Below are 72,089 nucleotides of genomic sequence, written 5' to 3'. Positions count from 1 at the left end.
TAGGAGGGCCTTTTGATGAGGTAACTTCATTTAAAGTGTGTCCCACATAATTCAGGAAGGAACCAAATTTTAATACTAGAGTCATTCATGAAATAATAAATTTCAGACAAAAATTCAACACAGAGGAGTGGATGTAGCTAAAGTGATTAAGCATCTGCTTCCCATGAATGAGGTCCTGGTTTCAATCCCCGGTGTCTCCTAAAAAAAAAAACAAAAGAAAAACCAAAAGACAACAGAAATATTAAGTTGAAATCAGTGAAACCAGAAGAGAATAAAGTGGCCAGGAGATGCTGCTATGTGCATTGCCACATGACAAGCTATGGACTGAATGGCACCAGCAGCTATTCCCAGAATCTTGGTCTTGGGGAGAAAACATTGTTTCAATGGTGGCTTGATTTGGACTTTTTCCTGGCCTCAAAACTGTAGGTTGCCTTTGTTTAAGCTGACCCACTCATGGTATGTGTCTAAGAAGCCTGGGAAAATGAAATGCCTAGATTTGATGGCAATCCACTAACTGCAAAGATCTCAAAATTTGTTTCTTTTGTTTTTTCATTTTTTTTTCAGCCACCACCAGGATATCAGGTTTATAAATCAGATGTACTTTCCCAGTTGAAGCAAGGAGAGGAACTTTGGAGAGAAGGAATAGAAATTTTCCAAAGGCAGAATTCAGGTAAGTTCTAGAAAAATGCTTCATAATAGGAGGGTCCTGGTCATTGGGTAAGTAGATTCCTAAAAATGTCTATTGCAGATTTCCTTAAGTGGGTTATATTTTCTAATGTAGTTGTCAATATTGGGAAAATTTTATTGGATGTGGTCATTATTCCATTTGCCACATTATTATCTATTCAAGGGTCTGAGACTTTGGGGAAACATGTATTTGTATACTATTGGATTTAACATTCACTTAATGGGTCTTTTCCTTGTCTTCCTCTTGGATGGTTTTTCCTCTCTTTACCTCCCCAAAATACTAGCTTTTTATAATTTTTCTTATATTTTAATTTTGATAGTATTTTCTAATTGTCAGTATTATAAAATATTTTCTACTTCCTAGAGTATTCCTTAATTTGATACTCTTTCCCAGATAAGTGTCATATTTGAAACAAATATAGGGCCACATGATGGTTTTCATCATTTTAATTTCCCTAATGCTAGACTACCAATTGTTTCTTTTTCTTCAATTATTTCAGGGAGGGAAAGTGATTTTAGAAAACAGATGCTCTCCATGCAACATATCTGCAGGAAAAACACATCTATGCTCTTGTCATTGGTAACTGTCATAGATGTGAACTCTTGTCTTCCAAATAGATACTTGGGAGTGCAATGAATTAGGAATTCAGTATAGGCACTCAAGTATGTAAGTTGGTTTTTAAGTGCTAATGCAGAACAAGTTAGTGATAGTCTGAATTTAGGGGAAAATTAACTTGAGGATATACAAAAAACATGAGTTTTTATAAAAATATAATTGCATAAACATGGCTCATATGCCCAATATTTGAAAGTGTATGAAGTCTTCCAGAATTGATTAGAACATTCTGCAGTTGAGATAGTGCAAAAGAAAAGATCTCTGTACATGAAGAAGAGTACCATGGTATGGTAAAGATTTTACTTGGGGACTGTCACTGAATGATTAGTGTAGAGTTCCTTTGTAGATGAGTGGATTTTTATGAAAGGAATGGTTTCTCATCTACTTCAAAGAAGGAGAACTCTCATACTGAAAAGAATGGCATTAAATATAGTGAACTGCCAGATTTTACCTACATATCCAGAATAACTGTACATATGTTAACTTAAAAGGGAAATAAACCCTACTTCAGCAATCTATTTCAAAAAGCTCTCAGTGACCAGTCATCTTTTAATCAACAAAAACAAATTCACCATGGAAGTAAATCATATGAGTGTCTTCTGATTGGTAAATTGGTTATTCAAAGCTCTGGCCTTACAGATTACAATGTAACTCATACAGAAGAGAAAGCATATGAAACTTTTCAATGTTGAAAAGATTTCACTCACTGTTCTGCCCTGAGACAACATGAGAGAACTCACACTGGAGAGAAACCATATGCATGTCATCTACTGGGAAAGCCTACTGTAGAATCTATAGCCTTAGTCTTCCTGAGGGAACTCACACTGGAGGGACACCCTATGAATGCCATATATGTAGGAAAGCCTTCACTCATTTTTCTGCCCTAGGAAAGCATGTAAGAACTCATACTAGAGAGGATTCTTATAAATGTCAACTGTGTGGGAAAGCCTTCACTCACTGTTCTCCCATCAGAAAACATGAGAGAACTCACACTGGAGAGAAACCTTATGAATGTCATCTGTGTGGGAAAGCATTCACTCAATATTCTGCACTTAGGCAACATGAGAGGACTCACACTGGAGAGAAGCCCTATTGAATGTTATCTATGTGGAAAACCTTTCACTTGGTGTTCTTCCCTGAGAAATCATGAGAGAACTCACACTGGAGAAAAACCCTTTGAATGTCATCTAGGTGACAGAGCCTTCCCTGGTCTGTGTTGAGAAAACATGAGAAATCTCACACTGGAGAGATACTGTATGAATAGCATCTCTTGGGAAACCTTAGTTTATTTTTGTAACCTTAGACAACAAGAGAAAACTGATCCTGGAGGGAAGCACTATGAATGCCATATATGCCTGGATTTAATCTTTTTTATTCTGTGGGCCCCTTTACCAGTCAGGTGAGATGAATACTACATTTTTGCCTACATTCAGAAGGGAGAGAAATTCTGGATTTAAGTTAGAGGTCAGAGAAAATAAAGATAATTTTTTTTTCCAATTCAAATTCACAGATCCCATGTAATCAAAGGGTCCATTGACCTCTGGTTAAGAACCCTGATATATGTGAAAGGCTTTGGTTAATGTTCTGACCATACATTATATGAAAGAATATAAACAGTAACATTTGTAGGAAAACTGAGATTTCACACTGTATATATTGCTTATTGGTGTCATGAATGAAAGCATGTGTTCAGTGGTCTCTCATTCCTCAGCACTGATATTCTTAGGCTGTGGAAACAATCATAAAGTCTATTTAGGGAAATCTTCACCTGTATTCACTTTAGAAAATTTAATTGAAAATAAAGTTCTTTTTATGGATCCTTTGGCTGTGAACAAGTCTAATTTTTGAAACTATGTGGGATAACAATATAGAATTGCGAACTGACAGTGGTATACTAAATATTGGATTTACTAAGAACTAATATGAAGTGAAATTATCTTAAGAGATCAAGAAGCAGACATAGCTCAACTGATAGGGCATCCATCTACCATATGGGGGGTCCAGGGTTCAATCCCCAGGGCCTCCTGACCCATGTGGTAAGCTGGCCTATGCAAAGTGCTACAGCATGCAAGGAGTGCCATGCCATGCAGGCACAGGGGATGCATGCAAGGAGTGCATCCCACAGGGAGACCACCCCATGTGAAAAAAGCACAGCCCACCCAGGGGTGGCAGTGCAGACATGGAGAGCTGACACAGCAAGATGATGGAGCAAAAAAGAAATGTTTCCCAGTGCCACTGGATAATGCAAGCAGACACAGAAGAACACACAGTGAATGGAAAAAGAGAGCAGACAATAGGGGTAGGCGGTAGGGGAGGGAAACAAAAGATCTTAAAAAAAATCAGTACTTGAATAAAGCACATTTGTGGCGGCTTGCTCGGTCGGTAGAGGTGGGGTCTGGCTGCGGATGAGGGGTTGGTCCAGCTCTGGACGAGGGGTCGGTCCCGCGTGGGATGAGGGGTCGGTCCTGCTTGGGACGAGGGGTCAGTCCGGCAGCAGACGAAGGATCGGTCTCACAGGGGTTGCGCGGTTCAGCTGACAGGGTCGCCTGGCGAAGCCGGAGATGAGGGGGTCGCCCGGAGAAGCAGGCGATGAACTGGGGACAAGGGAGGCCAGGCCCTTGTCAGGGGCTCTCAGGACTGGAGGGCGCACAGCAGAAGAACTACCGCGGAGACGAGGTAAACACACATGTCCACTTTATTGAGGGAGAGGCAACAGTTTTATAGGGGCTGGGGAAGGCTGATTGGTCAAAGCCACGCCCTGTTCTGATTGGTTGCCAGTGAAAGGTCAGTGGGCGGTACTGGATGGGGGAGGGGTGGTGGTTAGGGATTGGCTGTCGCTGTTGCTGGGGGAAAGGGCAGGGTTTAGGGATTGATGGCTGCTGTTGCTGGGGTGGAGGGCAGACTTGAGTTTCCCACCCACGCCTGGCTGTTTCTGCTGTCGGGGGGAGGGAAAAGGATAGACTGGATTTCTCCGCCCACACCTGGCTGTTGCTGCTGTTGGGGGAGGGGAAAAGGGCAGACTGGATTTCTCCGCCCACACCTGGCTGTTGCTGCTGTCAGGGGAGGGGAAAAGAGCAGACTGGATTTCTCCGCCCACACGTGGCTGTTGCTGCTGTCGGGGGAGGGGAAAAGGGCAGACTGGAATTTTCCACCCTGCGCCTGCGCAGGGAGAAAGAAGAAGGGTGCCACCCCACAGGCATCGTGTGGTGCCATCCGGGAGGAGGGGTGGCCGTGGAAGCATGGCTGCCAAGAAGGGGAGACCTGAGGGCACTCTGCACCCATGCAGAGCTCCCTTCAGGGGTGGCGGTGAGTCTGACCAGCCACTCTATTATGGGGGCAGCGGCTTGGCCTGCCGTGGCCGCTCCCCCACCAGGCCAGCAAACCACAGTTCAGCCTGAGGGGTGACCGCATTTCCCCCTTCTTTTCAAATAAGAGCCAGGATGGCAGCAGCAACAAGTAGCTGAGGCCCAAGAGGCAGTAAGCAATGAGGGAAGCGGGGCTGAAGAGGGAGGTGAGTATGATGGGGATATAAATGTACAATTTAGGGGGTGGTATCTTGCCATTGCAAGCAAGGGTGGCCAATGTCCAATTCTTGTTGATCTCAGCGGCTATAAGATCCATCTGTTGTTAAAAGTCCAGGATGACAGCGCGTTGCAGGTAGTTGATCTCTCCTTGGCAGCGAAGACATTATAGGAGAGGATTACTTTTTCCTGCCAGAGGCTTACTGTCCAATTAAAAGGCTGATGGCTGGGGTTGGTGAGTGCAATGGGAGTGTGAGGAAAAGAAGGGTGATGGTTTTGGACAAGAGGAGGCTTGGTGAAGTCATTATGGGAGGAAGATAAGGAGTAAAGCATAAAAGAGGATAATAAACAGAAAGGCGATGGAGAGTAGAATTCGTTGGCCGAGGTTCCAATCTTCTGGCGCGGTAGCGGCTAGACAGATGGCGGAAAATATTATCAAGAAAGCAAAGGTTATGAGGAAGAAATAAAGTATTAAAGGCTGTGGGGGAAGTGAGAAGATCATTTAGAGGATAGGGTTGAGAATGGTATGTTTAAGACAGAAGCTTTGTGGTTTGTAGGAGACTGCTTTATAAACGAAGGAGAATAAGGGCAGTGAATATAGTAATGATAGATAGGAAGATGACAGTGAGGAGGAGTCTTTGTTTAAGGTTCCAATCGTCCGGCGCAACAGTGGCTAGGCCGATAGTGAGGGGTGTTGCTAAATAGACAATGGCTGCAAAGACAAAATCATCTTCTGTTTCCTTAAGAATAACTTTTCTTTAAATACTTAGTAGCATGCAATATTAGAAACCGTTTCCTAAAAGCAAGTTGGCAGGGGAGCTTGGTTGCTGTTAATCTTTCCTGTTATAAAATTACCTTTTATTATTATTATCATCAATTCAGTTTTATATATATATATTTAAGAATGACCTTTTGGAATTAGCCATTTAATACCTTAATGTAAACTATTGAAGATAAATTTTATCTTTACAGAACACATTCCCTTACGTAAAGTTATCACAATACCTTTTACACTTGCCGCATGCAAATTAAGTTTCAAGAGTTTATGAAAAATTAGCCATCCTACTTTAGGACAAAATACGTCTTTTTGCAAAACTTATTACATTTCCGTTAGCATTTTTACACACTTTTAACCTTTTTAATATTCATGTAAGTTTTACATTCTTTATATTATCCTGTGAAGAAAAATAAGTTATTCATTTTAATCTAGGCAAGAACAACTTTTTATGAAGATGTACAGTTAATTTTGTTAATTAAGACTTACAATTTTTTTAAATTGTAGATATCTTATTAACATTTAAACTTATGTATTAATATAATAAACTTAAGTATTAATATAAGTGCTTATTTAATTTTTGGCCATTTGAATAGAGCTCTTTTAAAGATTTCTAGTATTTTATATTTACCATCCGGAGGTATCACAATATATGTTGACATTGAACAAACAGACAAACACAGAACAATTACAACACATTAACAGAAATATATAAATTATTTACAGTTGACTCATAATTCTTACTTTCTTGGTATAGCTGCTTTTAAATCCTTTTTTATATAGCATATCATAGATTATACCCTTCAAGATTTCTTCTGGACTTCATGTTGCCTGTAATAAGCCAGGAGGGAATCTTTTACCTTCCTGCTCCACAGCAAAAGTGACCCTATCTATAAGGTGAGTATAGGTGTCCAGGTCCCAAAGCTGACACGTGGTAAGCCATGGATTAAAGGGGAGAAGAAGGTCCCAATATACTTGAAGCTGTTTGAAAGAGATCTTACACCGGTGAGTGCCTAGGAGACTGGCGAGGGCCCGAACTTGTGGGGCTTGCTTAGCAGATAGGATGTTACCCATTCCTAATGGCCTTTTGGAGCCGATAAGAAAAGGCGCCCTTACCTTGAGAGTGCGGCGATGGGAGCCGAGGTGCGCGGTGAGATGAGGGGTCAGAGCTGATGGGACTCTGACGGTGGTCGCGGGCCAAGAGAAGGCCCCGACAAGGGGAGGGTGGAACGATGAGCAGTGGAGCAAGGCAAATGGGAGCAAGCACGGAGGGGAGGAGGCAGAGGTGAAGGCAGGGGTGGAGGTGCTCAGGCACGCGCTCCTGAGAGTTTTATTGGCGCCTCTTAATCATAGTGGGTCGGTATAAGCCATCCAGTGATTCTCCCAGACCGCCGTGGATCGTATGAGGTCACCAAGGTTCAGGAGCAGCAATGCAGAGTGACAAGATAGGGGTGAGAAGAGAGGAGAGTGTAGGGCTATGGTAGGGTTACTTCAGACGTGCAAGCGCGTGCTCCCGAGAAATCAAAGGCTCCTTTTAATCATAGCGGGTCAGTATAAGCCCCCGACATGGAAGGAGAAAGCCATCCAGTGATTCTCCCAGACTGCCGTGGATCGTATGAGGTAGCCAAGGCTCAGGTAGCAGCAATGTTGCACGAGAGAAGTCCCAAGGTGAGAAGAGAGGAGGGCGTAGGGCTGTGGTAGGATTACTTCAGACGTGCAAGCGTGCACTCCCGAGAAATCCAAGGCTCCTCTTAATCATAGCGGGTCGGTATAAGCCCCCGACATGGAAGGAGAAAGCCATCCAGCGATTCTCCCAGACTGCCGTGGATTGTATGAGGTAGCCAAGGCTCAGGTAGCAGCAATGTTGCACGAGAGAAGTCCCAAGGTGAGAAGAGAGGAGGGGGGGTGTTGCCAGGTTATGGAGTGAGGCTGTGGTGGAGTTGCCTTGTCCCACGTTGGGAGCCAACTGCGGCGGCTTGCTCGGTCGGTAGAGGTGGGGTCTGGCTGCGGACGAGGGGTTGGTCCAGCTCTGGACGAGGGGTCGGTCCCGCTTGGGACGAGCGGTCGGTCCGGCAGCAGAGGAATGATCGGTCTCACAGGGGTTGAGCGGTTCGGCTGACGGGGTCGTCCGGCAAAGCCGGCGATGAGGGGGTCGCCCAGAGAAGCAGGCGATGAACTGGGGAAAAGGGAGGCCAGGCCCTTGTCGGGGGCTCTCAGGACTGGAGGGCGCATGGCAGAAGAACTACCGTGGAGACGAGGTAAACACGCAGGTCCACTTTATTGAGGGAGAGGCAACAGTTTTATAGGGGCTGGGGAAGGCTGATTGGTCAAAGCCACGCCCTGTTCTGATTGGTTGCCGGCGAAAGGTCAGTGGGCGGTACTGGATGGGGGAGGGGTGGTGGTTAGGGATTGGCTGTCGCTGTTGCTGGGGGAAGGGGCAGGGTTTAGGGATTGGTGGCTGCTGTTGCTGGGGTGGAGGGCAGACTTGAGTTTCCCACCCACGCCTGGCTGTTTCTGCTGTCGGGGGGAGGGAAAAGGGCAGACTGGTTTTCTCCGCCCACACCTGGCTGTTGCTGCTGTCAGGGGAGGGGAAAAGGGCAGACTGGATTTCTCCGCCCACACCTGGCTGTTGCTGCTGTCGGGGGAGGGGAAAAGGGCAGACTGGAATTTTCCACCCTGCGCCTGCTCAGGGAGAAAGAAGAAGAAGGGTGCCGCCCCACAAGGCATCGTGTGGCGCCATCCGGGAGGAGGGGTGGCCGCGGAAGCATGGCTGCCGAGAAGGGGAGACCTGAGGGCACTCTGTGCCCATGCCGAGCTCCCTTCAGGGGTGGCAGTGAGTCCGACCAGCCACCCTATTATGGGGGCAGCGGCTTGGCCTGCCGCAGCCGCTCCCCCGCCAGGCCAGCAAACCACACTTCAGCCCGAGGGGTGACCGCACACATTAGTCATGAACAATTGTGGGTTCATTGGATAGAGGATTCCCCAGAATCCAGAATCTGTCAGTGTGTCATGCCATGCATTAGTATTATTACAGGAAGTTTTTTGCAATCAAGGACATAATGATAACATCAAGCAAGGACATTAAAGTACATTGAAGGCCTACGCAGTGTCCAAATTTCAAAATGTCCAATTTTCAGAAGGAAGGAACCCTCTTCTCCAGTTTGGAATTATGGGTCCTTTATGTTAAAACTGCAGTCCAGACCACAAACTACCCCTGGGAAGTGCCTTGTGGAGTGCACTCCAGTGGGGAAATAGAAAGCAATCAGGCATGCTGAGGCTGAGATTTTGCATTTGTAGCATAAACAGGATACGTGCTGGTCCTCCACTCCCTCAAAGCTGATTGTTGCCCAACATATATTCCACTGCCTTGTTCAGTGTTCAGTTCCCTGCAGTGTTCAGTTCCCAAGTACATTTAGATGGAGTCACCACCCCGTTAGTTCTTCCAGATGGAATTTATGTAGATAAGTTCTCCATTCCAGTGTCTTACCCCATTGCTATTGTTTAGGAATGTGCTTATGAGTAGGGCATTTGTGTTGTCATGAGGTACCTACATCTGCCTGAAGTCCATTCAGGTATCTGAGCACTTTGCAAAAGTGTTTCTCCACAGTCACATTTTGCATGAGAATTGCTGTACCATATACAGAGTATAGATCTACCATGGTTTTTTTTCTACAATAAAACTCATCTCCTTTTAATTTGTAGTTTCCTCCTTAAGCCAAGCCATACCATCATTAGCAATGATTTTGTCATTCACTATGTTAACTACTCTGCAGAGGTGTGGATTTTTTTGTGTGTGGCACTTTGGCACCTGTATCTAAAAGACTGTTGAAAGTGTGCACCCCTCTCATTCCCCATCAACCCTAATGGAGATACAGGGCATATGACCCACAGTGGGGACCTGGGATCCTTAGCTCTATCCCTAGGCATTCTTTTTTGTGTGTTCTTTGAGCTACTAGGGTCAGGGATAGAACCCAGGAAAATGCATGTGGGAAGATGGTGTTCACTTGCTGAGCTGCACTGTCTCTTCTGACTTGATTTTTTTCACCTGTCTGTTGCTGTATTGTTTTTAGGAGGTGCTAGGGATAGAACTTGGGACTTCAAAAATGGGAAGCAGGCACTCAAACACTTAGCTGCATCTCTTCTCCAACATTATTATTTTTAAAGGAAGTAAGATCAGAATACAGATGATGGGAGCATCCTTCCTCTCTGACTCATGAGTCACAGTCAGAAGTGTCTTCCTCACTGCCCTAGTCTGTGGACATGGTAAACTTAGCATCCAGTATGTTCCTCTTTTCTGGGGTACAACTGGGGCTTATTGGGCAGCTCTGCAGAATTTTAAGGCTTTTCAGTTCTGAGAGCCCCTTTCTCCTCCTCTTTTATGGTTTGTAATATGGCCGTAATATCTTAATTAAAGGGACCATCTTCTGCCACATCACTTTGGCAGATTTTCTGTCTGTAGGAATCACATCCATTTCTGCATTGTCTCTCCCTTGCTTTGATAAGTAAAGCCACCTTGCCTTTCTTGGTGGGCCAGCCCTGCCTCCTCCTCTTTCTTCCTGTGGTAGTTCTTTTATTTTTTTAAATTTATTTACTTTTCTCCCCTTCCCACCCCATCCCTTCCCATCCCAGTTGTCCGTTCTCTGTGTCTATTTGCTGCATCTTCTTTGTCTGCTTATGTTGTTGTCAGTGACACCGGAATTTGTGTTTCTTTTTGTTGTGTCATCTTGTTGTGGCAGCTCTCCACATGTGCAGCACTGTTCCTGGGCAGGCTGCACTTTCTTTCATGCTGGGTAGCTCTCCTTACAGGGCGCTCTCTTTGCGAGTGGGGCAACCCTACGTGGGGGACAACTCTGCGTGGCAGGGCACTCCTTGCTTGCATCAGCACTGTGCATGGGACAGCTCCACACGGGTCAAGGAGACCCAGGATTTGAAACGCAGACCTCCCATGTGGTACACGGATGCCCTAATCACTGGGCCAAGTCCGCCGCGGTGTGGTAGTTCTTTATGCTTCCTTTATGTCCCTATTGGCATGGCCTCCCATTGCTGGACTTTTCTTCTTCTGGGCCACTTCAGTGAAAATGGCTGATTCTGTACTTCTGATTCCAACCCAAAGCAGAACATTGTTGATCTTTCTACCACTTTAACCACTACTATCACCATGATCAACAGAAAGGATATGGGTCTTCCCCTGGACAAGCTTTTGTTTCATTAATGCCTCTTATGCTGTCCAACACAAGACCATGTCCTCCACATCCTGTGAAAGAGTGGTAGGTTGTAGCTAGTTGTCTTTCCTTTACCTAAAGGGCATTCATGACCCCATGCACAGTCTTGCAGGGGATTTTACTTTTTTGAGAAGTCCACCACAGTTGGGAACATCACTCCCGTGTTTCAGCCTGCCAGAGTGAGTGACATGGGCTTACCTCCATCCTTCTGTTAGTTGTCCTGCTCCATACATGTAAAAATACACAGCATTTCTCTCTTCACTTTCAGTTGTTGTGTCTTCTGTATCACTTATCCTTCTATCATTTTGAGTCTACTGCTATATGCCTCTAATGTGTTTTTAAATGTTTTTATTTTTTAAAGATACATAGATCACACAAAATGTTACATTAAAAAATACAGGAGATTCCCCTATACCCCTCTGTCCACATCTCCCACTTTGCCCAAAGCAACTTCTTTCACAAGTGTGGTACATTCATTGCATTTGATGAATACATTTTGGAGGACTGCTATACAGCATGGATTATAGTTTACATTGTAGTTTACACTCTCTCCTGGTCCATTCACTGGGTTATGACAGATTATATAATGTCCTGCATGTGTCCCTGCAATATCATTCAAGGCAATTCCAAGTCCTGAAAATGCCATATCACACCTTTTCCCTCTCCCTGCCTTCAGCAACTCCCATTGCCACTGTCTCAAAATTAAGGTTATAATTTAGTCCATTGCTCAAGTCACAATAATTGAATAATAGAATAGAGTAAGTCCATTCTAATCCATATTCTATTGCTCCATCCTGAGGACCCTGGAATGGTGATGTCCACTCCACTTCTAAATCAAGAGGGGGTTTAGTTCCCACATGGCCGAGGGATGGAATTCTCCTGCTTGCACTTGTAGACTTTTGGTTCCTTGGTGTGGTTGTTGACCATCCTCACTTCCCTGGTAGCTGACCTGAGTAAGCCCAAGTAACCAGAGAGTAGATGTTGCATCTCTGTTGAGCCTCAGAGAACAGTTGGCACATAGTCTAGAGATCTAAGTCTCACCACTGGAGTATACACCAACCCCAGTGCCAACCACAGGTTCAATAAAAGTGACAGATGAGGCATCTGTAGAGGTCATATCTGAGTCCAACTTCATCACATTCATGAGCACAAATTCTAAAGCCTGTCCCACTGGCAAGGCACTGAACTCCATAACCATCTGTTATGACTGTAGGCCCTGGGTATCTCATCTCCGTAGCCCTCAGGTGCACCCATACCTAGGGTATCTACTTGATTGTGTCTGATATCATGCTGAAATGTGCATAAGCATGACCCATCTGATGACCTCCTTGCTCATTTTGAAGTCTCTTAGCCATATAAACTCATTTCTGTTTACCATTTCCCCTTTTTATTCAAGGTCTTTCTCTAGTTGCATCACCACCTGGTACTTGGTAGTAATTCATCAGTACCAAGGAGGCTCATCACTGGGAGTCATATCTCAAGCTGGAGGGATGGAAATACATTTACATGCTGAGGTTGGCTTAGAGAGTGGCCAATTTGAGCAACATGGAGGCTCTCAGGAGGTAACTTATGCACACTGCAGTTCTAGGTCAAGTTGAAATTTCAAGTGCACAAAGCTCATAAGTAAAGCCATCAGTATCAAGGGCTCATTTTTGGACCATCCTTCTTCCCATGTCTTTGCTATTGCACGTAGGGGATCATTGCTGTTCCATTAGGCAGTTTGATAGAGTTCCCCTGCTTAGGAACTCAGCACTCCATCAGTTCTCATTTGTAGCTGTAGCTACTATGATAATACACAATGAATATTTGAATATTTTTATATACCCTATATATGTATTCTGGAGAACTCCCTCCAAACCACGAGTCCCCCTTCAATAACACACCACATCAGCATTGATCCCCTTCCATAGCTGAAACCATCTGTGGTCCAAAACGTCTTCAAAACTGAAGCCTATTATATTGTCATATTAAAATAATAGAAAAATGAAATAGTAATGATAGGCTTAAAGATGAGAAACAGAATATAGACTAATTTAGAAAAGTGGAAATAAAGTAAAAATAAATTGGGGTACTATAAATGAAAAATATCATAAAACATTTTTTGACATTTTGCCTTTCATCACTATAATAGGTGCTCTTTTTTTTAATTTTATTTATTCATTTAAAAAAATATTACATTCAAAAAATATGAGGTCCCCATTCACCCCCATCGCCCCCACCCCACCACTCCCCCCACAGTAATACTCTCGCCCATCATTGTGACACATCCATTGCATCTGGTGAGTACATCTCTGGGCATCGCTGCTCCCCATGGCCTGTGACTCACACCATAGCCTACACTCTCCCACGTTCCATCCAGTGGGCCATGGGAGGAAATACAGTGTCCAGAAATTGCCCCTGCAGCACCACTCAGGACACCTCCAAGTCCCAAAAATGCCTCCACATCTCATCTCTTGCTCCCATTCCCTGCACCCAGCAGCCACCATGGCCACTTTTTCCACACCAATACCACATTTTCTCAATTATTAACCACAATAGTTCATGGATAGAATATCATTAAGTCCACTCTAATCTTTACTGTATTCCTCCTTCTTGTGGACCTTGGTTTGGTTGTGTCTATTCCACATCTATGGCAAGAGAGGGCTTAGATTCCACATGGATACTGGATGAAATCCTGCTTTCAGTTGCAGTCACTCTAGGCTCCATGGTGTGGTGGTTGACATTCTTCAACTCCATGTTAGCTGAGTGGGGTAAGTCCAATAAATCAGAGTGTAGGAGCTGAAGTTTATTGAGGCTCAGGACCTGGCTATCATATTGTCAGTCCAGAGATTCAAATCCCCTAATTATATCTTAAACCCCAGCACCAACTAGAATTCCAGTAAAGTAGCAGGAAAGGCTTGTGAAAAGAGATCCCATCTGAGTCCGCCTCCATCACACAGAAACACCAACTCCAAAGAAGGGCCAACTGACATGGCAATGAACCCCATCTGCCATGACCATAGAACCTGTAGGTCTCTTTAGCCCTCAAAAGGACCAATACCTGGGGTTGTATCTACTTTATCTGTCTCTGAGACTCTGCTCAGGTGTGCATAAGGGCAATCCTTCTGACAACCTCCAGACTCTTTTTTAGAGACTCATAGCCATATAAACTCATTTGTCCTTTCCATTTCCCCCTTACTTTAGGTCAAACAGCATTTTTAACTCCTCTTATTATATGTAGACAGAGATATTCTGCTGGTCCGCGTTGAACCTTTAATTCAAGGTTATTTTCTAGTTGCATCATCAGCTGGTACTTGGTAGTGATCCCTCGGTGCCAGGGAGGCTCATCCCTTGGTGTCATGTGCCACACTGGGGGGAAGGCATTGCATTTATATGCTGAGTTTGACTTTGAGACTGACTACATTTGAGTAACACAGAGGCTGTCAGGAGGGAACTCCTAGGCACAGTGCTGCTCTAGGTTTTGTTCTTATTTCTGGTGTATAGATTCACAAGCATAGTCATTAGTATCAGGGGCTCACTGTTGGACCCTCACTCCTTCCTGGTCCTTGCCTTTGCACCCAGGGGACTGCTGCTGCTCCCCTAGGGACTGTGGCAGACCCCCCCCCCGGCCAGGAACACAGTACCCCCCCAGCTGTTGTTTTTAATTGTTTCCACTATGAGTATATCCAAACATTTCCATGTGTCCTGGACACATGCCCTGTATAACTCCCTGTCAACCATATGTCCCCTCTCAATAACATCCCATACCAGTATTCCTCCGCTGCCATTATTGAACCACTCTGTGATCCAGAACTTCCTGAAAAGTGAAGCCCAATATAATGCCAGGTTCCCTTAATAGTAAAATTGAATATAGCGATGAGTTTAAAGGTTAGATATAGGATACATATTGATTTGGAAAAATTCTACATCCTATCTTTTTCTTTTCTTTTTTCCTAATTATTGAGCTCCTCTTCACAAGAGCCATAGATCACAATAATTCATATATGCAATATACAGTACTCCCACATATCCATTATAAAACCTTTTCCCTTCCACAGTGATAATCTTTTCACTTATTCATATAATATTTACTGAAACTGATGTACAGATATTGAGACAATAGCTTTCAAACAAGATAATATTTGTGTTTACATTGTCGTTTATACTTTAGGCTAAACAGTTTTATAAATTTTTTAGTTATCCTATGTTTTATATTATGGTTTACATTATTAGTCTGTTATCCCCTGTATGTTTTTGGTGTAATATTACATGTTTCATATCCATTCTTGTGTACTCCTGTGAAACACTTCTTTTGCCCTCACAGTTACTTTGGTTCCTTCTATTCAATATCTATTTCCCCCTCCCCTTGGGGCCCACAGTGACAGTCAATCTACATTTCTTGAGCCATGTTCAGAGATACTTGCAACAGTGTTGAGGGCTTGACAAGCTCAACTGCCCTAATGCCCTGGGAGCTGCCATTTCTCTTGAGAGATACAGTTCCCTCTATTTGATGGCGTTAGCCCTCCCCAGGTTGTGTATCTCTCTTCAGTCTCATTATATGGGTCTCTACCCAATGGTATAACCCACTCTGGCAAAATGAGCATTCAGATATTCCCTAGGAGTCTGTCCTGCATCAGATTATCCCCTTTGAGTATCTTAAATAGGTAACTATCGTAATTATGTTTTGAAAAAGTTTTCTCAGCATTATACTCTCAACCAATACCTGACAATCTCCTATGTTCGCATGTTGCCCCACCCTCCCCCCAATTTCGTGGGCAATATTACCCATCTGCCCATCCCTAGCCCCCTCCTCAAAACCCCAAAGCCCCACCCAAAGGTAATCCTATGCCCCCATTTTATCTCTTCCTTGTGCACATACTTACCTCCAGCTTATCATAGATTTCACCCATGTAGATGTCAGCTTACATCCTTCCTCTACTCCCCAATTTCCTGTAAGCCTATCTTCCAGTCTCTAGCACTCTGAGGCAACTTGCTTATTTCATATCATTGAGGTCATTTAGTATTTCTCCTTCAATGCCTGGGTTGCTTCACTCAACATAAGGTTCTCAAGATTCATCCATGTTACCACGTGTGTTTGTAGTGTATTTGTTCTTAAAGCCGAGTAGTATTCCATTGTATGTATATACCACATTTTATTGATCCACTCATCTATTGATGGGCATTTGGGTCGATTCCAACTTTTGGTGATAGTGAACAATGCTGCTATGAACATTGGTGTGCATATATCGGTTTGTGTCCCTGCCTTCAGTTCTGCTGGGTATATACCCAGTAGTGGAATTGCTGGGTCATATGGCAAATCTGTGTTTAGTTTTTTGAGAAACCGCCAAAGTGTCCTTCAGAATGGTTGGATCCTTCCGGATTCCCACCAGCAGTGGATGAGTGTTCCCATTTCTTCACATCCTCTCCAGCATTTGTAGTCTTCTGTTTTTTTTCCCCATAGCTGCCAATCTTATGGGAGTAAGATGGTATCTCATTGTAGTTTTGATTTGCATTTCCCTGATAGTTAAAGATTTGGAGAATTTCCTCATGTTCCTTTTAGCCATTTGTATTTCTTCTTTGGAGAAGTGTCTGTTTAAATCTTTTTCCCATTTTTTAAATGGGTTGTTTATGTTTTTATTTTCAAGATATAGAAGTTCTTTATATATGCAAGTTATAAGTCTCTTATCAGATATATGGTTGCCAAATATTTTCTCCCATTGTGTACGTTCCCTTTTTACTTTCTTGAGAAACTCCTTTGAGGTGTAGGGGGCTTTAATTTTGAAGAAGTCCCATTTATCTATTTGTTCTTTTGCTGTTTGTGTTTTGGTGTGATGTTCATGAAGCCATTTCCTATTACAAGGTCTTGTAGATCTTTCTCTACACTGCTTTCCAAGGTCTTTATGGTCCTGGCTCTTATATGTTGGTCTTTGATCCATCTTGAGTTGATCTTTGTATAAGGTGTGAGATGGTAATCCTGTTTCATTCTTCTACTTATGGTTATCCAGTTCTCCAGGCACCATTGTTGAATAGGCCATTCTCTCCCAGTTGAGAGGGTTTGGTGGCTTTATCAAATATTATATGGCTATCTATATGAGGTTCTATATCAGAACTTTCAATTCAATTCCTTTTGTCTGTATGTCTCTCCTTATGCCAATACCATACTGTTTTCACTACTGTAGCTTTGTAGTATGTTTTGAAGTCAGGTAGTGGGATTCCTCCAATTTCGTTTTTCATTTTCAATATTTCTTTGGCTATTCAGGACCACTTTCCTTTCCAAATAAATTTCATAGTTTTTCTAGTTCTTTAAAGAAGGCTGTGTTGATTTTTATTGGGATTGCATTCAATGTGTAGATCAGTTTTGGTAGGATAGACATCTTAATAATATCTAGTCTTCCTATGCATGAACAGGGAATATTCTTCCATTTATTCAGGTCTTCTTTGATTTCCTTGAACAGTCTTGTATAGTTTTCAGTGTATAAGTTTTTTACATCTTTAGTTAAATTTATTCCTAAATATTTGATCTTTTTATTTACTATTTTGAATGGTCTTTGTTTCTTGATTTCCTCCTGATCTTGCTCATTATTGGTGTACAGAAATACTACTTATTTTTTCGCATTGATCTTATAACCTGCGATTTTACTAAACTCATTTATGAGTTCTAGAAACTTTGTTGTAGACCTCTCAGGGTATTCTATGTATAGGATCATGTCATCTGCAAATCATTAAATTTTGACTTCTTCCTTTCCAATTTGAATGCCTTTTATATCTGGTTCTTGCCTCAGTGCTTGAGCAAGTACTTCTAAGAAAATGTTAAATAGAAGGGGAGAGAGTGGGTATCCTTGTCTTGTTCTTGACTTTAGAAGGATGGATTTTAGGATTTCTCCATCGTAAATGATGTTGGCTGTGGGTTTTTCATATATACTCATTATCATGTTCAAAAAATTTCCTTTTATTCTGATGTTTTGGAGTGTTTTTATCAAGAAAGGGTGCTGTATCTTGTCAAATGCTTTTTTGGCATCTAAAGATATAATCATGTCATTTTTTCCTTCAATCTGTTTATATGATGTATTACATTGATTGATTTTCTTATGTTGAACCATCCTTGCATACCTGGAATGAATCCCACTTGGTTGTGGTGTATAATTCATTTAATGTGTTGTTGAATACGATTAGCAAGTATTTTGTTAAGTATTTTTGCATCTAGTTTCATTAGAGAAATTGGTCTGTAATTTTCCTTTCCTGTGGTGTCTTTGTTTGGCTTTGGTACTAGGGTAATGTTGGCATCATAGAAGGAGTTAGGCAATGTTCCTTCTGTTTCAATGTTTTGGAAGAGTTTCAGCAGGATTGGTGTTAGTTCTTTCTGGAATGTTTTGTAGAATTCACCTGTGAAGCCATGTGGCCCTGGGCTCTGCCTAGTTGGGAGGTTTTTAATGACTAATTCTTTCTCTTTATTTGTGATTGTTTTGTTGAGATCTTCAATTTCTTCTTTCATCAATATAGGCTGCTATGTGTTTCTAGGAATTTGTCCATTTCCTCTGAATTTTCGTTTTTGTTGGAATATAGTTTTTCCAAGTATCCTCTTCTGATAGTCTTTATTTCTGTGGGGTCAGTGGTGATATCTCCTTTCTCATTTCTTATTTTGTGTATTTGCATCTTCTCTCTCTTTTTCTTTGTTACTCTCTCTAAAGGTTTGTCAATTTTATTGATCTCCTCAAAAAACCAGCTCTTGGTCGTGTTTATCTTTTCAAGTGCTTTCTTATTTTCTATTTCATTTAGTTCTGCACTTATTTTTATGTCCTTCCTTCTTCTTCCTGTGGGATTACTTTGTTGTTGTTTTTTTCTAATTCCTCCAAATGTGCAGTTAGTTCTTCAATTTTTGCTCTGTCTTCTTTTTTGGTGTATGAATTTATGGCTATTTATATCCCTTTCAATAATGCTTTTGCTGAATCCTGTAAGTTTTGGTATGTTGTGTTATCATTATCATTAGTTTCAAGGTAGTCATGGATTTCTTTTGAGATTTCCTCTTTGACCCACAGTTTTTCTAAGAGTGTGCTGTTTAATTTCCATATCTTGGTGTGGAATCTGGGCCTCTGGCCTTTGCAGATTTCCAGCTTCACTCCACTGTGGTCAGAGATATTGTGTATGATTTTGATCTTTCTGAATTCATTAAGCCTTTCTTTGTGGCCTAGCATATGGTCTAACTTGGAGAATGATCCATGTGCACCTGAGAAAAATGTATATCCTGCTGTGTTTGGGTGTAATGATCTGTATATGTCTATTAGATCCAGCTCCTCTAATACAGTGTTCAAATATTTTGTTTCTTTAGTGATTCTCTTTTGAGATGTTCTGTCCACAGTTGATAGTGGTGTATTAAAATCCCCCACCATAAATGTAGATGCATCTATTCTTTCACTTAGTTTTTCCAGTGTTTGCCTCACATATCTAGAGACACCCTTGTTAGGAGCATAAATATTTATGATTGTTCATTCTTCTTGAGAGAGTGTCCCTCTCACTAATATGTAGTATCCTTCTTTGTCTCTCTCAGTTGTTTCACATTTAAAGTCTATTTTGTCTGATATTAATATAGCGACTCCTTCCTTTTTTTGGTTTTTGTTTGCTTGTAAGATTGTTTTCCAACCATTCACTTTCAGCCTCCATGAATCTCTGCATCTAAGATGTGTCTCTTGTAGGCAGCATATAGATGGGTCATAATTCCTTATCCAATGTCTGAGTCTGAATTTTTTGATAGGTGATTTTAATCCATTGACACTCAGTGTTATTACTCTCAAGGAATTATTTATGTTAGCCATATTTTGATTGGATTTGTGTTTGTCATTTTTGTTTGTTTGTTTTTTCTTCTATTTTTGTCTTTTTGTTGCTCTTACACTCTCCTCCAACTCTGCCTGTCCTGTTTTTTCCTTTCTTCCTGCAGAACTCCCTTTAGAATTTCTTGAAGGGGAGGTTTCTTGTTGGCATACTCTTTCAATTTCTGTTTATCTGTGAATATTTTGAACTCTCCCTCATTTTTGAATGCTAGTTTAGCTGGATAGAATATTCTTGGTTGGAAATTTTTTTTTAGTACCTTCACTATATCATACTACTGCCTTCTTGCCTCCATGGTGTCAGATGAGAAATCAACTCTTAATCTTTTTTTAAATTGACTTTGTAATAATATTACATTAAAAATATATATATGAGGTCCCATTCAACCCCACCACCCCCACCCCACCTCTTCCCCCCCCCCAGCAACACTCATTCCCATCATCATGACACATCCATTGCATTTGGTAAGTACATCTTTGGGCACCTCTGCACCTCATGGTCAATGGTCCACATCATGGCCCATACTCTCCCCCATTCCATCCAGTGGGCCCTGTGAGGATTTACAATGTCTGGTGATTGCCCCTGAAGCACCATCCAGGGCAGCTCCATGTCCCAAAGACGCCTCCACCTCTCATCTCTTCCTGCCTTTTCCCATACCCATCAGCCACCATGTCCACTTTTCCCAATCCAATGCCACCTCTTCTATGTGGACATTGGATTGGTTGTGTCCATTGCATCTCTATGTCAAGAGGAGGCTCAGATTCCACATGGATGCTGGATGCAATCCTCCCACTTTCAGTTGTAATCACTCTAGGCTCCATGGTGTGGTGGTTGTCCTTCTTCAACTCCATCTTAGCTGAGTGTGGTGAGTCCAATAAATCAGATTGTAGGTGCTGGAGTCTGTTGAGGCTCAGGACCTGGCTATCACATTGTCAGTCCAGAGATTCAAATCCCCTAAATATATCTTAAACCCCAACACTAACTGCAACTCCAGCACATTAGCATGAAAGTCTTATGAAGAGAGATCCCATCTGAGTCCAGATTCATCACACATAAACACCAGTTCCAAAGAGGGGCCATCTGACCTGGTAGTTAGCCCCATCTGCCATAACCATAACTCCCATGGGTCTCTTTAGCCCTCAGAGGAACCAATACCTGGGGGTTGTGTCTGCTTTATCTGTCTCTCAGACTCTGCTCAGTTGTGCATAAGGGCAATCCTTCTGACAGCCTCCAGACTCTTTTTTAGAGACTCATAGCCATATAAACTCATTTCTCCTTTCCATTTCCCCCTTACATTAGGTGAAACAGCATTTTAAAGTCATGTTATTTTATGTAGACAGGGATATTCTGCTGATCTGCATTGAACCTTCTGTATAAGGTCATTTTCCAGTTGCATCATCAGTTGGTAGTTGATAGTGGTCCCTCAGTGCCAGGGAGGCTCATCCCCGGGTGTCATGTCCCATGCTGGGGGGAAGGCATTGCATTTATATGCTGAGTTTGGCTTCGATCAACTCTTAATCTTATGGAGCTTCCCTTGTATGTGATGGTTTTCTTTTCTGTTGCTGCTTTTAGAATTTTCTCTTTGTCTTGAGCATTGGATAATTTGACAAGTATATGCCTTGTGGTGGGCCTGTTGGGGTTTATGATGTTTGGGGTGCACTGAGTTTCTTGGATATGTACATCTGTCTCTTTCAGTAGATTTGGGAAGTTTTCAGCCATTATTTCCTGCAACACTCCTTCTTATTCCTTTCCCTTTGCTTCTTCTCCTGGGATGCCTATAATACATACATTTGTGCATTTTGCATTGTCATTCAGGTCCCTAAGTCCTAGCTGGATTTTTTCTCTCTTTTTATCGATCAATTCTACTATCTGTTTGATTTCCGATGTACTGTCTTCCACATCACTACTTTTCTCCTCTGCCTCTTCTAATCTGCTGCTATCTGCTGCAAGTGTATTTTTGATTTCTTAAACTGTGGTGTTCATTCCCATCATATCTGTTATCTTTTTGTGTATGTCTGCAATTTCCCCTCCTAGTGTTGTCTTCATATTGTTAACATCATCTTTACTTCATTAAATTTGTGTCTGATATATGTTCTGAGATCTTTAATTACTTGTCCAAAGTTCTGCTCCCCTTTCTGGCTTTTAATTTGTTCATTGGATTCAGCCATGTTTTCCTGATTACTGGTTTGGTTTGTAGATTTTTATTGTTCTCTGGTCATCATTTTATCTTGATGGGTTTAATCAGTGCCTTAGCTTCTTTGTCTAGTCTTGGGGATTAATTAGCTGTTTTTGTGTAGGTGTTATATCTTCTCTTTGTCACTTTGTTCTTCTTATTCTAATTTCTTATGGCTGGTTGAGTTTACTTTGAAGGAAAGTATTAGGGCCAGGGAAAGGTGATTTTGTAAGAAAGGAAAATGTGTAAAGTAGTATTTGTAATAAATGTTAACAGAGCAACAGTATGAGATCTGGGAGGATGGATATTAGATTCATGTAAGTTGTGTAGAGTTATAGCACTAGGTAGAGAACCTATAATGAGGTAGTCACCTGAATGTGGGAGGAATATAGTATGAATTAAAATGCTAGTGTTTTTGTGAGAGAGGGAAAGAGAAAGGAAAGGCAATAGTTTCAAGAGTGGATAAAAGACAGAAAACAAAACAAAGGTATTAGAAATTAAGAGTTAGACATTTTGTGGATCAAAGAAAGGGATATGGAATATAGGAGAGACAGTAGATGATGGAGGATATCAAGATGCGGGAGAAAGGAGATAGTGTAGGTAGCCAAAATCAATTCACACAGAAATGAGGCAATGGAAGATGAGGAAACCCAGCAAATGTGAGGTGTTCCCTGCAGCACCTATTGTATAATTAAGATAAAATAAAATAAGGAGAAAATGAGGGACAAGAGAAAAGAGGAAAAAAAGAGAGAGAAGAAAGAAAGAAAGAAAAAGGGGGATGGGTAAAGAAAAGGGAGGCAAGAAGTAAGGAAAAGAAAAGAAGATAGAGAACACCAACAATAGCAACAACAAAAAAACCCTGAATAAATGAAAATAAAAAAAGACCTTGGGGGATACAATGGGAGAAAAGACTAGGAAATAATGCAATGTTTGCAACCAGGACAATAAAAAATTAAAAATTAAACATTTAAATTTAAATTTAAAAAAATGCAAATGTTGAGTGCTAGGACTATCAAGGACCTCAGATTGGCTTCAGGGCATGGTGGATTCAGGGATGGAAAGTCTGTGATATTGCAGACTCAAGAGGTGTGATCTCTGGGGTGTGAGCCACCAGGGTTTAGGGGACACAGACCTGGCAAACTCAAATCCATTTAAAAGGGAGCCTGGGAGCACCACAGTGCAACACAGCCTTCAGGGATCCATGCAGCTGGGTGCCAGCCCTATGGGAGAGGTCACATCCACACACTCTGACCTATGTGTCCAAAACCCGCAATTCCCCCTTTCTCTAGGGTCTCTTCTGTGGCTGTATCACCAATTTGACTTCAGGAGACCTCCCGCCCTGCAAGCCCCCGAAACTGCCAGTTGGGGATGCCTCTATATTGCAGCCAATTTAAGGACACTGCAGATCCACAGCCAGGCCTAGGGGGCAGGGCTCCAGCCGGAAGCGCTGTATCAGTGTCAGAAACCAAAAATCCCATACCTTGCAAAAGATTCCCCTAATCGGCTTCAAGCCACCTCCCACCCTGCAATCCCCTGAAATAGCTTCCTGGTGACATCTCTTTACTGCAAGCAATTTAAGGCAGATCAGCAGCTGGCCTTTGGGGCAGGGCTCTAGCCAGAAGTGCTATTATTCGGGTGAGAAATAAAAAATTCCCCACCTCACAAATAACTCCCATCTGTCTCACCAAATTGGTTTGTGAAGGCCTCCTGCCCTGTTAGCTCCTTAATAGCCCACTCATGGTTTATGAATTCCCCAGTATCACAGAGCCTCCAGGAATCACTGCTGCGGTGCTGCTGCTGCGATTCCACACGCCCCAGGGGGGAGTGTCCCACGTGCAGCCCCTAACTCTGTGTAAGATAGCCTCAATTTTATCTTTAATGCAAATTTTCTCTGTTACCTACCCACAAAATCGATGTCCAGACACCTCCTGCCCTGCAAAATCCTGAAACAGCCTTGTCCTGAAGAATTTCTAATGTTGCCCAGCTGCTTCTTTGTAAGAGAGGGTATCAGGTGCATTTACTCAATGACCATCTCACCCCAACCTCAGTGCTGTCTTATATATACAGTGCCAAGGCAATTTCTTTCATTTCTTCCTCAGTGTCTATATCCTTTCTTTTTTCGAATTTTTAATTTTGTCTTCAAAAAAGTTTTAGATCACAGGAAAGTCACATATACAATATTGGTGACTCCGATATATCCATCATCAAACACTTTCCCCCTTCCCTAGCAATATTTGCTGCATCTGAGATACAGATATTGAAAAATATCTATCAAACATGGCTCCATTTTGGTTTATATTATGCTGTGTATTTTAGACTATACAATGTTCTAAATTTTTATTTACCTTATGGTTTACATTATGGTTTACATTTTAGCCTATAGGCTTTTATATATTTTTGGTGAAATTTAACATATCCTATATCCATCATTGCATGATCTTGTGGAACACTTACATTACTCACAGTTACCCTGCTTCTATCTATACTATTCCTCTCTCCTCCTCCCCTCAGAGCCCACAGTGACAACCAAGCTTCACTGCTTGAAGGACCAGATTCACAGATACTTGCAACAATGTTGAGTCTCCCTAATTTTTGAATTCCAGCTTTGCTGGAATTTTTGCCTAGAATTTTTTTGCCAAGAAGTCTTGGCTGGAAGTTTTCTGTGTTTTAGCTCTGTAACCCTGTCATACCATGGCCTTCTTGCCTCTACACTTTCAGATGTGAAATCATCCCTTAATCCTATCAAGCTTCCCTTTTATGTGATGGTTCTCTTTCTGTTGCTGCTTTCAGTATTCTTTCTTTGTCTTGAGCATTGAACAGTTTGACTAGTATATGTCTTTGAGTTGTTCTGTTAGGATTTATTCTTTTTGAGGTGTGTTGCACTTCCTGGACAGGTACCCCCATTTCCCTCAGTAGGGTAGGGAAGTTTTCAGCCATTATTTCTTTCAACACTCCTTCTGCTCCCTTTCCCTTTTCTTTTCCCCCTGGAATGATTATTATGTGTATGTTTGTGCATTCCATATTTTCATTCAAATTTATACATCCCTGCTGGATTTTTTTCTATTCTTTTTATCCATCTGTCCTACTATCTGATTGATTTGTGATGTACTGGCTTCCACATCACTGATTCCTCTGTCTGTTCAAATCTGCTGTTGTATGCTTCCCATGTATTTTTTATTTCTTGGACTGTGCCATCCATCACCATCATATCTGTATATCATTTTTTTGTATGTTTACAATTTCTTCAGTATGTTCTCCCAGCATCTTCTTAATACCCTTAATCTCTTCCTTCAGTTCATTAAGTTGATTCATGTTAGGTGTTTGGACATCTCTGATTAGTTGTTCCATGTTCTGCATCTCCTCCTAGTTTTTAGTTTCTTCATTGAACTGAACCATGTCTTCATGTTTCTTAATATGGCCTCTAACTTTTTGTTGGTGTTTAGGTATCTGTTTGTCTTTGTGGGTTTATTCAGTTGATTAGCTTCTCTAGTCTATGGTTTTATTTTATTATTGCTTTTCTGTTCATGGTGAGATTTCACTTTGACACTACAATCCTTTTATTCTAGTTCCTTATTGTTGTCTGTGTTCCCTTGAAAAAAAAATTGGGCCAGAGAAAAGGAAAGAGGAACATAAAAAGAATAATAGTAATAATAATAGTGGGAAATGGACTTGGCCCTGTGGTTACGGTGTCCGTCTACCACATGGGAGGTCTGCTGTTCAAACCCCAGGCCTCCTTGACCCATGTGGAGCTGGCCCATGCACAGTGCTGATGCGCACAAGGAGTGCCTTGCCATGCAGGGGTGTCCCCATGTAGGGGAGCCCCATGTGCAAGGAGTGCACCCTGTAAGGAGAGCCGCCCAGTGTGAAAGAAAGTGCAGCCTGCCCAGGAATGGTGCTGCACACACTTCCTGTGCCACTGACGACAACAGAAGTGGACAAAGAAACAAGATGCAGCAAATAGACACAGAGAACAGACAACTGGGGTGGGGGGGAATTAAACAAATAAATCTTTAAAAAAAAATAATAATAGTAAAATGTGGGAGAGGAACTGTACCAGACCTAGGAAATTGAAAGATTAACTTGAGTAAGAAGGACAGAGGAATAATATGAGGTAGTAGAATAGAAGCACTGAAACAAGAAACAGAATAGATAAAAAATATATAGAATAAATTAAAAGGCTGGAATGGTGAGAAGAAGGGGAAAGAAAAGAAAGAAATATGTAAAAAAGAAAGAAAGCAGAAAAGGAGATAGAAATGTAAACAATAAAAATTAGAGACCAAAGAAAAAAGGTGGAATAAAGATGGAGAGTAAGGAAATAGGGTAGGTAGAGAAAAAATGGTAAATGAAGAAAAAACAGAGATGAAGGAAAGGAAACACAACAAACAAGAAAAAAGAGAGAAGTGATTCATTTTTAGAGAGGAGGAAGAAGGAAAAGATAGAAAAACAAAAATAAACATTGAAAAGCAGCCTTGTGTCTTAGGCTCTTAAGGATCTCCTCATGCTGCTGATGTTCAATCACCCTGCAGCCTGCCCTCTGCAGGTTTTGAACAGGCTTTTATGGAGTAAAATAAGGAAAGAATTTTAAAAGGAACCTTCAATAAAGAGAGAGATCCAAGAATAGCTAATACAAACAGAATATCTATATGTTCCCTGTCAAAAAGTTGCAGCTGGATGCTTGATAACTCAGTGGATCACTTCTTAAAGACTGGGGCTCTAACCAGGGACCTTGTATATGCTAGGCAGGAATTCTTCCACCGAGGTAATCTGTATCCTTAGGTTAGTTAGCCTTTCAGAAGGCTGTCCACTCATCTTCCCTTGAGCAGGTCAGATTCCCTGCAATCTCCCTGCTGATCAGCTGCCTGTCTCTGCCTCCTCTCTGAAGTAATTCCTCTCTTTACCTGGGCAGCTGGGCATGAGAACCTGCCTGAGGAGATCCTCCCCTCTCCCTGTTGAGTCATGGTCCCTTCCCATGTTCTAGAGGGGCCCAGCTGGCTAAATTTACCACAAAAAAAATTCTCCACCCTCCCAGATTCCTCTTCCTTCCAGGGAATCTGCTACTACACTCCATTTGGATTAGGGAGCCCAGAGCTCCAATAGTCTTTCCTCACTGAGGGCAGGATACATGTGCTGCTTCCAGCCACTGGGGCAAGCAACCCACCGTCTCCCCCTGGCTTCCCTTCCTGTCCAGTTCCCTCCTAGATGACTCAGAGCACCTTCCTCTTCTCCATACATCCAAAGGAGCTGGCAGGGTGGAACATGTCTGCTCTCTGGTAAGTTATATAAAGTTCTCTAGGAGTTTTATCCTCACTTAATATCTCTGGGGTTGGGGACGGAAGCCCTTCTCAGCAGCTAGGTGGTTTAATAACTTGCATCTGGTTGTTTGAGCTTCTTCATCTCTGTCCCTCACTCTCCTGGCTGTTGTGAAGCAGTTTCCTAGTCTATACCCCAAAGCAGGTCCCCAAGTTAGCCTCTGGCTCTTTCTCCTTTTAGTGAGAGGTGAACCTTATCTGTCTAATCCGTCAGCCATGTTCCCAAGGCCTCTTCCCATGTTTAATCAACTTTGACCAGAGCATTTTTCATCTCCCTTCTTCTGACTGCTATATGGTTCTCATTCTTTAAGGCTTTAAGGCATAAATATTAAAACTTCAAAAAAACACTTCCACACAATGATTTTCCTTAACATCACATATGTGAATTTTTCAGTGTACATATTTGATGTAATTTTCTTGTACTAAATTTTAAGCTTTATAATAGCAGGGTGAAGACTGTTTTGTCCACTTCTCTATAAATTAAGAATAGAGAATCTAAGAATAAGAATCTAAGAATAATGTCTATATTGCCTCATCTGTCTAGTTGCTGAAAGAGAGAAATTGCTTAATAAGAGTTTAAAGTAAATGTATGTCCCTAAGAAGCATATAAAAATCAAGATTTCCAACATTTATTTCTACCTGAGCATTTCTTATCATTGTTACATGTATCCCAGAAGCAAATATAGTTCTCCCACTGTTTTTCCCTCCTCTTTATTATCTTTTAGTAACCATGTCTAATGTGAAGCTGATAGGAATTTTTAGTAAGGAACAAAACACTGCAATTTTGAGAAATAAATGCTCAATAGTATGGGAGAATCAAACTCTGAGATTTGAATGTAGGGGATAAATGGAAGTCAGAAATTGTATATTTCTGGGCATATCCTAGTGCTCATTTCTCTTAAATAAAATATAGATGACCTATGAGGTGAACTGTAATGAGGTTTTCTGTTGATTTTGAAAATAATTTCAATCAAGATTATATTATTTTGGGAAGTGGATTTGGCTCAATGGATATAGCATCTGCCTACCACATGGGAGGTCCATGGTTCAAAGCCAGGGCCTCCTGACCCATGTGGTGAGCTGACCCACATGCAGTGCTAATGCACACAAGGAATGCTGTGTGAAGCAGGGGTTTCTCCCATGTAGGGGAGCCACATGCGCAAAGAGTGCACCCTGTAAGGAGAGCTCCCCTGCATGAAAAAAGTGCAACCTGCCCAGCAGTGGCACGACACAACCAGAGAGCTGATGCAAAAAGATAATGCAACCAAAAACACAGACACAGACTCCTGGTACCACTGACAAAAATACAAGTGGACACAGCAGAACACACAGTGAGTGGACACAGAAAGCAGACACTTCAGGTGGTGGGGAAGGGGAGAGAAATAAATAAAAAATAAATCTTAAAAAAATTACACTACTTAACGATGCATGCCATATTATACTACTTTTACCTTTAATCTTTTTAAGAAATGCAGATTTTATCACATAATATGAAATATTTTATTGGCTGATGTGCCAACATAGTCCTCAAAGCAAAACAATCATTCAGGTCAGAAAGAGACATTGTCATTTATTTACTTTGGAAGGAAAATGATCCTACTGTAAGCAGGTAGGTGGGGCACACACTCTCTAGATGTGATATCAGAGCAACACTGATGGATGCAGTTGCCAAATTATCTTACAATCTTGACATCTTTGTGCCTATTGTGTCTAGAATCCCCAAACCCTGTATATGAAACAGAAAATCTACTACCTGTGAATTTCCTCAGTTTTGAACACAGGTAGAATGCAAATCTTCTCAGATTTTAAAAAATCTTAGATTGAAGAAAATTTTATGGTTGCATTATATCCTAAAATTGTACCTTTCCTTTCTGTCCATATACTTGTCAAGGTTGCACTTGCCCTAAAAGGCTTCCAGTTTAAAGTCTATTGTTGACTTGAGCTAAATTGAAATCAGGAAAAAATCCAAACCTAGAAATCAGAGATAAGAACGACTTCCATCACACAGGATTTGAACACACAACTAACTGTTCCACCTGGAGGTCATGGGAGCCATGGCCTCTTTGTGCTTTGGGAACATCAGGCTCAGCAGTTCTCAGGTACAGTGCCCAGGATTTGTTTCTTCCCTGTCCACAGGATTGGGATTGCCTGAGAGCTCTTTGTCCTATTGCTGTTGCCAAAATGGGCTCACAGCCCAAGGTGCACAAAAAAATGTATCCTGTGACACCAGATTTCAAAGAAAGAGCTTTATTACAGAACAGCTGGAGCAGGAAACAGGAGATTCAAAGCCTTTGCTTAAACTGAAGAGATTATGAGGGTCTGATAACATTTTGGTAGAGGCCTGGTTATGATAATGAGGACAGTGGTCTGATGTTGATGGATGTAGGATGACCAAATATCTGAAAGTAACTTGTTTCTCTTCCTGTTGCTAGGAGAGAAAGGAAAGAATTATATGTAAATTAGAAGGTAATGAGATGCAACCCTCTCTTGGTCCCAAATTCCATTTCTTGTGGTCCAGAATATCCTGTTGAAGCAATGCAGTATGAAAAACCAGCTTCAACCAGTTGGTTAGACCTGCACAGAAGAAACCCCTGGCTGTCCTCACTCCAACTTGCTTAATTAACATAATAAAATTCCCACCTGGGGGTGGAGTTATCCGCCCCATTTTTGATCATGCAAGCATGATTTCCTGACCATACTAATCATACAATTATATAACTAGCTATGTATGTTCATCCAGATGCATAAAAGCTAATGCATAATCAAAGCAAATATTAAGTAGTAACAGGTATTTAAAGAAGAATAAAACTACCACATGGGGAGTCAGGTCTGAGTTGCTTTACACTAACCTTGAATCCTGTCTGCAGTCATAACAAATGTAAGTTCTGCCCAACTCTCTTGTTAATTTTTTTCCTCTACATCTTTGGTTATCCCCAAAGGCCTAACATGGGACCTAAGATGTGGGCCTCTGCAAGGAACTTGTTTGGAGCATCCTTCATGACCAGCTTAGAATAGGGTGTGTGGAGGTCACAGGGTGAACTTCTGCCCTCTCTAAACCCATCTTAGAGGCAGAATGTGGAGAAAGGGCAGGGAACCCTGAGACTAAGTATCTCCATAATGGGGTCTAGGCCCCTTGAGGAAAGGGTAGGCAGACAGGTAGAAGGAGATGGATGAGATAAGGATAACTAGGCCAAGCAGATACACTGGGGCAGCTAGCAGAGGGAAACTGATTCAAGATGAGGGAGGAGAAAGAAGAGGGCAGAAACAGTGAACAGAGGGCAGGGGTTTGAGTGCCTTTGGAACTGAAAGGAGCCAGGGGAGAAGGCAGGGGAGACAGTGAGAAGAGGGTCTGGGAGTGGCTTCCCTGGGGACTGGGACAGGTAGTGACTAGAAGGCACATAGCTAGGGAAGGGAGCACTGGGAAAATGATGGGGAACTGAAGGGTGGGAAAAGGCAGAGGCATGTCCAGAGAGACAAGGCATCAGGCTATGTGATTAGACCCATGTAGACCATCAGGTAAACTGACACAGCTGATGGGAAGAATATGGATTTCAGGGTAAATGAGGGGAACAGCAGTGTGTGGAACATGGAGGCATGGAGCTGGGGGCAGGTCACAGCATTTCAGGAAGGTGAGAGGTCTAAGGGTCTTCATAGAAAGTGGCATGACCCGTGAGAAAGGAGAGCTGTGGTGACCTGAAGCATGGGACTTGGGGCCAGTTTGGGGAGAGGGGCAAGAGAGAAGGAGAAGAGAATTCTGGTGAGGATATGAGGCCTCTCTGCATATTTGTGGTGGGCAGGGTTCAAAGGTGGAGCTGGAAGAGATCAGTGGCTGAGGGGCAGATGAACTGGGTGAGGCAGAATCAGAAAAGTTAGAGGGCCTAGGAGGATGGGGCAATTAAAAGAGCCATGGGGAGCTGAAGAGTAGTGAATGGGGCTCTAGTGGTGGGGTCAATCCACAGAGGAGGGAGCCTACAAGGGTAAACCGAGGCAGGGGAGGAGCAGGGTCCTGGCCAGGATCAGGGAAGGGAGGTGGGAGCTGAATAAAGGACATAAACTAAGGAATGCAGGCCAGGCTGAGGGATCCTTGCGGGATGGGTCTGAGGTCTAAGGTGAGAGGCCGGAAAGAGGGATTTCATAAAGAGAGGGATTGGGGTAAGCCTGCCTGGGAAGGAGTAGAAAATGAGGTGACTGATGGGACAAAGCAAGGTGCCTGGAGTGAACTGATGTAAGTTTTGGGGAAGAGCTGACAGGGCCAGCATGGTGGGAGCTGTGAGGGGCCATGACTAACTGGGGCACACAGTGCACAAGAACTGAGGAAAGGTTCATGATAGGAGGAGGACAAGATAGGGGAGCTGAGTCCAGGACAGAGAAGAGAAACCAACTAAATATAAATGGAACATTCAGAAATTATAGGATATAATTCTCTTTGTATTGATGAAGAGAGATTTGCACATATAGCATAAAATCAAATGATGTTTCCACTAATGCATCTCCTCATTGGATAAGAGTTGACATTCATTTTTAGTACATCTGCACTTAAGTATTGTCATTGCTTTCATTGAACCTTATTTTGCCATAAAAAAGATTCATAAAATGTCATTATGCTTCCCAACAATGTATTAAGATTTGGGAAGTGGATGTGCCTCAAGTAATAGAACATCCACCTACCATACTGGAGGATCTCTGGAGCCTCCTGGTGAAAAAGAAGAGAAAGTGTGCCCCTGTGGTGAGCCCATGACCACATGAGTGCCCATGTGGTGAGTCAGTGACTGCGCAAGTGAGTCACACAGCAAAATGATGATGCATCAAAAGAGAGACAAAGGGGAGACTCAAGGTGAAGTGCAGCAGAGACCAGGAACTGAGGTGGTGCAATTGACAGGGAAACTCTCTCCCCATTGGCAGTCTCCAGGATCAAATCCTGATGAATCCTAGAGGACAGAAAATGAGAAGAGAAGACAACACAGACAGCAAAAACAGAAGGTCAGGAGGAGAAGAAGGGGGTAAATAAATCTTTGGAAAAAAACTATATTAAAATTTAGTAAGCTATTTGTCATTAAGATTGCATATGAAGTGATACTTGACCAACTGTAGCAGTTAGTGTTAAAAGATTATAAAAAATTTAGCCAAAAATTTAGAAAACAGACATAAAGTATTATAAAAACTAGAAATATGTCACCTAAGCTCATTTGAGGCATTAAGTTTTCCATTCAGAATGATTCTGATCAATATATCTATTTTCACTTCCATATGTCTGGAGTTCAAAGAATATTCCATTTTAAAAATAATAGAATATGTGTATGAGCTTTTAGTTTGGTGGGTAGTAGACCGAAATAACAGCCCTCAAATATGGCTATGCACTAATCTCAATGTAGGGGCATGAAATACCCACCTCTCCCTCCCACTAGTTATTTCTGTAGATTGTTAGAAAGTATGGGGGTGGAACTCACCTGCAATCCATCCTGGAATTTTCTGCTACAGCACATACAGGATCCTAGTCCTTGTAATCATTAACCTTCCTATGTGCTGACCCTCACTGTTCTGGGAACCCACACAATTACCCTCATATGTATGCACTCACTGTTAATTACTTACTAAGCTACCTGCACCCTTGAGTTACTCTGTGCATTAGCTAGAGGCCCTCTTTGTGCTGTCTAGCCCTATATAATCTTTGTTTCTCTATTGTACAGCATGGTTGCTGCCTGATCACCAATATTGGGACATGTGAGTAAATAGTGTGAGTGCTGCTGAGCTCCCCATGTGGTTTCTTTGGAATATCAAAGGATTCTGTCAGCCTTCCTGGGCTCAAACTTCCTGCATTACAATTGGCATAGTTGGCAGGATATTCCAGAGAAACCCATTGGGGATAAGGCAGGTGAAAGCATGTCAGCCATACCAGATACTGTAGAGTAGACCCTGAAGTACACAGGGAATTTGTGGGGGAAATCCTGGGTTAGCCATACACATCTATGTGTTATGAGCTTGCCCAGCTGATAAACACTTGAGGGCCTAGGAGGGAGCTGGGGGATGCCCCATACACTCCTGCTGGGTTAGTGCAGTTAGAGAAGAGAGTAGAGGGAACTTTTATTAAGAAAAATGAGCAATGTGCAGTGGCTGCAGCCACTGCATGGCCCTTCCTCCTTGCCTGGTGTGATACTACTAACAAGCAGCAGCTGAAGCAAAGGCAAGGTGACTGGAGGAGGACTTAAAAGTTGGAATGAAATCTCCAACTGATAATGCAATCAAAAGGAGAATTTAAGAAATCAGAGGAATCACAAGAAGAGGTGCAAACAACGGTCAATCTATGCTCAGGCTAGAGGAAAGAAGAATTACAACTAGAAAGGAATTTGCAGACTTTCACCTCTGCCTTAGTGACAGGTCTCTCTGAGCAACCAGGTAAGAAGGAGATATTGATTCATATGTAGAAACTATAGAAGAACCTTTAAATCATGCTAAACCACTTGTGCAAGGGAAGGCTAAATCACAGACACAAAATATCACACAAGTAGAAGTGCAAAAGAAAGCGCTTTTCACTGAAACATGCTTGTAAGAAAACGTTCTGCTAAGGAGTTAACTAACAAAAGGAAAACATTCCTACAGCAACTCTGCAAACTCCCTGCCACCTGAATGTTGTGTCTGTGGGTTAGTGAGGGCTGACAGAATTAAACTGCTTGAAAAGTAGGAAAAAATAGCAACATTAATGTTCTCTGTTTTGTTTCCACAATAATTCTAATTGGGCCAGGAGAGCCACATTGACAAAATGAGTGCTGTCAAAGTTTAGTAACTTTTGAACTAGGAAACCCTAAAGAAATAGGTAAATAAAAAATGTTAGCAGCTTTTGTAAGCCTGCAATTAAAATATATTACAAACTGAAAGAAAGTTAAAACGTTAACAATATTTTAATTTTAGTCACATTTTATTTTGATCAGAATTTTTATCAAGGTGTTAAAAAGAGCTTTCAGTTTTAAATCAATAGCTTACTCCTGAATTACAAATCTGTCAAAACTGTACTACTGAAGAGTAACCCAGAATATATGTGTTAAATATCTGTCAGTCTAAACTGCTGTATTAGTGCTTAAGTATAGTTATACTGCATGAGTATTCCTAACTGGTTGCTCATTACTAATAAAAGTATTTCCAGGAATGAGCTTGCATGCTACAGGCAACATGCATTCCAGAAGAGATCTTAAAAGCAACTATGTGAAATCACAGAGAGCTTGGTAACAGACATAGCAAAGGAGTAAGAATAATGAGTCAAATTAGTGAGCTTTTTGCTGGTGTTTTTGCTGGTGTGTTTTAAATCTTTTTGCATTTCTCTGTTCAGTGCATATTTTGATTCATCAAGATGGTAATATTCAATTAACAAATGACGATTCTTAAAAAGAGTGCTATTCAAATGACCAAAAAATTACTAAGTGCTTATATTGAAAATTAAGTATGGATACTAATAAGATAAATGAACATTATATATGTTAAATTTTGAAATGATGAAAATTTTAAGTTTTGACTAATAAAATTATTGTAACTCTCTTTTTAAAAAATTGGGTTTGCCTAAATTGAAATGGATATGTTTGCTTCACAGAACAGAATGAGGGATATGACTTAAATGGATATAGAAAGAAGTAAAGGTTTGTGGAAGTGCTGACTAAAATTTGATGTTTACTTAAGGGAGTGTGTTTTGTCCTAACATAAGATGGCTGATTTTCATAAAATCAGGATGGAAGTATGTAAGACAAATTTTGAATGCATATGACAAATTGTAGAAGACAATGTAGGAGGTAGGACTAAGGGAATGTGTTCTGTGAAGGTGAAATTTGTCTTGAGATGAAGTAACCAGTCTATGTGATCATGGATTGTTATAAGACATTTATAAAAGCATTGTTTAAATGGACATATCCAGGAAGCTGTTATTAAATAGAAAGTGAATTGGTATTTATAAAAAAAGTAACTTCATAACAGGAAAACCTGTCAGAGACCATTTCAATCTGCATGTGAAAGTGGTGGTAGGAAGAAGATAATCTTGATTCCACTGGGAATTTTAGGTTTTCATAAAATAATGAAGAAAGTAGTTTTTCCTGTACTGCTAAAATAAAATACCAGTCAGTTAATTAATGTAATCATGGTAAAGGTGTAAAAGCAAAAAGTAAAGTAATAAAATAGTTAAGACCATTTGATATGCTACAAGTTGAATGAAAAGTGTTTAGAAATTGTCACAGGTGGAGAGAGTCCGCGGAAGCCACGGCAGCTGCAACAGCGAAATGGCGGAGACGAGACGCGGCGGCTGATCACCAAGCCACAGAACCTGAATGATGCCTACGGGCCGCGGAGCAACTTCATAGAGATCCATGTGAACGACCAGCAGTCGGTGGGGGTCGGCCGGGGCTGCTTCACCACCTACAAAATCAGAGTCAAGACAAATCTTCCTATTTTCAAGCTAAAGGAATCTACTGTTAGAAGATACAGTGACTTTAAATGGCTGAATGAAAAGTGTTTAGAAATTGTTATTCTGTTAACCAAAGTTGTTTGATAAAATGTTCATATGAATATTTAAAGATTGTATAAAATTTCCCCAAATTAAACAATGCATTCTGCAAAATACTAAATAAAGGCATAATGTTGTTAATCATGGTTTTAATTATTTTAAAAAATGGTTTGTGTCACAGAATCCACCTCTCCACCTTGTCATCAAAGTCAGACGCTTGGGCTTGTATTCATCTGATTTGCCCCACCTCCACTGAAGAAGCAGTTCTTTGGCTGTAGAGAATGGACATTGGGGGTTGCCAAGAATGACACATAACACTAGGTTATCATAAATTAAAGTAACATCACTGCTGTATACAGAAGCTCCAAATATTGTTGCTTTGCTGGAAAATATCAGTTATGTCACTATCACTTTGCTTTAGATCTAAGGCTTTCTTTACTATCTCCTTAGGCAAGTCAAGCCAGCTTGCATTCACCTTCATGTGGGGGACCAGTGGTGGATCTTGCACTACATCACCAAGGCCATGTGCATAGCCCACACCATCTGTCCTGGCCTGGTGGCAAAGGATCCAGCTGTGCAGAAGAAAGTTGTGGCTGTAACCCTATTTCATTATACTGATGATATTATTTTAACTAGTAATTCTTTTTCAGAATTAAAAGAAGCCTCAGAAACAATGGTATCTTATCTTAAGAGCCTGGAATGGGCAAACAATTGGGACAAATTTGCATGGTCCCTGCTGCAAGTAAACTCTTAAGTATTGTTAAAGTACAATGTTTTCCCACACCACAAACCAAAACAATTAATGGTCTTTTTGTGGTTGTTGAGGTAATGGAAACCCTTCATTCCTCATTTAGCTCAGATATTAAAAACCAATGTATGTGCTAATCAGGAAGGGTTATATATGGAAATGAGAAAATCTCCCAAGTGGGCTGCTTTTTAAGAAGGGGGCAGTAATACAGTCTCAAGAAGTAAAGGGTGTGGGCCTTGACTTACTTACCCCATGAATTGGATGTGGCTAGCACCAATATTGACTTTGGGTGACATTTGTGGCAAAGACATCTTTCTAAACAAATACCCTTTAGGTTTTTTAAAATACAGTTTTTAATTTTTTAAAAAGATACTTGGATTACATAAATGTTACATATAAAATATAAGGGATTCCCATATGCCCTTCTCCCAACCCCTCCCACATTTGTCCACATTGACATCCTTCATTAGTGTAGTACATCTGATATAACTGATGAACACATTTTGGAGCATTGTCACTAAGAATGGATTATAGTTTACATTGTAGCTTACACTCCTGCACAATTTTGTAAGTTTGACAAGATATATAATGGCTTATATCTGTCATTGCAGTATCATTAAGGACAATTCCCAAGGTCTTTAAATGTCCCCATATTACACCTAGTTTTCCCTCTCACTCCCCTCAGAACCTCCAGTGGCCATTGCTTCCACACCAATGATAAAAGTACTTCCATTGCCAAAGATTTAAGGCTCTTCGACATATACCATCAACTCTAGCACTAAATATAGGGTCAAATAGAAGGGGCAGAAGGGCCATGGGTAAGGAAACCAAAACTGAGTCCAACTCTGTCACACTTCAGGGCATAAGTTCCCAGGTAGGGCCCACTGGCAGGGCACCAAACTCCTGAGCTGTCTGCCCTACCTGTAGTGTCTGGTTGCCTCCACTATTTGGCAGTCAATGAGATCCTGCTGAGGTGTGCATAAGCACAACCTCTGGAATGACACCCTGACTCAAATTGAAGTCTCTTAGCCATATAAACTCATTTGTCTTTACACTTTTGCCCTTTCAGTCCATGTCTTTTTCCAGTTGCCTTACTAGTTGGTGCCTGGTAGTAATCCCTTGGTGCCAGGGAAGCTCATCTCCAGGAGTCATGTCCCATGCTGTGGGGAAAACATTTATATGCTGAGTTCCACTTAGAGAGAGGCCACATTTAAGAACAAGGAGGCTCTCAGGAGGTAACTCTTAGGCACCGTATAATACTAGGCTAAGTTTCAATTTCAAAATTAAAGGTTCATAAGTTATCCATCAATATAAAGGGCCCATCAATATTCCTTCCTCCTTCACCAGTCACTGCCCCTGTATTTGGGGGATTCTTGCTATCATATTAGAGAATGTGGCAGAGCTTCCCAGGATGGGAATATTCTTTCAGTTATTGTGTAAATCTCCACCCACTGTGACAATGCCCAAGAACACTTGAACAAATTTATGTGCCTTTATGAAGGTGTGCCCCAGGTGAACCAACTTCTATACATCCCCTGTCACCGACTCCCCATACCAGTGATCCTCCCTGATACAGTTTTAATCCTTCTGTGATCCAAAACTTCTTCAGTAATGAAGCTAAGAAAATAAGCAAATACAGTTGCTAAGGAAATGAAATGATGGTTTGAAAAATTAAAAATACAAAAACTTAAAAAAATTTGGAATAATAAAAAATAATTAAAAACATAAAAAATTAGAAAAATTTTTAATGAACTTAGTGTGATTTTTGGGGGGTGCATTTTATTCCCCACTGCCTTTTTTTTTAAAATATCTACTTTTTATTTATTTTAAAAAGATACTTAGATTATATCTGATGTTAGATAAAAAATATAAGGGATTCCCCTATGCACCACTCCCCACAGCTCCCAGACTTCCCCACAATAACTTTTTTCATTAGTGTGGTACATTCACTGCAATTGATAAACACATTTTGGGGCATTGCCACTAAGCATGGATTACAGTTTACTCTCCATCTCACTCAATTCTGTAGATTATGGCCATATATATATTGGTTCATATCTGTCATTGTAATATCACTCAGGACAATTCCTGAAAATGCCCCCATATTACACTTCTTTGTCCTCCTCCCTGACTTCAGAACCTCCAGTGGCCATTGTCTCCACATCAATGATTTAGCTTCTTCCAATGTAAAAAATTTTTATTGACATTATGTCTTTCATCACTGTAAGGTCTGTTATCTTGTATATACAGTGACATTTTCTTCTATTTATTACCCAGTGTCTTTTTTTTTTCATTTTGTCTTTAAAGAAGTTTTAGTTTACAGTAAGCTCATGTACAGAACATAGGGAATTCGGATATATTCAACATCCTTCACAATAAATCCTCTCAGGACACTGGGTAGTCTGTGCTAAGTATAAAGAGAAAGGAAGACCATTAACTTGAAGAACTTTACTATCAGTAAAACCTCCCTAATTGCATGTTCTCTTCTTGTTCTACATCAAAATACAAATCAGAATACTCAGTTTCCAATATTTTAAAAGTGTAATGATTCTTATGAGAAATATTTTTCATAAGATTGTATATGTATTGTGTATATATCTCAAGTTCAAGTTAATGGCTTTGATTTATGTTCGAAAGAAAAGTGATTAAGTAGCACAAGAATTAGTAATATCCTTAGTTGTAACCATATACTGGCATTGGTGTTAAAGGCCATTTGTACTTTTCTCCTAAGGCTCTCACCCCCGAAATCATTAGCTGGGGTTGAATGGGACCTCACATATATATTTTTAATGTAATATTACAAAGTCAATAAAAAATAAAAAAATTAAAAAAAAAAAAATAAAACTACTAATTAAATAATTAAATAAATAAGCAAGAATAGCCAGAAATAGCATTATGTACAGCAGAGGAAACATAGAGATATGGAGAACTTAAGAGTTTTCTTGTTTACAGTTTCTTTTTCTGTTGTTTTTTATTATTATTATTATTGACATAAAGAAAATGGTCTCATAATGATTGAAGTGATAAATGCACACCTATGTGATTATACCAAATACCATTGATTGTATAGTTTGGATGAATTGTATGCTTTATTAATATGTAATAATAAAATTGATTTGTAAAAAAAAAAGGTGGGGAAACAAAAAAAAAAAAAAAAAAAAAAGAAAATGGAAAACATCCTGACATTGTGTTAATATTTTATTATTGGTCAAATCACATGGAAATGTACCACAACTGAACAAGACATATATCAGATTCCTGGCTTAAGTTTTACCACAGGGTAGAATTACACAGCAAATTATTATCAGATCATTCCTTGCATAGGTCTGTAAGTCACCTATATTACTGAATGACTGAATAAATAAAGTCAGTCATTAATTGTGATTTAAATTACCAAGTATCTTTTTCAACATTAATTGAAAACTGTGTGAAACCTATCTATTCAAGAAGTAACAGAATTATCTGTGTGCATTTCAAGTAAATTTGAGATGAAAAGTGAAGTATATTTTCCAAGCAACAACAGTAATTTCTTAATTTAGGAAATGGAATATATTGAGATTTTCAAATTTCTATTAGTTGTCTGTATATTGCTCTACCACATGAATACACTGTTTGGCAATTAAAAAGCCAGAAATATTGTTTCAGATACACGCCTACAAAAGATAGGCATGTACAAAATGAGAAAGTAGACATACTGATTTCACCTTTCCATGGAAATATACAAAATTAAAGTCAGATCTTGTATTTTCTACAGGAGAAATTTACCTTCACTCAATACATGACTTACAAAACAACAGTTTCTGACATAGCTCTTAAATTGATAACTTAAGTCCTGGACATATTTCAATTTAAGTACTTTTTGGCAGTATGCAATAGTAGGTACTGAAACCACAATCGGGTTTTGAACTTCAAAAACTGATTTCTCTTGATGCATAAATTTTACTTAGTGCAACTTATTCCAACTTGAAGGCAAAGTATCTTGTAAAATCCACATAACAAACAACGAACCAATTTAAAGTGTACAATCCCGGGACATTTATTACAGTCTCATGTTGCGCAAGTATCACCTCTATGTATTTTTTAAATAATAACAGTCACACTGCAAAGAAGGACATGTCAGCAAGCTAAACTTAAACGTAATAGAAAACTCTCACTTTTTCATGAGAAATTGTACAACATGGCAGTTTTGTCCTGGAAAACAAGATAAATTAAAAGTAATATTTAATAAACTTAGGGAACTTATATGGGCCCAGGGGTTGAGCACCCGCTTCCCACATGTGAGGTCCCAGTTTGGTTCCGGTGCCTCCTTAAAACAAAACAAACAAAAAAACCACCACTGGGGAACCAAAGTGGCTCAGTGGTGTACTGCCAGCTTCCCACACACAAGGTCCCGTGTTCACTCCCTGGCCCTGGTACCTTAAATAAAAAATTTACTCAAAAGTTTGCTTTAATTGAAGTAGGAAATATAAAATTATTATAAATGTTGGAATTTGGGGTTACTAACACTTAAAGGTAATGCTGGGAGCTGCACTGCCCCTACGTGTAAGTCTGTCAACATTTCCTTCAGCTCTGTCAGCGGTGCAGGAACAGTGCGCCCCTCTGTGACCACCGAGGGCGCCGCGCACGAGGAGCGCCCCTTCCCCTCAGCCCAGGGCTCGGCCACGCCCGCCGCCCCGACCTCTCCACGGGAAGCTGCAATACTTTCCTACCCCTTTCAGGGCTGTAGACGTCTTTCCTCTCTGAAGCTCCCTCAGGATTGTCTCCAGCAAGAGTCCTGAACCCACAGCGCTGGCAGCCTCAGTGAGCGGGGGCTCTGGGCAAACACGTCTCCTGAACGTCCCCTGAGAGGAGACGATGAACTAACGCGGGCAGCGCAGGAACCGGAAGTCCTCCGCTCACGTTAGGGAAGAAAGCCCTCGAAGCACCACCACGCAGCCCTGCGCCACCACGCGGGGAGAGGGGCTCTCTCCTCACGCCCACCGCCGAGCGGTCCCGGGGGAACGAGTCCTTCCACCTCCCGCCCCGGCTGTTCCGCTCCCGCAGGAATGTGGGGGCGTTTCCAGGGCGTTTCCTCAGAAAAGGCGGGTGCGCGCCCCCTGCAGGCAGGCGGGCCACAGCGCAGGAAGCACCGGTCCAGCTGGGTGGTGAAAATATGCCCCTCGCCTGCCTGCCCTGCGCCTTCATCTCTAAGACGGTGTTGGGAGCGTTCAGGGCCAGTCTCCGCGGAGCCTGGTGAAGTGGACTCCTCAGCGCAGTGACCCTGAAGCTTCAGGGGGAAGGACCCCAGAAGGAGCAGAATCCGGGACCCTCCAGCCCAAGCCCAGACTCCCGGGGCCACAGCAGTCCTGGACCCAGGCTTTTATCCCCGCCCCGTGGAGGATCTCAGGAGAAAGCTCCTGGTGCAGCACAAAGCCTGCATGTGACTTTCCACATCACTCCGCTTAGCCAGAGTCTTCCTACTTCCACGGCACCAACCCCTGGTCTGTACAGTTAGGAGACAGCCACAGTTTGCTGGTCCAGGAGCTCTCTGCCACCTGGAAGCTTGGCAGGCCCAGAACAGTGCACCAGCCCAGGGTGCAGGGAGATGTGGGTGCACAGAAGCCCAGCGGGGGCCTGCCCTGGTTTACTACCTTCCTTCTGAACTCAGAAGTTTCCTAGGGAATATCCAACATAAAACCTGGTCTCAGCAGGTCAGTCACCCATATGTTGAAGTAAAAATCCTTCCGTATTCTTTTTTTTTCTTCTGCATTCACCACTCCAATCATTATTAGAGTTTTTTCATTATTTTAATAATAATTAAAAAAAAGCAAACCAACAAATTCTTCACTTCTCAATCTCTCTCTGTTTCTCTTCCTGTACCTAGCTGCAATTCCTGGCTGTTCTTCAACAATTATTTATTTATTTATTAAGCAGTTTTAATGAGATATATTCACATACCATATGATCTATCTAAAGTGTATAATCAGTGTCTTTTAGTAGAATTACAATATTGTGCAATCATCATCATAAAAAATTTTAGATTTATTTCATTACTCCAAGGAAAAAACTCCAACCCCTTAATATGTCTTCCCTAACCCCAATTAACCACTAATCTAATTGCATCTCTATGAGTTTCTTTCTATTTGTCTTTTGATGTGGGATCTTAAAATATGTTACACAATATATGTAGTTCATAGTAATGAAATTATACAGTATTTATCCTTTTGTGTCTGGCTTGCTTCACTCAACCTAATGTCCTTGATGTTCACCCATGTTGTCATATGCTATTTGACTACATTTCTTCTTCTTATAGCTGCATAATATTCCATCATGTGCATACACCACAGTTTGTTGATCCATTCATTGGTTGATGTACACCTGGGTCATTTCCATCTTTTCACGATCTTGAATAACACTGCTTTGAACATTGGTGTGCTGATGTTTGTTTGCATCACTACTTTCAGTTCTTCTAGGTATATATCCAGTGGTGATATTGCAGGGTCACGTGGCAAATCTTTAAGCAAATTCTTTTAGGAATTGCCAAACAGTCCTCCACAGTGGCTACACCATTCTGCACATTCACCAATAGTGAATAACTGTTTCCATCTCTCCACATCCTCTCCAACACTTATATTTTCTGTCTTTCTAATAGTGGCCATTCTGAAATGATATCTCATTGTAGTTTTTTAAAAAATTTCTCTCCCCTTCCCCACCCACCTCCCCAGTTGTCTGCTCTCTGTGTCCATTCACTGTGTGTTCTGTGTCCATGTGGATTCTTGTCAGTGGTACCCGGAATCTGTGTCTCTTTTTGTTGTATTATCTTGATGCATCAGCTCTCCATGTGTGCGGTGCCATTTGTGGGCAGGCTGCACTTTTTTTGCACTGGGCGGCTCTCCTTATGGGTGCCTTCCTTGCACGTGGAGCTCCCCTACACCGGGGACCCCTCTGCATGGCATGGCACTCCTTGCTTGCATCAGTGCTGCTAGTGGGCCAGCTCATCACATGGGTCAGGAGGCCCTGGAATTGAATCTTGGATCTCCCATGTGTTAGGTGGATGCCCTATACATTGGGCCAAATCTGCTTCCCTCATTGTAGTTTTAATTTGCAATTCCCTATTCATTTGTTATGTTGAATATTTTTTTACGTGCTTTTTTGCCATTTGTATTTCCTCTTTGCACAAATGTCTATTCAAATCTTTTGCCCATTTTTAAATTGGGTCGTTTGGCTTTTTATTGTTGAGTTGTAACTTCACTTCATATATCATGGATATTAAACACTTCTCAGATAGTGATTTCAAAATAGTTTCTTCCACTGAGTTGGCTGCTATTTCAATCTTTTGATGAAGTCCTATTTGATGCAAAAGTGTTTAATTATGGGGAGGTCCCATTTATTTATTTTTGTTCTTGTTGTTGTATATGTTTTCAGCATAAGGTCCAAGAAACCACCACATACCACAAGGTCTTTAAGATGTTTTTGTATATTTCCTCCTAGAAATTTTATGGTCCTGCCTTTCTTATTTATTTATTTATTTAAATTAAAAAATATATATTTCTTTCTTTCTCCACCCCCCCCGCATTGTCTGCTCTTCGTGTCCATTTTCTGTGTGTTCTTCTGTGTCTGCTTGTATTCTTGTCAGTGTCTCTTTTAGTTACACCATCTTGCTGCGTCAGCTCTTCGTGTGTATGAGCGCAGGCTGCACGTTTTTTGCATGGGGTGACTGTCCATGCCGGGTGCACTCCTTGTGTGTGGGGCTCCCCTCATGAAAAAGAACACAGCCCATCCAGGAGTGGACGCAGCACACAGAGAGCTGACGCAGCAAGATGACGCAACATAAAGAGACAGATTCGTAGTGATGCTGAGAATGCAAGTGGACATAGAAGAACATACAGTGAATGGACACAAGAGAGCTCACAGTGGGGGGAGGTGGGGAATGGGAGAGATAAATAAAATAAATCTTAAGAAAAAAATCAGTTGACGTAAACATGAAAGTTTATTTCTGGACTCTCAATTCTATTTTACTGATTAATTGGTCTATCTTTATGTCCATAGTAAGTACTGTGCTGTTTTGACCACTGTAGCTTTGTAATATGTTTCAAGGTCAGGCAATGAAATTCCTCCCATGTTGCTCTTCTTTTTTAGCATGGTTTTACTATCCAGGCGAACTTTCCTTTCCAAATGAATTTAACAATTGCCTTTTCTATTTTAGAAAAATAGGCTGTTGGAATTTTGATTTGCATTGCACTGAATCTATGAATCAGTTTGGGAAGGGTTGACATCTTCACGATATTTAGTCTTCCAATCCATGAACACAAAATGCCATTTGTTTAGGTCTTCATTGCTTTCTTTTAGCATTGTTTTATCGTTTTGTCCAAATAGGTTCTGTACTTCTTTGGACAAATTGATTCCTAGATAGTTGAATCTTTTTGTTGCTTTCATAAATGGAATTTTTTTCCCCTAATTTCCTTCATATTTTTCAATGCTAGAGTACAAAAACCTTACAGAATTTTTGCAGTGTCTTGTATCCTGCTACTTTGCTGAACTCATTTATTTGCTCAAGTAGTTTTTCATAGACCTTTCAGAATTTTCTAAATATAGGATCATGAAATCTGCAAAGAGTGAGAGTTTTACGTATTCTTTTCCTATTTGGATGCTGTAGCAATTTGATATGGTTGTGAATTCCAAAAATACATATTGGATTATGTTTGTAATTTGATCTCTACCTGGGCATGATTAAGTTATGATTAGGGTGGAGCACATTCCCCAAGGATTAGGGCGATTAAGGTCAGCACCCCATACATCTATAAGGGGTGTACCTGTCCCCCAAAGTTTAGGGAAGACCAGGTGGTCGACTCATTGCTCTGAGAGGGTTGAGCCTGTGTGCCAAAGGTTAGGGAGAATGTTGTCTTCACATCCCTGTGCTAGGGAGGTTAAGACTCTAACCCAAAGATTGGATAAGATGTGACAATCACCCCAACATTCTTGGAGGGAGAGTTCTGGAGCTTGGTCGACACCCAGATACTTGATGGGAGGAACCAAGAAAATGGCCTTTGGGCAAACCTGTGGAAAGGGTGCATTCCCATAAGACACCAAGGAGAAGAAACCATTATCTTAAGAATGACTCTCAGACTGAAATGGAATGGAGGATGTCCTGCAGGTTTATGAAATGTGGAGGACTCGTGAGGCATGTTTCACCCCCAGTTTCTCCTTCTTGTAATGAAAATGTTTATCCATTGTCTGTCTATATGTGTATTTTGGAAACAGATAAATTGTTTTGTAAGTTTCAGAGGTCTATTGCAGACAGGACTTTGCCCCAAGACAAATTGTATTTCTTAAAATTGATTGTGATATGATTTATTACTTGCATTGTTACTGTTTTAAGGTTTATTTGAATATTGTAATATATTTTTGGAATTCAGAGTGTGGAGTGTAACAGTTTGATATGGTTATAAATTCCAAAAATAATACATAAGTCTTTAATTTTTTTCTTGTCTCACTGCTTTACCTAGAACTTCTAATACAATGTCCAATAACAATGGTAATAGTGGGCATCCTTGTCTTGTTCCTGATCTTTCAAACTTTTCCCATTGAGTACAATGAAGGCTGTTTGTTTTCATATATGCCTTTTATCATATTGAAGCATTTTCCTCCTATTCCTATCTTTTGAAGTCTTTTTGTAAAGAAAGGAAGCTGGATTTTGTCAAATACCCTTTCTGCATTGATTGAGATGTTCATGTGGGTTTTTCCTTCAATTTGTTAATGTGGTATATTATGTTGACTGTTTTTATGTTGAACCAGTCTCTCATTCCAGGAATAAATACCACTTGGTCGTGCTGTATGTCTTTTGATATACTATTGGATTTGATTTACAGCTATTTTCTTGATAATTTTTGCAACTATGATCATTAGAGTGATTGTTTTGTAATTTTCCTTTCTTATAGTGTGTTTATGTGGCTTTGCTATTAGGGTGATGGCATCATAAGATGTGTTGGGTAATTTTCCCTCCTCTTCAGTGTTTTGGAAAACTTTGAACAGGATTGGTGTTGATTCTTTTTGAACTACTTGGGAGAATTCACCTATGAAGCCATCTGGCTCTAGAGTTTTCCTTGTTGGGATATTATTGATGACTGATTCAATCTCTTTAAATGTGATTGGTGGGAAGCAGATGTGGCTGAACCAGTTGAGCATCCCCCTACCACATGGGAGGTCCTGGGTTTGGGTCCTGGTACCTCCTAAAAAAGACAAGCAGATGCCTGCACCCACTGAACAAGAGCTAGATGCCCACACCTGCTGCAATGAGAGCTGGACCCACACCTGCAGCTGCAAGAACTAGATGTGGCACCTTGCTGCAGTGATCAGACTTCTAAACCAGCAGATGCCACAGATTGGCAGACACCACAGCCCATGGGAAGTGGGTGTAGCTCAGGCCTTTGGGCATTCATCTCCCATGTGGGAAACCCCAGATTTGGTTCCTGGTGCCTCCTGGAGAAGGCAAGCAAACAATGAGCAGGCAAAGAGAAACATCAGGGAAGGGGATAAATTTAAATACATATATACGTACATATGTAAATATGATTAGCTTAAGTTCATTTATTTCTTGTAGTGCCAGTGTAGGTTGTTTGTGCATTTCTAGGAATGTGTCCATTTCATCTAAGTTGCCTAGTTTGTTGGCATACAGTTCCTCATAATGGTCTCTTTTGAACCTTTTTATTTCTGTGGAGTCAGTCATAACATCCCCTTTCATTTTGCATTGTATTTATTTGCATCTTCTGTCTTTTTTCTTTGTCAGTCTAAATGGATTATTGTCAATTATATCGATCTTTTCTAAGAACCAACTTTTGGTGGCTTTTACTTTTTTATGTTGTTGTTTTGTGTTTTTGTTTTTTTGTTTTTTGTTTTCTTTAAAAGGTACTGGGACTAAGGATAGAACATAGTACCTCATATGTGGGAAGCTGGAGCTCAACCATTGAGCCACATCAGCTCCCCTGGGTTGGTTTTTTTGTTTGTTTGCCTGTTGTTTTTTGTTTGTTTTGAGGAGGTACTGGGAACGGAAACTTGGACCACCCATGTGCAAAGCAGGCACTCAACTGCTTGAGCCACATCTGCTCCCTAAGCTTTTGATTTTGTTGATTTTGTTTTTTGTTTTGTCCTCAATTTAATTTATTTCTCCTCTAATCTTTATTATTTCTTTCTCTCTGCTTGCTTTGGAATGGGCTTGCTCTTCTTTTCCTAGCTTCCCCCGTTTTTCAGTTAAATCTTCTCTTTTTCTTTTTGAAGTACAGAGGGCCAGGGATTGAATCCATGACCTTGTATGTCAGAAGCTGATGCACAAGCACTGAGCCACATCAGTTTCCCAGAGTTGGTTTTTTATTTGTTTTTCTGTTTGTTTTGTTTTTTTTTCAGGAGGCACTGAGAACTGAATCCAAGACTTCCCATGTGGAACCTGGAGTTCAACCGCTTGAGCCACATCTGGTCATTCAGTTAAATCTTTGAGTTTAGTTCTTTCTTCTTTTTAAATATAGGTTTCAGTGTTATAAATTTCCCTCTCAAGATTCCCTTTGCTGGATCCCATAAGTTTTGTATTTGTGTTCTTATTTTCATTTGTCTCAAAATATTTACTGATTTCACTTGCAATTTCTTTTTTTGACCCACTGATTATTTGGGGGTGTGGTGTTTAGCCTGCACACATTTCTGAATTTATCTATTTCCTGCCTATCATTGATTTCTAGTTTCATTCCATTATGATAGAGAGAAGTTGCTTTGTATAATTTCAATCTTCTTACACTTACTGAGAGCTGCATTGGCCCTAACATGTGGTCTATCCTGGAAAATGATCCATGGGCTCTTGAGAAGAATGCAAAACCCACGGAGTTTGGATGCAACATTCTGTATATGTCTGTTAGGTCTAACATGTTTATCTTATTGTTCAAGTTCTCTGTTTCCTTACTCATCTTCTGTCTAGTTGTTCTATCTAATGATGTGAGTGGTGTGTTGAAGTCTCCAATGATTATTATGAAGATGTCCATTTCTCTTTACCAGATTCTCCGATGTATTTTTGGGCAACCTGGTTTGGTGCATAGATATTTGTGACTGCTCTATCTTCCTGATGGATTGTCCTTTGTAGTAATATATAGTGGACTTCTGTATCTCGTAACTTTTTTGCATTTAAAGTCTGTTTTATCTGATATTAGTGTAGCTGCACCTGCTCTTTTTTGGTTAAAATTTGAGTGGTGTATCTTCTTCGAACCCTTCACTTTCAGCCAGTTTGTATTTCTGGGTCTAAGGTGAGTCTCTTGTAAGCAGAATATGGATGGCTCTTGTATTTTTATCCATTTGGTCAGCCTGTATATTTTGATTGGGGAATTTAATCCATTCACCTTCAATGATATTACTGTAAATGCATTATTTATTTCCACCATTTTATTCTTTGGTTTTCATATGTCACATTATATTTACATCTATCTTTTTACTCTTTTGGATATCCTTTCTGCTATTCTTTCTTCTTTACTCTCCTCCATGCCCTTCTCTCCTGTCTTTTTCTTTCAATCTTTAAGGCTTCCTTTAATATTTGCTGCAAAGTGGATTCTTTCTTTTACCAACTCTCTTAGTTTCTGTTTGTGAATATTTTATACTCACTTCAATATTTGAAGGACAATGTATTAGTCAGTGAAAGGGGTGCCAATGCAAAATACCAGAAGTCTGTTGGCTCTCATAGGGGGTATTTATTTGGGGTAGGAACCTGCAGATACCAGGCCAAAAATTGTAAGTTACTTCCCTCACCAAAATCTATTTTCACATGTTGGTGCAAGATGGCTGGTTACATTTGTGAGGGTTCAAGCTTCCTGGGTTCCTCTCTTCCTGAGTCTTGGTTCTCTCCAAGCATAGGGTTCTTCTCTTCCCATGGCTTGCTTCTCTTTGGGCTCAGGGTTCCTCCCTTCCCAGGGCTTACTTCCCTTTCCTCTGTGTGTTTACTTCCCTGGGCTCCAGCTGAAGACTTCAGCATCAAACTCCAACGTCAGAACTTCAATATCAAAAACCTCCAGCATCAAAAAGCTCCAACTCTGTCCTTTGCCATGCCTTTTATCTGTAGGTCCACACCTACCAAGGGCAGGTACTCAATACCTTACTGATATGGCCCAATCAAAGCCCTAATCATAATGTAATCATGCCCAGGTGCAGACCAGTTTACAAACATAATCCAATATCTGTTTTTCGAATTCACATCTGTATCAAACTGCTACAGACAATTTTGCTGGATAAAGCATTCTCAGCTGGCAGGTATTCTCTTTCAATATCCTAATTATATCATACCACTGTCTTCTCACCTCCATGGTTTCTGCTGAGATATCCACAGTTAAGTCTTACTGGGCATCCCTTGTCTGTGAAGGTTTGCTTCTCTCTTGCTGCTCTCAGAATTTTCTTTTTATCTTTAATGTTTTACATTCTGAGTAGTATGTTTCTTGGAACAGGTCTATGCAGGTTTATTTTGATTGAGGCCCAGTGTGCTTCTTGGACATACAAGTTCATTCTTTCATGAGAGTTCCATTTTCTTAGCATTGCTCATAATTTTTTGCTTATGTCTAGACATCTGTGATGTTTAGGCTAATGTGTTAACTGGGCGAGGTAATTGTGCTCGGTTGTTTGGGCAAGTAAGCACTGGGCTACCTGTAATACAAGGGCATTTATGGACTTTAGTCACCACTGAGTTTGCTGCAGTGGTAAATCATAGATAGCTGATTACAATTACATCAGTCAGGGAGATTGTCATCAGCAATGAGTGATGCTTTATCCAATCAGTTGAATGCCTCAAAAGGGGAAGTGAGAGAGAATTTCCCAGCTCCTCTTTGGGCAGGCAGCATCTCCCAGAGCTCATCACGGACCTTCATTGGACTTTCATTGGAGCCCCTGGTTGCAGCCTGCCTGCAGAACCTGGACTTGTGCATCCCCACAGTTGTGTGAGAGACTGATAAAATCTCTTACTTTTGACAGATACTTCTTATTTATTCTATTTTCATAGAGAGTCCTGACTAATACAACTTCTGATTTTGATGGTAGTTTACACAGATGCTTAATTTCTTTCTCTTTCATAGAGATTTAGTGGCTAAAGGTTGTGTGTTACTGCTGCTCTCTGATTCTCAGTTCATCCTAGATCATTAGGATTGTCCCTAATGTTAACTGCTCAAAACTGGTCGCTGGACCCAGTTATGGGTGGGAGACTCCCTTCCTAGGGACTTGGGGAGAGAGGACATAAAATCCAGATAAAGCCTTTCTTATTTATTTACTTTTAGAAAAATGTACTCTTTTACTTTTTAAAAGAAACTTAGATTACATAAATTTTACATAAAAAGTATAGGAGATTCTCATATGCCCCCACTCCTAGCCCTCCCATATTTTCCCACATCAACATTTTTCTTTTTTTTTTTTTTAACTATTTTATTATTTTATTTTTTCAAGGTAAAAGAACAAATCTTCTTCAATAGTTTGAAATAAAAAGATACTTTTCAGGATTTGACTTCAAGAAAGTGGGTTTGAACACTACATTCCTCCAAAAGTGAGACCACTTGCTTTTTCTTAGAAAACAAAGGAAATGATAAGATTAAATTACAAGAAGCTATTTTGATAAAAAAGACTTTTTGTGTACTGATTATTCAGGAGAAAAACTCTTTAAAAACTTTTATGAAAACAGATTAATGACTTCAGAAACTTTGAGAAATAACAAAATTTAACTTTGTATTAGTATACTATTAAAGCTTTTAAAACGTTATAGAGAGACCCATCAAATCTTACTCAACTTTAACCATAAAAATTCCTTTTCCACAAACCTTCTGCACTTTCTGTATTCACTCATGTTTTGTCCCACATTTTACTCTTTCTTAAAAACCAATCATTTTGTCTTATACATCTTACATAAATTACCAAAATAATTTTGGAAACTGTCCCCAAGCAAACTTCTTAAAACCTACAATTACTTTCAAAACTAAACAAACTTGTTAAAATATTGATTCAGTTTGCTTTATATGCAAATATAACATCTCTTCACTTTAAATACTTAGTACCATGCAATAGTAGAAACAATCTTTTTTTAAATTTTATTTTATTTATTCATTTTTTAAAGAAAATATTACATTAAAAAAATATGAGGTCCCCATTCACCCCCTCCTCCCCCACCCCATTTTTCATTAGTGTGTTACATTTGCCACAACTGATGAACACATCTTGGAGCATTGCCATTAAGCTTAGATTATAGTTTACATTGTAGTTAACCCTCTCTCCCACACATTTTTGGAAATTGTTATAAATGGCCATACCACGGCCTGTAACTGTCATTGCGGTGTCATTCGGGACAATTCCCCAGGCCTGATAATGCCCCTGTATTACACCTATTTTTCCCCTTCCCTCACTTCAGAACCTCCAGTGATCACTGCCTCCATGTTAATGACAAGAATTCTTCCATTATTAGGATAAAAATAAGACTATGACAAGAGTTCTTCCATTATTAGGATAAAAATAAGACTACAGTAGAATAAAAGTAAGTCTACTCTAGTCCATCATTCATTTCCAAATCCTGACGATTCTGGGAAGGTGATACCCACTCTGCCTCTAGTTGAGAGGGGGCTTAGATCCCATGGGTCTATCTTCCTTGCAGTTGCAGACTCTCTCTGTTCCTTGAGATAGTTGTTGTCAATCGTCATCTTTTTTTTTTAAGATTTATTTATGTTTGTTTATTTCTCTCCCCTTTCCCCCAACCCCAGTTGTCTGTTCTCTGTGTCTATTTGCTGCATCTTCTTTGTCCACTTCTGTTTTCAGTGGCACCAGAATCTGTGTTTCTTTTTTTGTGTCATCTTGCTGTGTCAATTCCTCATGTGTGCGGTGCCATTCCTGGGCAGGCTGCACTTTCTTTTCCACTGGGTGGCTCTCCTTAAGGGGTGCGCTCCTTGCACATGGGGCTCTCCTATGCGGGGGACACCCCTGCATGTCACGGCACTCCTTGTGTGCATCAGCACTGCACATGGGCCATCTCCACATGGGTCAGGAGGCCCGGGGTTTGAACCGCAGACCTCCCATGTGGTAGATGGGTGCCCTTACCACTGGGCCAAGTCTGTCTCCCCTCAATCATCATCTTGTTAGTTGAACTGGGTGAGTCCAATGAACTGGAGAGTAGATGTTGTAATGCTGTTGAGTTTGAGGGCACAACTGGAAAATGGACAGTCCAGAGACTTAAGTCTCTTGTGAAGCAGACTAGTAAGACAGGGAATTAATAGACAGATCTGTAACCTGGCAGAGAGTCCACGTAGACATGAGTAACCCTCAAGATAGCTGCTGGAAGGCCCCTAGCCCCAGGATTCTTCTATCCAGAACAAAGACTTCTTCTGGATGCAAGGAAAATCCCTGTATATTCCCTGGGGCTTGATCATTGGGTCCTCACTAAGGGATTGATGGGTGGGTGAGCAGTCAAATAGCAAACAGCTGGCACCCCTCCCCTGCCATTAGCAAAGGGGTGGATTAGTTAATAGTTCATAAAGCAGACCATGAGGCCTGAGTGCTCTCGCCCTGCTCTCTTACCTCTGGACACGTTCCTGCCCTCTGCAAGCCACTCTCACCATTTTTCCTCTGCCATGTGGCCATGCAAGTAAACCTGGGGATTATAATCTGTAAAGGGTAATTATAGTTTGTAAATCAGCCCTCTTTATCCCTTTTCACCCCTCCCACTCTACCTGGGACCCATGCTCTGTTATTTTTTCCATTTTTCTGCCCTCCCTACCTGAATAAATTACTGACCTAACTCACCTGGAGTGCTCTTGAAATTTATATCTGTAGCATAGCCAAGAACCTAGATAAAATCCAGTAACATTTGGACATATACCTATCAACTGTAGTACAAATTATAGGTTCAAATAGAAGGGGCAGAAGAGCCATGTGTAGGGAACCACAGTGGAGTCTAGCTGTCACACTGGGGAGCATAAATTCCAAAGTAGGGCCCACTGGCAGGACACCAAACTCCTGAGCTGACTGCCCTGCCTACAGTGTCTGGATGTCTCCAGAGCTCTCAGGAGCCCTGCTATTTATTCCCAGGAATATTTACTTTGACAATGATTTTCACATGCACTTACTTTATCTACCAGCAGATGGCACTCTTTGCAGTGCTCTCAGTTCAAAGCCAGGTTAAAGTGTGTTTGCTGTTAACATGTACCAATGTGTTTAGAGGTTCCTGCCTGGAGCCTAAGAACCTTGTAATTCAAACTTTCTCAGAGACATTCTCCAGCCTTTGCTGGAAGCCCCCTTACTTTTCCTGAGTAGGAAATATTTCCACTCCCCTCTGTGTCCTCAACAACCATTTCCAGTTAGTAGAGAAGGAGATTGGGAGGGTCGGCTCCTTTAGTCCAGGATCTCTTTTGTCCTGGGCTTGCTTTCAAGGCAAACAATGGGACGGCCACACCTGCCCTGCAAGGGCTTGTGGGACAGAGCAGACCAGATTTGTGGGTCAAAGATTGTTAGTCTTAGGCTTTGCCCTCTCTCTGCCCCTTCCTGGGGAGGTGAGTCCTCCACAGTCAGACCCATTTAGTAAAGAGGGAGATTGAGAGGGTCACATCTCTTTAGTCCCTAGTCGGCTCCCAAGGCAAAGGATGGTGCAGCCCCACTCAGTCTGGAAGGTTTTTTTAGGGCCCAACAGTCCAAATTTGTGGGTCAAAAGCTGAGTCAGCCTTAGGCTGTGTCCCTCTCTCTTCCCTTTCCTGGGGAGGTGGACCCCTGGAGCCTCCTTTGTTTGGAGCAACCCAGAGGCCTGAGAATTCTAAAGTGTCTTTAGTGGGTGCAGGGTGCCCGCAGGAGCAGCTGGTGGTTTTAACTCAGTTTTGCCATCCCAATTCTTTTCCTTGTCCTTCTCTCTTCTTTAGAATCATTTATTAGGCCATAAAAATAATATCTCTTTGGAAATAATTGAATTACAAAGAAAAATATTAGAAATGTCTCAAAGTCAAATTCATGTAACTGATGATAAGAATATCTTTGATGATTTGATTTCTCATTTCAATAAGTTTTACCCAGTAAATTGGTGGAAGTCTCAACATTTTTTATCAGCATTAGGAATAGGACTTTGTGTGTTAATCTTGTTGCTCATTGTTGCTTGCCTGGGATGAAAAGTATGCCAAAGACTGCACCATGCTGCTGCAATGGGACAAGCTAATAATTTGGTACTTGCAAAAAACCTAATATAGTTCCCCATGGTCAGAGTGCTTGGTTGGTAGGCAATGATGGGTAAGACTCTCAGAGGAGGGCAACCTAAGACAGGCACAGCCATCCTGACTAAAACAGAAAGGGGGAAATGTGGGAAACAAAAGCATGTTGTTTCCATCATAGCAAATTATTCCCTGACCACTGGGTCATGCTGTCCCTAGAGATATACGTACAGGTCACTAATCTCTCAGGAAGATGTAACATTCTGGTGGAAATAGACATAACATTCCAGCAGAACTAGGACTTGATAGAACGGAACAAACTGGACAACAAGATTTTCGAGTATATTTGTTTCAATAACAGAACAGAACATTGTGAGTTTTGGTTACTATCTTATCCACTGTGTTATTAAGAATGAGGTAATGGGAATAGTTAGCTAGAATAGTTGCTGGTTCTCGTGATTGCTTGGCATATATAAAAAAGCCCCTGAGATTAATAAACTTGTCTTATGAGCTTGAGGCTTCAATGCTCTCAGATCCCCTGATCCCAATTTCTCTTTGTCTTTCATTCCCAATACGCTTCAGGTCCGTGACTCCAATAAGCCTGCAATACAACTACTGAGTATATGCCAAAAAGCCCTGAGAGCAGTGACACAGAGAGACACACCAATGTTCATAGCAGCATTATTCATTATGCTCCTCATCCTCCAATGCCTCTGCCAGTTTCCCTCACTACTCAAATACCTGCTCCTCAGAGCTTGCCTGTTGTCCACCTCCATGAGCCCCCTTTTCTCCCAAAACTTCACTCCCCAATTTCCCTACTTATGCTTTTCCATCACCCTTAACATTTCCTGACATGCCATGTATCCTCTTCAGTTTCCTGTTGAATCTTCCATTCTTTCCTAAATTATCAGCTCCACAGTAACAAGGGTTTTCCTATCATCAGAGATCTATCCCCACAACAACCCCAGTTTTCTGTATTTTGGGAAGAAATAGAGAAAACTATCTGTTCATTTATGTCATGTGGATGCCTCAAATGCTGAGTGTCAGCTAAAGTAGATACAACCCTAGGTATTGGTTCTTGGGGCTACAGAGACCCACAGGTTCTATGGTCATGGCACATGGAGTTCAGTGCCATGTCATTTGGCCCTACTTTGGAGTTTGTGTTTCTGATTGATGGAGCTGGACTCAGATGTGATCTTTGTCCACAAGCCTCTCCTGTTACTTTTACCAGATCTGTAGTTGGTGCTGGGGTTTAGTGTATACCCAGAGGACCTGAATCTCTAGACCAACCATGTGATAGCCAGGCCCTGCAACAGATGTGCAACTCCTACACTCTGGTTTATTGGACTTACCCCACTCAGCTAACATGGAGGTGAAGAAGGACAACCACCACACTGGGGAGCCAAGAGTGCCTACAACTGAAAGCAGGAGGATTCCATCCAGCATCCATGTGGAATCTAAGCCCCCTCTTGTAGAGATGTGGAATGGATACAACCAAGCCAAGGTCCACAGGATGAAGGGATACAGTAAGGATTAGAGTGGACTTACTGATATTCTATTCATGAACTATTGTGCTTATTAATCCAAGAAAATGTGACATTGTGTGGAGAAAGTGGCCTTGGTGGCTGCTGGGGGTTGGGAGTGGGAGGAAGAAATGTAATGTGAGGGCATATTTGGGGGCTGGACTTGTCCTGAGTGGAGTTGTAGGGTCTGTTACCAGACATTATATATCCTCCCATGGCTCACTGGGTAGACTGTGGGAGAGTGTGCTATGGTGTGGACCATTGACCATGAAGTGCAGTGGTGCTCAGAGATGTTTTCACCAAGTGCAATAAATGTCTCATAATGATGGAGAAGGTTGTTGTTATGGGGGAGGAGTGGGGTGAGGGGAGTGGGGGGTATATGGGGACCTCATTTTTTGAATGCAACATTAAAAAAATAAAGAAAAAACTGTGGAGTGCCACTCACTGCTTTCCTCAGTAGTCATTATAAACCTCCAGTTTTTTGCCCACTGTCTCCCACAGCATGATTAGATATGACTAGAACTATTACCTTAGGGATGCCAGCTGTTTCTCTGGGAGAGGAGATCCATGCTGCTCCCTCAGCATTCCTTTGAGATGTGTCATTTAAATGGAAAGTGGGAATGAGAGATAGGTTTGGGATGCAGAGTGGAGATTTTCTGATATTGTCCAAGAGGGATTTCTTCCTGCTCAGAGAACCCATACTGCAGCACTCTCAGAAGGGAATAAAAACCTCTCCATGTGAAGATATCACTTTTAAATTTTTATTCTTTATTCTTTTCAAATATACTATTGAATTATACAACATTCTTTGTAAGTATACTGTATAGCTTCTTCCCAAGGAAGAAAATTCTTTTATTTTTATTTTACATCTATTAAAAATTTAAGGAAAATTTACATTTACTTATAACTTAGGTTTCTTGTTAAATACTCTTATAAGTTTATATTGTTAAAAGGGTCATTACTGAACTACATATATGCTCAACTTATGTATAAGTATATATTATATAGATAAGAAAAATAAAAGAAAGTTTATACTCATAAGATCACCACAAAAATTATAATGTAAATATATGAACACATTAATAAAGAAATAAATGAACATACATAAACATATACAGAAATCTCTTAAGCAGTCTCTTCAGTACATTAAGAATCTCTTCAGTAGAGTAGCTTCTTTCATGTTGAGTTTCTGTCAAGAGAAAGCCCATAATTCCTGTACCCCTCAAGTCCAATCTCTGTGTGACTGAAGGAGGAATTGACTGTGGAAGAAATCATTTGTGTGTCCAGGAGGTGAAAAGAGAAACTCCAGCCTATGGAGGAAGTTCCGTTGAACCATGCTCTCAAAAACTCTCCAATGGAAGAATTGGAGAGGGTCATTCCTGCCTGGTGTCTCTGCAGGCCTGAGGGGAGTAGAAACTCAGTGCTGCTTTAAGACCAACCAAGTCCCTCTGTTGCAGGAGGGACCATCAGGGATGGGAAGGGATCCCAAACACACTGTGTATGGAAAAGCGCCTGGTGCTGCGGTGGTCCTCATGATCTCTTCTTGGGACTCCAGTGTTTTCAGCATCTTCCTCATATCATCTTCTTGTTTGGAATATCTGGATCTTCTTCCTGTAGTTCTAGGACCACTGAAGTTAATTCCTCCATCAACATCACTGTTTTTCCCTTAGCCTTTCTGTAGGTGTCAATTAGGCTGGTCATTTTTAAAGTCACTTTCTGTAGCATAGCTTCCCCTAAAGATGACTTAGTCTCTGCATACCTCCTGTTAGCAACACTCATCTTATCAAGAAGCTGACATTTCTTGACAATAAGTGTAGCTAGTGTGTCTGCAAGCTGTTTTTCATGTTTTATATAAAGTTGGCTTGTAACAGACTGCTCAAGTCTGAACAAGAGGAGACACACCAGAATGCTGAAGAAGGATCAAAATGCCCCCATGTCCCCCTGGAGTCTGTGGAATGTGAGGTATGGAGTAGTGCCACTGTGCTCCATCACTACCTCTCAAACCTTCCCAAGGATCGTCCAAAAGGCAAGCTCCACCAAGCACTACAGTCCCTCCAGGGCACTGATGCCACCACAGGACTCTGCCCAGTAATCCTGTATCCACAACAAACCCCAGAGAACTCCCCAACATTCTGCCTGGGACCCATAAGCAACTGACAGCCCGGCTGCTCATCAGCGTTGTAGTGAGTGGGGGAAAGATACTGAAAATAAAATGTGCTCATCTCCATTATATTATTTTTTAAAGTACATTTTCTATTATCTTTCTTTTTTAAAAAGATACATAGATCAGACACAATGTTACATTGAAAAAATAAGAGAATGACAGTTTTCCTCTTAGAGAACTGACATTACATACGTGTTAAATCAGATTTATCTTTACTTATTTTCAAAATCAAATACAGCTTCTCACAATTTCTAAGTTATAAACAAAATATTAAAAACAATATGGGAAACAAAGTTTAAAAACAAAGACATGCTGTTTCCCTACAGTGAAAAGGTGAGTAAAACATTGCCCCTCTGTGAATCATCTCAAAGAAAGACTTTTACTCAGAGACAAGCACTTCTGATCAAGGAGTAAGTTTCCCATGGCCTCTGCTGACCCAGGTTTTCAGTGTTTCTCGTCTCAATTGCAAAGTGAAGGAAAATGTCTACAAAACATCTACAATCTAAAATTCAGAACATGACTAATTAAAATCAAATTTCTGTACCCATATAAATATATTATCTTCAGGTTGAGCTTTTTACTTTTCTAAAAAGAATCATTAAAAAAAATCTTTTTAAATTCCCTCCTGAAAGGCAGCACTGCCTTCTATCAGATAGTGTGTATCCTGATCCCTGGAACTGAGGTGAATGAATAAAATGTCTACAAATAATATGAAAAAAAAAATCTTTTTAAAAAGATACATAAATCACACAAAATGTTACCATAAAAAATATGAGGTTCCCATATACCCCAACCCCCATACCCCCACTCCTCCCACATCAGCAACTTCTTTCATTACTGTGGTTCATTCATTGCATTTGATGAATACATTTTGGAGTACTGCTACACAGCACAGATTATAGTGTACACTGTAGTGTACACTCTCACCCAGTCCATTCAGTGGATAAGTAATGTCCTGCATCTGTTCCTGCAGGACAACTCCAAGTCCCAATTATGCCCCCATACCACACCTCCACCTCTTTTTCCCCTCTCCCTGCCTTCAGCAAATCCCATGGCCTATGTTCCAGTCTCTAGCTCTCTGAGGCAGCTTGATTTGCTTAATTAATATCTGAGAGGTCATGTAGTATTTGTCCTTTAATGCCTGGCTTGCTTCACTGAACATAAGGGCCTCAAGATTCATCCATGTGATCCCATGTGTTAGTACTATATTCCTTCTTACAGATGAGTAGTATTCCTTATGTGTATATACCACATTTTGTTTGTCCATTGATCTGCTGATAGGCATTTGGGGAGATTCCAACTTTTGGCAATAGTGAATAATGCTGCTATGAACATTGGTGTGCATATATCTGTTTGTGTCCTTGTTTACAGTTCTTCTGGGTATAAATCCAGCAGTGGTATTCCTGGGTCATATGGGAAATCTAAAGCTAGTTTGTTGAGGAAACACCAAACCATCCTCCACAAGGGCTGGCTCCTACATTCCCACCACCAGTGGATGAAGGCTCCCATTCCTCCACATCCTCTCCAACACTTGTAGCCTTCTGTTTTTTTTTTAATAGCTGCCAGTCTAATGGGTGAAAGATGGTATCTCATTGTAGTTTTGATTTGCATTTCCCTAATAGCTAGTGATGTTGAACATCTTTTCATGTGCTTTCTAGCCATTTGTATTTCTTCTTTGGAGAAGGATCTGGTCAAATCTCTTTCTGAGTTTTTAAATGAGTTGTTTGCCTCTTTATTTTTGAGATATAGGATTTCTTTATATATGCTGGATATTAGGCTCCTATCAGATAGATGGTCATCAAATATTTTCTCCCATTGGGTAGGCTGTCTTTTCACTTTCTTGATTAACTTCTTTGAGGTGCAAAAGGTTTTAATTTTGAACAGATCCGATTTACCTTTTTCTTTCACTGCTCATGCTTTGGGTATGAAGTTCCTGGAGCCTTTTACTATTGCAAGGTCCTATAGATGCTTCCCTACATTGTCTTCCAAGGTTCTTATGGTCATGGCTCTTATCTTTAGATCTTAGATCCATCATGAGTTGATTTTTGTATATGATGTGAGATAGTATTACTCCCTTATTCTTTTGCATATGGATATCCAGTTCTCACAGCACTAGTTGTTGATGAGGCCATTCTCTCCCAACTGAGGGTCTTCATGGCCTTGTTGAATATCAGATTTCTGTATATGTGAGGATCAATATCAGAACTCTTATTTGGGTTCCATTGTTTATCCTTGTGCCAATACCATGCTGTTTTGACAACTAGAGCTTTGTAGTTTAAAAATTTTTTTTAAAGTATTTAATAGTTTTTTTAAAAGATACATAGATCACAAAAAATATTAGCATTTAAAAATATGAGGTTCCCATATACCCCATACCCCACTCCCCCACTCTTCCCACATCAACAACCTCTTTCATCATTGAGGAACATTCATTTCATTTGGTGAATACATTTTTTTAAAATAAGCATTTATTATTATTTCTTAAGATACATAAATCACAAAGAATGTTTGCACTAAAAAATAGAAGAGGTTCTCACATGCCCCACCCCACCCCACCTCACTCCTCCCACATCAACAACTCTTTCATCATTGCAGCACATCCACTATATTTGGTGAATATGCCTTGGAGCACTGCTGCACCGCATGGATTATAATTCATATTGTAGTTTACACTCTCCCCCAGTACATTCAGTGAGTTATAGCAGGATATATAATGTCCAGCATCTGTTCCTGCAATATCATTTAGGACAACTCCAAGTCCTGAAAATGCCCCCATATCACATCTTTTTCCCTCTCACTGCCCTCAGCAACTACCATGGCCACTTTCTCCACATCAATACTACAGTCTCTTCCATTACTAGTCACAATAGTTCTATAGTAGAGTACCAGTAAGTCCACTCTAATCCATATTTTATTTCTCCATTCGGTGGACTCTGGGATGGTCATGTCCACTCCACCTCTATATTGAGAGGGGCTTAGATCCCACATGGTTGAGTATCTGTGAATCTGGTCCTTCAAGCAGTGAAGCTTGGTTGTCACTGTGGGCCCTGAGGGGAGGTGAAGAGATGAATAGAATAGATGGAAGCAGGGTAGCTGAGGGGCAATGGAAGTGTTCCACATATAGTGCAATGATGGATATAGGACATGTTAAATTTCACGAAATAGGTATAAAAGTCTATATATGCTATAATGTAAACAACAATGTAACTAAAAATTTGGAAAATTGACAGTCTAAAATATAAATCATAATGTAAACCAAAAGAGAACCTTGTTTGATAGCTGTGTTTCAATATCTGTACATAAGCTGCAGCAAATACAACATTAACATGTAAAAAGGTCATTCCTGGGGAAGGGGGAAAGGATTTGATGTTGGATATATGGGAGCCCTCTATATTATATGTATGACTTTACTGTGATCTAAAGCTTTTTTGAAGCCACATAAAAAATTAGAAAAAAAAAAGGATGTACACACTGAGAAAGAAATGAAAGAAACTGCCTTGCCTCTGTACATACAGGGCAACACTTATTACAGTGATGAAAGGCAAAATGTCAAAAACAAAGTTTTTTGATAGTTTTCATTTTTTAAAACCCCAATTTATTTTTACTTTAATTTTTCTAAATTAGTATGTATTCTATTTCTATTCTTTAAACCTAACATTACTATTTCATTTTCCTATTAATTCAATTTAGCGATATAACAGCCTTCATTTTTGAAGACGTTTTGGATCACAGAGGGGTTCAATTATGGCAGCAGAGGAAGGCTGGTGTGGGAGTTATTGATGTGGGACATATGATTGTGAGGGAGTTCGCTAGGGCATGTATATGAGGTATACAAAAATGTTTGGATATTCATTGGGTATTTTCAAAGTAGTTACAGTTACAAATGACAACTGACAGAGTGCTGAGTTCCTAGCCAGGGAAGCTCTATCACATTCCCCAATGGGACAGCAACAATCCCACAAGTGCAAGGGCAAAGACCAGTGAAGAAGGATGGTCCAATGATGACCTCTTGATACTGAAGACTATGCTTATGAGCTTGTGTGCCTGAAATTTCACCTAGACTTAGAGCTGGAGTGAACCTGAGAGTTACCTCCTTAAAGCCTCTGTACTGCTCAAATGTGGCCACTCTCTAAGCCAAACTCAGCATGTAAATGCATTACCTTTCTCCTACTGTGGGACATGACTCCCATGGATGAGTATCCTTGGTGATGAAGGATTGCTGCCAATCACTAACTGGTGATGCAACAAGAAAAAGACCTTGAATAAAAGGGGAAAATGGTAAAGACAAATGAGTTTATGTGGCTAAGCATCTTCAAAAAAGAATTGGGAAGTCATCAGAGTGGTGACACTCATGCATACCTCAGCAGGATTCCAGAGACAGCCAAAGTTGATAAAACTCCAGGAACTAGTGCTCCTGAGGGCTATAGAGACACATGGGTTCTATGGTCATGGCAGTTGGCTCTGCAATTCAATGCCTTGCCAGTGGGCCTTACTTTGGAATTTGTGTTCCTGATTGTGATGGAGCTGTACTCAGATGTGACCTTTTTTTTTAAATTTATTATTTCTGTCCCCTTCAGTCCACCCCCCCATTGTCTGCTCTCTATGTTCATTCACACTGTGTTCTTCTGTGACTGCTTCAATCCTTATCAGTGGCATCAGGAAACTGTGTTTCTTTTTGTTGTGTCATCTTGTTGTGTCAGTTCTCCATGTGTGCAGCACCACTCCTGAGCAGGCTGCACTTTCTTTCACACTGGGCAGCTCTCCTAATGGGGCATACTCCTTGCACGTGGGGCTCCCCTACACGGGGGACACCCCTGCATGGCACAGCACTCTTGTGCACACCAGCACAGTGCATGGGCCAGCTCCACATGGATCAAGGAGGCCCTGGGTTTGAACCGTGGACCTCCCATGTGGTAGGCAGATGCCTATCCATTGGGCCAAGTCTGCTTCCCTCAGATGTGACCTTTCTACACATGCCTCTTCTGTCATTTTTACTAAACCTGTGGTTGGCACTGGGGTTGCTGTATACCCAGGAGACTTCAGTCTCTGGACTGGACATGTTCCAGCTGGGATTAGACCTTCAGCAGTGTTGAAACTCCTACTCTTTGGTTTGTTGGACTTACCCAGGTCAGCTAACAGGGAGTTGAAGATGCTCAACCACCACAACAGGGAACCAAGGGTGCCTACAACGCCAAACAGGAGAATCACATTCATCAACCATGCAGTATGTCTTAACATCAGGTAGTGTGATTTCTATGATTTCATTTTCCCTTTCAATATGTCTTTGGCTATTTGGGGAATCTTTCCCTTCCAAAGACCTTTCCTACTTACTCTTGCCAGTTCATTAAAAAATGCTGTGTTGATTTTTATTGGGATTGCATTAAATATGTAGGTCAGTTTGGGTAGAATAGACACCTAAATTATATTTAGTCTTCCTATTCATGAATAGGGAGTATTCTTCCATTTATTTATGTCTTTGATTTCCTTTAACAGTTTGGTGTAGTTTTCTGTGTATAAGTCTTTTACATCTTTAGTTAAATTTGTTCCTAGGTATTTGGCTTTTTATTTACTCTTGTAAATGCTTTTTTCCCCCTTGATTTCCTCCTCAGATTGTGTACATTACTGGTGTACAGAAATGCTCCCAATTTTCGTGCTTTGATCTTATAACCTGTGACTTTACTAAACACATTTATAAGTTCTAAAAGCTTTGTTGGAAATTTCTCAGGGCTTTCTATGTATAGGATCATGTTGTCTGTAAATAATGAAATTTTGACTTCTTCCTTTCCAGTTTGGATGCCTTTTATATCTGTTTCTTGCCTCAGTGCTCAAGCAAGTACCTCTAACACAATGTTAAACAGAAGGGGTGATAGTGGGCCTCCTTGTCTTGTTCCTGATCTTAGAGGGAAAGATTTTAGGATTTCACCATTGTGTGTGATGTTAGCTGTAGGTTCATATATGGCCTTTATCATGTTCAGAAACTTTCCTTGTATTCCTATATTTTGAAGAGTTTTTATCAGCAAAGGGTGCTTTTTCTGCATCTCTAGATATGATCATGTGATTTTTTTCCTTTTGATCTGTTTATGTGGTGTGTTACATTGATTGATTTTCTTATGTTGAACCATCTTGCATACTAGGGATGAAACCCACTTGGTCATGGTGTATATACACTTCATTTGATGTGTTGTTGAATACAATTAGCAAGTATTTTGTTGAGGATTTAGCATCTACATTCATTAGAGAGATTCGTCTGTAATGTGCACAACAAAATGTTGTGGTGTCTTTGTTTGGCTTTGGTATCAGGGTAATGTTGGCATCATAGAATCAGACAATGTTCCTTCTACTTAAATTTTTTGGAAGAGTGTAAGCAAGTTTGGGTTAATTCTTTCTGGTATGTTTGGTAAAATTCACCTGTGAAGTCATCTAGCCCTGGGCTCTTCTTAGGATTTTTTTATGACATTCTATCTCTTTATTTGTGATTGGTTAGTTGAGATCATCAATTTCTTCTTTGTCAATGTACACTACTTATATGTTTCTAGGAATTTGGCCATTTCCTCCAAATTGTCCTTCTTATTGGCATACAGTTTTTCAAAGTATGTGCTTATGGTACTCTTTATTTCCGTGAGATCAGTGGTGATATCCCCTTTCTCATTTCTTATTTTGAGTGTTTACATCTTCTCTCTTTTTTTCTTTGTTAGTCTAGCTAAGGGTTTGTCAAATTTATTGATCTTCTCAAAGAACCAGCTCTTTGTTTTATTTTTTCTAGAGCTTTCTTATTATCTAGTTCATTTATTTCTGCTCTGATCTTTATTATTTCTTTCTTTCTTCTTCCTTTGGGGTTAGTTTTTTTTTTTTTTTCACTAATTCCTCCACCTGTGAATTTAGGTCTTCCATTTCAGTTCTTTCTCCTTTTTTGATATATGAATTTATGGCGACAATATCCCACTCAGTACACCTTTTCTGCATCACATAAATTTTGATATGTTGTGTTGTCATTTTCATTAGTTGTAAGGCAGTTACTGATTTCTTTAGAGATTTCATCCTTGGCTCAATGTATATCTAAGAGTGTGTTGCTTAACCTCCATGTCTTTGTGCATGATCTGGTTCTCTGGTCCTTGAAGATTTTCAGGTTCATTCTATTGTGGTCAGAGAAATTGCTTTGTATGATTTCAGTCTTTCTGAATTCATTAAAGCATTCTCTTTCACCAACAAGTTGTTTGAGTTGGAGAATGATCCATGTGTGCTTGAGGAGAATGTATATCCTGCTGTATTTGGGTGTATTGTTCTGTCTATGTCTAGGTCCAGATCCTCTAATATATTATTCAAAGTCTTTGTTTCTTCATTGATCCTCTGTTGAGATCTTCTAATGGTGATAATGGTGTATAAAAGTCACCCATTATAATTGTACAGGCATCTGTTCCTCCCCTTAGTTTTTCCAGTGTTTGTCTCATGTATTTTGAGGTGCCCTGCTTAGGTGCATAAATGTTTATGATTGTTCTTTCTCCTTGAATGATTACCCCTTTTACTAATATCTAATGTCTATCTTTGTCTCTCATAATCATTTTGCCTTTGAAGTCTATTTTGTCCAATATTAGTATAGCTACTCCTGATCTTTTTTTGTTATTGTTTGCTTGTGGGATTGTTTTCTAACAATTCACTTTCAACCTCCTTGAATCTTTGGGTCTAAGAAGGGATTCTTGTAGACAGTATATGGATGGGTTATATTTCCTTATCCATTTTGCAAATCTATATCTATTGACTGATGAATTTAATCCAGTAACATTTAGTGTTATTACTCTCAAGGAATTACTTACATTAGCCATATTTTCTTTGGATTTATGTCATGTGTTACTTTTATTTCTCTGTGTCTTTTTAGTTGTTCTTATGTTCTCCTCCAACCATGTCTCTACTATTTTTTTTTCTTTTAACCTGTAGATCTCCTTTTAATATTTCTTGAAGGGCAGGCTTCTTATTGGTGTACTCTCTTAGCTTCTGTTTATGTGTGAACACTTTGAACTCTTCATCATTTTTGAATGCTGGCTTTGCTGGATAGAGTATTCTTGGTTGGAAATTTTTTCTGTTCATACCTTCACTATGTCATACCACTGCCGTCTTGCCTCCATCGTGTCAGATGTGAAATCAGCATTCAATTTTATTGAGTTAACCTTGTATGTGATGTTCTCTTTTCTTTTGTGGACGTCAGTATTTTCTGTCTTGAGTATTGGGTAATTGGAGACTTATATGTCTTGGAGTAGGCCTGTTGGGATTTATAATGTTTGGGGTGTGCTGCACTTCCTGGACATGTGCATCCATTTCCCTCAATAGGTTTGGGAAGTTTTCACCTATTGTTTCCTTCAATACCCCTTATGTCCCCTTTTCCTTTTCTTCTCCTTCTGGGATGCCTATAATGCATATGTTTGTGTGTTTTGTGTTGTCATTCAAATCCCTAAGTCCCTGCTGGATTTTTTTCTATCTTTTTATCTATCAATTCTGGTATCTGTTTGATTTCAGATTTACTGTTGTCCACATCACTAATTCTTTCCTCTGCCTCTTCAAATCTATTGTCTGCAGAGAGTGTATTTTTGATTTCTTGGAGTGTGCCATTCATCACCATCATATGTGTTATCTTTTGTGTATGCTTACAGTTTCTTCAGTATGCTCTCCAAGTGTTTTCTTAATATCCTTAATCTCTTCCTTCACTTCATTAGTTTGTTCCATGATATTCGTTTGGTGGGCTTTGATTAGTTGTTCAGTGTTCTGCTCCTCTTCCTGGTTTTTAGTTTGTTCATTGGACTGGGCCATGTTTTCCTGATTATTGGTTATGTTTTGTAATTTTTTCTTGCTCTCTGCTCATCATTTTATCTTGATGGGGTTGTTAAGGTGATTGGTATTTCACTCTAGTCTTAGGTTTTATTCCGTTTCTATTTTTGTATCTTTGTCAAGTTTTCTCTGACACTTTGTTGTTCTTTTTCTATTTCCTTGTTGTTCAAGTTCTCTCAAAGGAAATAGATTAGGTTCAGGGAAAGTAAAAGATGTAAGAAAGGAAAATGTATAATAGTAATATTGATAGTAAAAGTTAGCAGAATAACTGTATAAAACCAAGGAGACTCAGTAGTAAACTCATGTAAGTATGTAGACTTATTGGAATAAAAAAGTGGAGTGCCTATAGTGAAATGGGAAAGTGAATATGGAGAAGAATATAGTATGAATTGTAAAGCCACCATGATGAGGAGAGAGGGAAAAAGAAAAGAAAGGGCAAAAACAGAAAGTCCTTTTTCTGAACTCTGGGAGCCTGCAAGCCCCCTAAAAGAAGCCAGAGAGATGGTGGGAAAACCATGAAGTCTGCAGGTCCCCAGGCCAGAGGAAAGGGAAAGTAGGATGCCAGCTAGGATTCTAGATCCACAAATATCTGGAGTTTTTAAAGAATGGGACAGAAATAAAGAAGGGCTATTATTCCAAATATACTTGTGTGTTCCACAACAGGAGCATCTGCCTACACCATAATATACAGGGTACAAGGAATGTACATGAATGAGCATTAAAATTCCACTGCTCCTCTTAGTGCTGAGCCACTTGTGAGGTTGACCCAGTGACTAACTCTGTGGTCCTCCTCAAAGTATGAAGGCTCAGGACTGTTCTTGATAATTACACTTTAAAACCCATTTTATAGAGCATTAGTTAGAAATGACACTAAACAATTATGTAGGGAAAGTACATATATATTTATATTATATGAGTATATATAGATGTTTGTATTGCATATAAATAAACAAATAAAAATATATGCATATATATGTGTGCCTTGTATGCACAAAGAGAGGGATAAAAATCCCCAAAAAGCTACTAGAATATGGAAGTAGACTTGACTCAGCTGATTGTGCATTTGCCTACCACATGGGAGGTCCAGGATTAAAATCTCTGGTCTCCTGACCTGTGTCTGGAGCTGGCCCATGTGCAGTGCTGATGTGTGCAAGGAGTGCCGTGCCAAACAGGGGTGTCCCTTGGGTAGGAGGTCCCCATGTGGAAGAAGTGCACCCTGTAAGGAGAGCTGCCCCATGCAAAAAAAAAGTGCAGCTTGCCCAGGAGTGGCACCACACACATGGAGAGCTGATGCAGCAAGATGATGCAACAAAAAGAGACAGATTCCCAGTGCCACTGACAAGAATGGAAGCAGACACAGAAGAACACACAGCAAATGGACAAAGAGAGCAGACAAATAATTAATAGAGAAGGTATCAAAGTGGCAGTATACAAGATTAATATGTGAAAATCAATAGCATTTCCTTACTCTACTTCTGTGATATCTGAGGAGAAAACCAGAAAAAAACATTTATTATAGCAACGAAAACAATCAAATATTTAGGAATAAACTTAACCAAGTACTCAGAAAGCTACAAAACATTACTAAAAGAAATGAAACAAGAATTAAATAAATGGCAGGACATTCTGTATTCATGGCATGGAAGACTAAATATCATTAGCGTGTCAATTCTACCCAAACTGATTTACAGATTCAACACAATCCCAATAAGAATCCCAACACTGTTTTTTGAGGAAATCAAAAAGCCAATAAGTGAATTTATTGGAAAGGTAAGGGGTCCAGAATAGGCAAAAATATCTTGCAATGGATGAATTTTTATTGATCTTTGTCTCCTGTTTGTTCCTCCCAAGAACATCCTTTTCCCATTATTGCAATGTTCCACCTCACTCATTAGTAACTTCCTGGAAAAAGACAATGGCTGTAGGCACTTTGTGGAATTACCCCATAAGAAATTTATTTGACCAAGGTGCCAAATGTTGGAGATTTGGACCTGAAGGGTATCAGGAATGAAAGAAAGAGAAAAGGGAGAAGGAAACAAAGACAAAGAAAGAGTGAGAGAAAAAGAATGAGAGAGCTGGGATCAGGGGGTCTGTGAGTAATAAGTCCTTAGACAACTTTATTGTTTACAAGGGTCTCTTTATATACCCCAGGTTACATACCAAGAAGCAGTCATACATAGCCTACATGCCAATAAGCACAAACATAGCATACTGTGAAATTAAGCAGCAACATGCATTAACTATCAGCATTAAACATAGTCTAAGGAATTTTTTTAAAAAAATTATCTCAAGGTACAAAGTCTAGGTGTTCTATTCACTACAAAAAGTATGTGCTCACCTTTTCTTTCAGCCTTTAACAGCTTCATCCCATTTGCCGGGAACTCTTAATTACCACATTCCTTAGGTTGCAAGCATAACCATGGAGAAAGCACTAGCATGGAGACAGCACATCTCTCCTTGTGAGGCCACTGTGCCTCAGTTTCCAACATCTACCCCTTTTTGTTTTAGTCAAGGTGACTATGCCTGTCTTAGGTTGCCCTCCTCTGAGAGTCTTACCTGTCATTGACTACCAGCCAAGCTCTTCGACTTGGGGAAATTATTGAAGTGGTTTTGCTAGCACCAGATTATTCACGTGTCTCCCATGGCTGTTATGCTTTGCAATTTTCTTTGAGCACACTGTCCGGCATAGTGAGAATCATGAGCAACAGAACAAATATGATTAGCCCTATTCCTAAAGCTGAGAGGAAATGCTGTGATTTCCAACAATTAACTGGGTTAAATTTTGTAATATGTAAAATAATATCTGAGAAAATATCCTTATCATTGGCTCAAGGATTTGATTTTGAGACATTTCTAATATTTTCCTTTGTAATTCAATTATTTCCAGAGGGATATTACCTTTATGGCCTAATAAGTGATTCTTAATTTTTTCTATACTATATCTGATGAATTATATGCAAAAGGAGTAAGACAAAAGTTGCTTTCATTAATCACATTTCAATCCCCTTAAGTTTAAATTATACAATTGATCTCCAATATGCAAAACAGCTGATTCAAATCATTAACCTGATTATGTAAAGCTACCACAGCAGTAGCAGCAGCTGTAATGATTCCAATCAGCTGTAAGTATTCCAAAATACTTAAAATAAGCAGTCCAATAAAGCATTTAGTCCATTTCAAGAATTCCTGGATAGTGCTTCACGGACAATTACGGGACATTGTAGATCCCCCCAGGGCCCACTGGATGGAAAGTGGAGAGTCTGGGCTATGATGTGGACCATTGACTATGGGGTGCAGTGATGCTCAGAGATGAACTTACCAGGTGCAATGGATGTGTCATGATGATGGGAGAGAGTGTTGCTGTGGGGGGAGTGGGGGGCAGGGGCGGTGGGGTTGAATGGGACCTCATATTTTTTTTAATGTAATTAAAAAATAATAATAAATAAATAATTAAAAAAAGAATTTTCATGTAGCAATAATTGACTTTCAGAAGATGACTGCCAAATCTGCATCATTCTCACTGGTATCCAGATGCATTTTCTTTGTCTGGCCATGGCTCATTGATGTTCACCTTTTCAGTGCAGCCACTTTTGTCTTTTCTCAGGCTTCAGTGGTAGGGCCTTGGATCTTCACAAAGGCATCTGCATCAACAGTACTAAAAGGGTTGTTAGTGGCGTGGGCTGGGACATGACAGTCACCTGTTACTACTAGCAGGTATCCCAGATGTTTTTTCATAATTTGAGGGTGATTTACAATAGTTCATCATTTCTGTCTTGCTTTTAGTATTTGCAATCTACCCCTGGATAGGGATGGCAGTCTTTAGAATGACCAAACATTATTGGGTTAAATCTTTCACTTTTAGCAGGACCTCCCATGGTCCACACAACTACTTTTTTATATTGTACTTTTGACCTCCTTCCAGAATTGTGATTAAAACCCAGGGGTTACTTGTTTAGAATATTGCCTTTGCCACAAATCTACCCAAAGCCAATATGTGTGCTTGCTACATCCAATTCATAGGCTAAGTTGATGTCCACAATTTACCTTCCTTTCATTATTATTAAACGCAGCTTGCTGGAGGTTTTCCTACTTCCATGAAGGGCTTTTCTCAATACATACAATGGTTTTAATATTTGAGACTGAGAGATGAAAGATTTTCAGTACTTCAACAATACCAGGACAGATGATTGGGCTATGCACACAGCCTTGGGGAAGCACTGCAAAAGTCCATTGTTGACTTTTCTACAGGTAGGAGAATGCAGGCTGGCTTGACTTGCCTAAGGAAATACTAAAGACAGTCTTAGCACATTTTAAAACAAAGTGATAGTGACACAGTTGGATATTAACTTCTTGCAACAAAGTAGCAATATTTGTGACTGCTGCATACTACAATGTTGTTATTTTATGATAAGAGGTTGTTTCTGTGACACATATCTTTTTATAATAATTAAAACCATAATTAACCACATTGTACTTCTGTTTAACATTATGTTGAAATATTGGTAAATTTATACACTCTTAACTATTCATTTGAACTTTTTACTCATACAACTTTAACAGAGGGTTAAAAAAATCCTGTTAATTTTATAGCACTTTTAAACACTCTCTACCTATATTAGATGATCTCAACTATTACTTTAAATTTTCTTTCATAGTAAAAGAAAAAAATATCTTGTAATTAGTTTGGAATAAAAAGCTACTTTTCAGGATTTGATTTTTAGAAAGCATGTTAGAACATTATGTTCCTTTAAAAGACATAAGACCCTTTCTTCTTCAAACTCTGAGGAAATGATGAGGTTAAAGCACAAGAAGCTATTTTGATAAAACAGACTTTCTTTGTATACTGATTATTCAGGATAAAAACTTTTCATAAACTTTTACCAAAACAGACTAATGATTTGAGAGACTTTGAAAGAGGACAAATTTTTTAACTTTGCATTAGTATACCACTTGATACTAAACCTTTTAAAAATTTATAGACAGACCCATCAAATCTTACTTAACTTTTACCATAAAAATTTCTTTTCCACAAACCTTTTGCACTTTCTATATTTATTCAGGTTTAGTCCCACACTTTATATATTCTTAGTAACCAATTATT

Source organism: Dasypus novemcinctus, chromosome Y, assembly GCF_030445035.2.
Source record: "Dasypus novemcinctus isolate mDasNov1 chromosome Y, mDasNov1.1.hap2, whole genome shotgun sequence".
Taxonomy (NCBI): domain Eukaryota; kingdom Metazoa; phylum Chordata; class Mammalia; order Cingulata; family Dasypodidae; genus Dasypus; species Dasypus novemcinctus.
The sequence above is the reverse complement of the archived record's forward strand: the minus strand, read 5'-3'. Positions refer to the sequence as shown.